This window comes from Larus michahellis, chromosome 12 (genome assembly GCF_964199755.1).
Source record: "Larus michahellis chromosome 12, bLarMic1.1, whole genome shotgun sequence".
NCBI lineage: Eukaryota > Metazoa > Chordata > Aves > Charadriiformes > Laridae > Larus > Larus michahellis.
Window position 1 is genome coordinate 6471707 of NC_133907.1, and position 71918 is coordinate 6543624.

The window sequence follows — 71918 nt, forward strand, 5'->3', positions numbered from 1 at the left end:
AGTGAAGAATTCCTAACTCTTCCCAAGTTAAAAATACCTTAGATTTAAGATTACCTTCCCTTTGATTGCCAAAGAAGACTCTCAGCCGGTGTAAAATACCAGTATACAAAAATATCATGTATGTTGAGCTGGGCAATTATCTCAATGTGTTTGTCAAATGCCTCTCAAATGGGACACTACCCAAATTCCTTTGGAACCTTTCCTATGCCTCATTTGGTCGCTGTGATTTACCAAAAAAGGAAATATCAGGACAGACTTTGCAGCAAAAAAGACAAAGCTGAATGACCTAAATCGTGCAATTCATCCTGGCTCCTTTCTAGTATCACGGTTGCAGTAAGGAAAAATGCTGCTTTGACGGTCCACTGAATAAGGCTTTGAATGCGTAAAAATGAGTTTGCGAATGTTTGTGTAGAGACATCTGGAGCCAGAAAGAATGATTTCCAAAGAAAGGCAGACAAAAGTCAAACAAACAGTCTCTGAATAGAAGGTAAGATGCTCTTTGTAATAACAAGGACACTCACAACAGTAAATAAAGAATCAACTATTCCTCAGTTTATTTAAAATTACAATGTAAAATGTTAACGATATGATGTTGATAACACCTTATCACAGGAAGCAAGGATTTTGGCTTGCTAATTTTCTCATTGTCTTATACAAGATTTCTTATGACATTTTGTTCTGTTTATACACGCACAAACCATTCATTGTATATCTTCATGTTATTCAGTCACATTTACCATCTTAAAGGTCTTGATGTTTGCAAATTTATCACAGGAGAAATTAACAAGTAGATGTTTGGGACCCGCCTCGAAAGGGATGAGTTTAAACTTCGTACTGGAATTCTCACCGGCTTTTAGTGGTGGCACGCTAGAAATAGGAAACAAAGGGGAAAATATAAGCTGAAAACAGGCCTGTGCATCACGCTTGAGGTTCTTCACTGACCGTCTCCCATCTTAAGTCAGAATTCCTATCAGCTCAGCGTAGGATGGCCATGAAAAGACCACACCAGACTTGGCTATCTGATAGGTATTTAAATGCTCAAGCCCATGCGTTAAGGTCTCTCACAAATACGTAACGCGGTGCCCCAGATAAGCACACAAAGGGGGACATGCTAGTAGCATACGAGACAAAGCTTCCTGCAGAGCAGGGGGTGTAAAGCACACCACTGAATTATTAAAGAAGAATAATCTGAGACCATGAAGAATATTAATACAAACGCCCGAATTAGAATAGAGCATAGCACGAAGAAAACCTCAGTGTTTACACGGCAGGAAATTCTGAACAGAAGTTAAAATGTTTTATACCAATATATTTTGTAATTCTTCGAAACTCATGTTTATGGTTTTCCCAAACAGCCTTACCCTGTCATATTGTCTTGTCTTGCCTGAGGATAGTTGTATGGGATAGACAACAGGCTAAATTCCCTCGGGAGAGCTTGTAAATTATGGGATAGACTGTTCCTAGTTACTCAAGTGCAAACGGCAACGTTAAGTTGCTGTCTGTCTGTGTGTGTGTGTATTCAGTTAAAGAGCGCACTCCTACATCCCAGGTATTTTTTAGAAATAACTGCATTTGCTAGCATACATCCACATTTGTGTGATATTTTGTATGTGTACAAAGCAGGGGACAGTCTGAAAACTTAACCTTTCTGTTTCAGTTGTGAAATACTGAAGGAAAAAGAGCAAGTCAAGATACTAAGTCATCAAAACATAAAATAGGAACCTGGGATCTATAGTAAAAGGAACCTACTTCGTTCCAGTCTCTTCATTCACCATTTAATAGTTTCTTGACTCTGTTTATTAATCTCCTAAGATAATTATTTTGTAGAGTTCTGAAAGCAGAGCTTGAAAATCAGCGTATCTGTAGGTCTTGTTTTGGAAAACTTTTTTTTTTTAATTTAAAAACTGAACCCAAACCACGCTTGTATTGTAATATTCACCATTCTTCCTATTCTCTTCCTGCCTGCCTCATGGATTTCAGCTGTCTTCAAGGGAGCAGCTGCTGGCCATGGTGTAGCCTGTTGTGTAAAAGCTGTCCTCCTTAGTCGTGAGTTATTGTGTCTGGAATAGCTACGCGCGGAGCATACTTGGGGTTGTACTTTTCAGAGGTACCACCCTTTGAGATTACAACTTGTGTCTAAATGATCTCTGTTCGTTTTTGTTCCCAAAGCTTGGATACTGGTACAGCTGCTTTTTACATGTCTGTCTGTCTGATGTCAACGCAAATGGTTTAGAAAGGTGAACACCCAGGTTGGCACCTCCAGACCTTTTAAGAAAGCGTGGGGAAAAAAAATAATCCTGGTTAACATGTGCTATAATCTGGGTATCGTATGGGCAGAAACAGTCATGTATCCTGTTGTTGGCCCTATGATCAGTACAAGAAGGTTCAGCCCGTCTGGCCTATAGCAGCATAGACACCCTCAGCAACACTTACTGCATGGGTAAGCACGTATTTTTTTGCTGGAACTGCGGAGTCCTGCTAGATAGGCAGGAAAACAAGTTCTGTCCAATTACTACAGCAATTATTTGCCCTCCCAAACTATGGAGCCAAAGCCTAGGTTAGATGAAGAGCTGGTTCAAAGCCATGTGCTTCATTAGGAGATGTTACATTGACTGGCCTCCCAAGTTACAGCAAGAAGAAAACACTTTCTCATCCCACTGTTCAGTTCCAGGTCATCCATGTGGAGGTTCTTGCTCACGTATCTCTAATAGCAGGAAGGAGGCATTTCTCGTACTTACTCTATCTCAAGGATTCCTCTGAGCAGGTCACTGCCTTCTACCTGCAGCACGCAGTCCGTCACTTCCGTATCAATTGGATTGGTAAATATCACTTCCACATCCACTTCTCTATTCACTTTTGCTTCACCAAGTACCTGTGCAAAGAAAAAGGCTTGAAAGGTCAGGTTCTCTGTATTCTTTCCTATCCGAGCCTTCTCAGTCATCAGAAGAGGCAATATTAAGAGATGCTATGATGGATCATGGCAGAACGTGAGCAGAACATCTCTTTCAGGGAAGAAAGTACTTGAAATAGCTCATTTTTCTCTCTTCTCTGCCATGGCAGTTAGAGCAAAGGGACAGCGATTTACCTGTATGTCGATGGTAGGATTGTCCAGGGCAATGTCTCTTTGCACTAGCACTTGAATCCCACCTTCTACATGACATAAAGCTGTCACCTGGATCGTGTTGTCTGTAGTTAACTGCTGTTGATATTCAGTATACGGTATTTTAATGGGAAATTGTTTCTCTGGAAAGGAAAAAAAAAAAAGGAATTGATACCTGCTTTTATAAGGCCACGGAGTGTCATACCTAATATTAGTATTTTCCTTTTTTGCTGTGTCTGGGAATAGGAAGGCCTTCAGCCATCACTGCCAAACTCAGTTCATGCAAATCTATCAGTTTACTACAGAGAGAGAGTGATTTCTTCAATGTTATCCATCCTCCATTCCCTACTACTATATTGCCTGGCTTGTTTTCCTCCCAGGTGCTCTGAAAGGTAAGACAGCTGGAGTTTAAGGAGTTTACTAGTGCCGCTCCATCTGTTATGGGACATGCTCTGATAGGCCTCATCAGCCTGTTTGCTTGTGATATACTGAGACGATCTGAATGACGATTTTGCATTTCTTTTATCATTCCTAGCCCTATCTGCTTCTCACTATCACGTGTTTTTACTGTAGTTTCCATGCTGTAATTCAAATCAGGGACTACTGGATGGGAAGGGATCTCCTCTGTCTCTGAATCCAGGCAATTCCACATTTTTGGCCATTTGTACAATAAACATCAAATTCAGAAAACTGTAGAGTAGCTAGGCTGCGTGTAAACACTGTGAGCCACAAAGTGCTTTCCAGCAGCACACAGCAGATGACAAGCAGAGGGAAAGATGACAAGTCACCAATGCGGTCTTGCAAAAGTAAGCAAGAAAATGAGGGCAATGTGAATTTCCTACATTCCTCCAGTAGGAAGAGATGTGTTAACCACAAATCCTAGCAAATGGAGCGTACCTCCAGAGGAGGGCAAAAATCTCTTCAAATGGTCCCTGCCACCAGATCTGGGGAAAAAACTCCCTGCTGACTGTAAATTCGGCCACTGGTTTCACGCAGCCTGTGTGAGACCGGGACACCACAAGGTGCCCGCGGGACTGGGATGCCATTAGGTGTATAAACCCTGTCTTCGCCGAGAGGCCGATTCCTAATGCTTTAGGAAAGGTGGTAGATCCCAACTCCAGAAGTCAAATTACATATTAAAGAAATGAAACATTATTTCTGCTTCTCAATAGTGACTTGAAGCTCAAGATTAATATAATATAGTATTGGTTGTGAATCAATGATCATAGAATCATAGAATCATAGGGTTGGAAGGGACCTCTGGAGATCATCTAGTCCAACCCCCTGCCAGAGCAGGGTCACCCAGAGCAGGTTACACAGGAACATGTCCAGGTGGGTTTTGAATGTCTCCAGAGTTGGAGACTCCACCACCTCTCTGGGCAGCCTGTGCCAGGGCTCTGCCACCCTTAAAGCAAAGAAGTTCCTCCTCATGTTTAGGTGGAACTTCCTATGTTCAAGTTTGTGCCCATTGCCTCTTGTCTTGTCACTGGGCACCACTGAAAAGAGCCTGGCCCCATCCTCCTGACTCCCACCCTTTAAGTATTTATAAGTGTTGATAAGGTCACCCCTCAGACGTCTTTCTTTCAGTTCACCTTAGAGATGCTGATATATCTATTAACCTAAGCTCCTAATGGTAACTTAATTTCATCTTTCCAACAATACTCGTATTTAGGTAGAGAATTTCTTCCATAACGTTATCAAACTCCATCTGAAAAGAATTTTTAAAAAAACTTAGGTCGCTCACTCCTTAGCAATTCTTTAATACAAACTTTCTTTTCTGTGGAGCTTAGCGGGATATTTCAGTGATTTCTATTCCTCACGCTTCAGTTCTATTCTACTGTGCTACTGAGTGAGGTTTCTTGTTTCTGCTCTTAGCCACGTCCTATTACCTTTCAATAAGGCCCCTCATAATTGACCAGAACGCTTTTAGTTGGAGTTGATTTCTATGCTGTTGTCTTCATCACTTTGTAATGCAAATTTTGTTGAATGAAACTTCATGTCTACTCACCATCTTCTTCTCACTCCTGAGATAAATTTTCCAAAATTTGAATAGTACTTAAGGAAATGGTGTGAAACATGCCTTTTTAATATGTTTATAAGTGAAAAGTAATTTTTTTTAGCCTTTTCTGCATAGAAATTTAAGATTGCAGTTTATTACAGCTTTTTTTCCCCCCCAAGTTCACCAGCTTCTAATGCCCTTTTACTGATAAAACAATTATACAATTATGATTAAAAGTTATTTGATAAATTACCTTCTTTAGGAGACAGAGTGACAGATATAGAGTCCTTCCAGATCCCATGAACTGGTCTTCTAGTGTACACGGTGCTCCAAGCAGTCATATTTATATGAACAGTCTTAGCGTCAGACTGTAAGTTTGCAAGGACCAGAATTAGATCGAGATCTTTGCCGATTTGTAAAGGCCCAGCCACCTTGAACTTCCCTGAGACATCAGGCTTCTGCTCGATTTCCTGCTGTGTCGGTGCCGTAGGATCGAACTTATCCTCAAGTCCCAGCTTCTTCCGGGCTTTTTTAAAAATATCTCTTTCTTTTTTAGAGCCTGTCAGAGAGAACCGCGAAAATTATCCTCAGCAGTTAACACGCATGTCTTGTTTTACACGACTGCTAGAGACAAGCCAACAGAGCACAGCGTCTGTACTCCGAGATGAACAGAGGCTGTTTTCCACAGCCACACCTTGCGAGTAACATCACTGCCCCTCTAGTAGCATTTTTTGGTGATGTAAAAATCTTAAGTCCAAAGTTTCTCACTCTTTCCATTTCTGTCCCTTTTTATGGTTGTTAATATTTAGAAATGTAAATTCTTATTTGCTAATACAGAAAAGCTCCCTAATCTAAAGGAAGGCTGACGGCACGGTGTGGTGGGCTGACTCTGGCCAGCAGCCAAACGCCCACCCGGCCTCTCGCTCCCTCCCCATTCCCGCAGGAGGGGGAGGAAAGAGAAGGAAGGCAGGAAGACTCGTGGATAGAGATAATGACAGTTTAACAGGGAAGGCAAAAGCTGTGCACAAGCAAAGCAAAAAGAGGAGAACATCCACTGTTCATCATCGGCAGGCAGATGTCCAGCCACCTCCTGGAAAGCAGGGGCTCAACACGGGGAATGGTTGCTTGGGAATACAAATGCCATAACCACAAACACCCCCCGCCCCTTTCCTCTGCCTTTTGCTGAGCTTTTACTGCTGAGCATGAAGTCCTGTGGCATGGAATATCCCTTTGGTCAGTTTGGGTCAGGTGTCCTGGCTGCGTCCCCTCCCAGCCCCCGCCATGGCGGGGAGGGAGAGGGAAAGCCTTGACTCTCTTGCAAATTCAGTTTGTGATTGTAATTCTTCTTCTGCACTATCAAACCCAAGGGTCAGACAAGTTTACATGCTGTTTGATCCTTTGAAAGAGTTGCTTTTCTTGGGCCGAAGTGCTGATTTAGCTTAGGGTTCTGCAAGGCCTTTCATCCGGCTGTCAAATAACCGGGCTGCAGACTAATTCTCACAGAGCAGGGGCGGTCAGTACGCATTAGCAGTAAGCAGGCGGAACAGTGAACGCTTTATGCAGAGGTATTTGGACTTGTCTTATTTAGGTCCTACAAAGCAGCTCTATATCAGAAAGAGCAAGGCAATATTCTTAATTCTTTACCTTCTCTTCCCTTTTCTATTAGAACCAAATAAACTGAGTATAAATTTTGCTGCTACTTTATAGATGCCAAACATTGCCCACCGAGAGACTCCTACCCTAAAGTTTATATACGCTTGGGAATGAAGCAACTATGTAACCAGAAGAACCAGTGGTTTTATTTACCTTCTTCGTATTTATAATCATTGGTGACATCTACACGATCATCTCTGCCAACTGCCTTTGTGCTGATGGCTTGGCCAATTGTGGTAGACTGAGAGAATATTAATGTTTTCTTTCCTGTTGAAGTGTCATAATTCCAGTACATACAGTCTGCATTCACTTCTGCAAATACAAACGGGCAGTCGTAGTCCAGCTCTACGTCTCCTTCTTTGATGGCCTTCCGTGAGGCGGGACCACACTGATAAATTCCTATGGCATCACGAAAACATGATTTAGACTTAACCAACGCTTTCACGGTGAGCAGGTTGCTAGACAGATCTTTATCAATGCCTCCCGACTTGCCCAGTGCTGTTGTCCCATTCTAGCTCTTTCATCCACACAGACCCTCACACCAGGCTGATCATCAATCTATCTTCTGTTTATTCTGAAGGTACACTTCATTTATTTTATAGTATCCCTTAACTTCCAATTGATCTGGATACCTACATTAGAAATATAGGAATTGCTGCAAAAGACTGCTCCTAGAAGCCTAGTTTGTTTCTTGGCATTCACAGCTGATCCAAGGCTTTTCTAATGTGATAGATAAAGTATTCTCTTCTGCCACTCTATTTCTGAGCAGGATGAGAAATAGCTTTTACAATGGTTTTACTCCTTTTTTTTTTTTCTTTTCTTTCCTTCTCTCTGAAAGTGACTGACTATAATTTTTCATCCTTATTCCTGAAGTAAAATCTGTGTACCTTCACTTTCTTCTTGGGGAGTTGCATCCAGAATTTGCCATCCACTGTACGAGGGGCCCAAGTCACTGCGGGTAAACCAGCTTTCATTCCAGACATGGAAATTCCTACATGCAAGAATGAAGAAAGTAAGATACTAGCATGTGTTTCTAAATTCCTGTTTACATCCATTAATCAGTCATCTTAATTAAATGTATTAAATGCCTTAATTATCTAGTTCTTATCTGAGACTGACCACTTCCACTCTGATCCTGACTATATTTAGGAGCTGAAGGTTGCATCGTGGAACAGGCATAAATGTTCAAAGGCAGAAAGCAAATTTGTAAAATTATACAAAATGTCTTGAGCCTGGTTTTCTCCAAAACTCCTGGGCACGTGCACATCCTTAGTCTTAGCTGTTTTCCCAACAGCGTAATGTTATGGTTATAGTTATTGTTTATATCTAGAATGCATCCAGAACAAGCGGGGAGTAAAGAAGGCAAAAAGTGAGGGACTGCATCTGTTCTTTACTGAATGCAATCTTGTTTGAATTGCATTTGATGCTTAACAGTGGCAATAATTAAATTATTTTCACTGCAAATTATGTCACTGGAAAAAAAAAAAAAGGCAGGGAAGCTGGTTCTGTTGAACTCTTACAGTTTAAGGCAAACTGTTTTTGAAGAACAGTTCCAAACTGGGTCAAGTCTCACCACTTGATATGTCCAGCGTAATATCACAAATTTTCAGTCATCTGTGGCATCATAACTGTAACTTTTCCTGCCCTGGCTTCAATTTGCTGTTATAACTCACATCATAATTCTCTGTTTAACTGAGAAAGTGAAAACACTGAGTTTGTAGTATTATTTTGTAGTATTTTTTTTATTGATCCTGTGTGTGTAGCTGGTTTTAAGGCAATTTTTAAGAAGGTAACAAAGCATTTGTCATTAGAATCTATAGTCTGCACCTGAAGACACTACAGGCATTGATAGGTCCTGCTATGAATATCGTAGAGCCTTACCATATGCTGTCAGCTGCCCTGTTCAAATGATTCCCAGAAGCATCATAAAACTCATCCACACGCAGATTTCCATCCGCATCGTGGGCAGAGCTGAAGTTTGTAATTGTACGAGTGGGAATCCCCAGGCATCTAAGCACTAAAAGAGCAAATGGAAAACCATAGTCAGAAAGCAGTATTTCTGGAACATGAAGTTTCATATAACATACTAACGTCTTGAAAGACTTTCATGTTGGAACTATTGTTAGTGCTTCTTTTAACAGAATCTGTGCAGTCTCAGTTATGAGCACGGCATAAAACATACCTGTAGTCAATACCGCTGCAAAAACCCAACATTGACCATATCTAACAGGTCTGAATCCTGACTTCTTCCAGCTTTGCAGGATTTCACCACTTCCAGTCCAGCTGCTTGGGCTTTTCCCACCCTCATAATTTCCACTCCAGTTTCCTAGCACCACCCCTTGGTCATCATTGGCATTGACCTGTAAAAATAACCATTAAACTTATGATGAGATAAATTAAGAGTTTACAACAGATGTAGTAGCGTTAGGGGAGCGGGCAGGAGAAAAGACTTGAATGACATTTTTGTGGACAAAAGTCACTGTTTCATGCAGCTGGCCTTCAAGAAGAAGCAGTAGCTTTTCAGGGAGATGAAATGTGTGTCCTCTCAAGAAATGGAGAGCATTTAAACACTGTTTCTCCCACCCAAGTACAGTAGCACCAGGCAAGAAAGCAAACACTAGTTTTCAGTGAACCTTTCTGACGTGAGGTGGCAACTTTATGACCGTGTGATTGAACGGCACCATCAAAACGTATCACGCAGCTAAGCTTTCAGAATGGGCCTGCATCATCGTGATGCAGTGAGCCCTCAGAAAATTAACATTAAATTAGGGGAAGTGGCTGACCCAACAAATGAGGCACAGCCACCTTGAAAATCCTGGGTACTGCATCAACAGAAACTTTATGAAGTTGAGGAAGAAAAGGTGTAGACTTCAGAAGTTGGGGCAGAATAACGCCACACATTGGTATGGGCTGGATGAGTGGCAGCCCATCTGAAAGGGGCCTGGGAGTTACAGCAAATGCCGGGTTGAATTTGAGCCAACAGCGCGCGCTCATCATAAAGGGAAAATCCACGCTAGGCTACATTGGGAAAAGTGTGACCAGGAGATTGAGAGGAAGCTGTTAATGCCCTTTAATTATCCCTAACGAGGCTGTGCCAGCAATCCTGTCTCCAGTTTCGGGTCCCTCAGTTCAAGGGGATTCAGACACTGAAGAGGGCGCAGGAGGGAAGGCTACCAAGACGGTCAGGGGCCCTGGAGCACACAGTCTGCAAGGAGAAGTTGAGAGCACTGGGCTGTGGTTAAGAAGGGGATAAGGGGAACGTAGCAGCAGCTTACAAGTACTTGAATGGAACGTACTAAGATATCAGAGTCCAACTTTTCTCTGTTCTGGCAGGTTGTATAACCAGAGGCAACGGCAGAAAGTTGTAGCTTGGGAAAATCATATTTGACATAAGAGAAAAAAAAATCCTCACTAAAAGGGTAGTGCAGCTCTGGCCCGGTCACCCAGAGAGGCCACAAAATCTCCATCCTTGGAGATTTTCCGGGCAGCCTGAGAAATCCTTGGCTGAACTGATCTAGTACCACTGTCGTTCCACTTCAAATGGGAGGTTGGACTAAAGGCCTCCAAGGGACTGGTCCCCCAACATACCACCCTGTGTCTTATACTTTTGGTTTGACTGCTGGATATCCAAGTGATAAGTATCAGAAATAACACAGATGAGATAAATCTAGTGGGCTGAGATCGGATGGCCACCTAGGTGTTTCTCTGGCCCATACTTCTGTGCATACAAACAGCGGCCTAAAGTTTTCTGAGAAGTGTCTTCATACTTACTTTCACTAACTACTTTAAAAACACAGTTAGTAGTTTGGACTTTCTGAACATGTTGCTTACCATTGCGCTGAGAACGCGGCCCAGGTATTTGGGGTCATTTCGGTGAGACGCATCTGTGATAGGATCCTGACGATAGCTTAAGCTTCGATCCAGCATGGAAAGGCAAATATCGAGAATATCTCCTTGAAACTATGTTATAGAAAGAAGTTAGAGTTTTGGAAACACAGATTAGCTCTACTAAAAAACAGGATAAGTAGAGATAAGTGTTTCATTATTTTTTTTTAATCACTGAATAGAAGTGCTGCAGCTCAGCCAGGAATTACCATATAAAAATGCAGCCTCAACAAACTGTGAAGATTAGAACGCTAAACGCTTCTCAAAACTTGGAATCTGTGGATTTAAGGCCAGAACTTTGCCTCTCAGCATTGCTACAGTACTTTACCACCCAGCAGACACTAAGGTTCCTGCTGGCTGCACCTCCAAGTCCCAGGTCATATCACTGACTAGGCAATTACGAATCCTCACATTAATTGGTATAACAGGGCTTGGCACGAGTTCTGATTCCAACACCAGACTTCTGCTCTTCAGAGGTGTATGACTGCAATGAACTTGAAAACAAGCCCTGGTCACCCAGTTCATGCGAAAACCAGAGCATGAAACACCGTCTGGTGTTTCAGTGCTGCATTTACCTGGCCAAAGTTCCATCCAAAGCTGCTGATGTGATTTTTGTTGCCTGCAAAAATGATGCCAAACTCTTCTAGTACATATTCCTCACACTCAGCCTTGCTAGGCATGAACACGTCATCACCTGAAAAGCCAAAGCAGAGGTATGTACCACCACAGCAGGCAAAATAAAACACAACCTCAGGAGCCTTGGTCTCCATCAATAAGAATGCTTGCAGGTATCCACCCTTTTCTGTCCTTGCTGTTATAAACAGATTGTGAAACTCGTGATTTCCTATAATTAGAGAAAGGAGTGGGGGGTGTCTGAGTGAAGAACAGAGGTATGACACTGTCAAATCTGGGAGAAGACAGCAGCTGGCAGATGTGTCTCATCTCTTGGCTCTACAGAGACCAGACGTACTCTTCTAAACTTGTGCAGAAGGAGGGAAGCTCTGGCAAAAGCAGAACTCAATCTGCTTAAGCAGAACTTCATCTTTTAGGGGAAAGAGCCCTCCAGTAAATATATGACACAGAGCTGATTTTATGTACCAGGAGGTCCTAAGAAACTGTTAAACCCTTTTCTTTTCTCATTGATACATTATGCTGTGCATGTTCCGCCCCTTTATTAAAGAAGGTCAGAAGATCAAATGAGGAAGCTGCAAATATTAATGAAGCTACAAGCGTTTTAGTTCTTTCAGGGGAAAGTCAACATGTTCATACCTGAAGACCATGGGTTAAAGAGCAAAACAAAGGTGCCAAGACTTGCTGAGGAGGAGCTGTCACTTTGAACACTCAGCTTGTAACGTCCGATGACAGCATTAGGTGGGCTGGAAATGGAGATGCTCACAGAATTGGAACTGGTAGACTGTAGAACTGCACTCCAGCTCTCCTTGCTCACTGTGCTGGAGATACCAAATATGGCCTGGGTCCTAGTCTGCTTGGAGGGTTTTGGACCTTTTAAGGAAAATAAACAACATTATTTTATTTTTTTTTTTTGCCCCCACTTGCTCAAATAGGGATTTAGTTGTGAACAAACTCATCAAAGATGTAACCCTCCCCTTGGATGGATTTGTGCCATATGTTGGAAACTGAAGGGAGCTACCACTGCTGGCTGAGATGGGACTAATGCAACAAACCCCTCAAGCAGTTCCATGGCTGCGTGAACCAGCATGTCGGCTCCAAGGTATTATCTCGCTGCCCTATAGTGCACATTGGGTCAAAAGGATGCCATGAGGCAGCATTATTCTTTCTGTGAAAGAAGGTGGGAGCCATACCTGTTTCTACGATGAATGTTAAGTTTTGCTCAGCCTCTTCTGCTCCATTGAAGGTGATAACGAAGGCCTGTCCTCTCCTCACAATCAACTCTCTGCTAGAAAATTTACTTGTGTGGTGATCTCTTGCATTTTCTTTCACGTGCCAGTTGGTACTTGGCTGCGATGCAGCTATGAAAAAGTGAGAAGAGGAAAAAAAACCCTTGAGGATACATCCAAGGAGGAAGGAGCACCATCACATTCTCAAGAACTGCATGTTTCTTTCTACAGGTAACTAGTACCCATGTGAAGTTTCCACCAAAACAAGAAATAGCTTATTTGTGAGCATTTTATTATTTTTTTTGAGACAGAGACTCTACCTTGCCTAGACTGTTAGAGATTATTTGCATAATTAAATATAGAAGCAGTAGTATACCTGATACTAAAGAAAAATCAGAAAGGCATCTAAGAGGAGAGAACCCTGAGAGAATTTAATCCTCGTGAGCTACCTGGATAAAGAAACTGGCTGAACTCAGCTAATTCTTTCAAGCTGTCATCCATTCCAAGACATGGTGTCATACTAACAGAGACACAGCCTTGCTGCCTCCAAATAAAAAACAAAGAAACCTGATTGAGCTGAGAAACACTTCTGCCTTTTAACCCGCGACGTGTGTTCTCTAGCCCCTTTTCCATGTCCTGTACCTCTGATTTAGCTGGCAGCTGCTGTCTGTTGGAAGCACCTATCAAGAACATGTTGATAGCCACAGGGCTGTCATTGGGCAGGGGGAGAGATGGCAGAATTGGGGAGAGCACGCTACTAAAACCACGTCCGTGAAATAATAAGCTCTTGCATGTGAACTATGGCTTTCATCAGAGGCCAAAGAATAAGCATCTGAGATTGGTTTGGCTCTGACATTATCAGAGCCTATGCAGAGGTCTCTACTAGAACATAGCTCCATGGTTTAAGTGAAGTGCAGAAGAAAAAGAGACTTTTTTTTTTCCCTAAAGGCACTGTGTGCTTTTTAAAAATATTTTTATCATTCTCTATTCTCCACCCCCTTCCAAAGAGGGAGAATAGGAAAGAGCAAGAGCGTGGTCCTTAGCAGTGGAACACTGTGCCATTATTGACTAAAAAATCATTATCCCATGTTCAACCAGATTTATTAAAGATTTTTTTGTTTGTTTACAGCATGACCTTAAGTTTATCGAGTTTAGGCAAGCCTTGAAATAACTACATTAGTAGTCTTAGCAATGTAGTCACAGTTCAAATCAGGGGAACACTTTTTTTTTACACTATCGAGGTGAGCAGCACGAACTTTGATTTTTCAGGAATGTACCTACTTTTAAAAAAATAATCTTCAGAAACCTAGCAATGAAGCATATCTATTGTCGATCAAGCTGAGGGGTGGGGGAGATTTGCCTTTAGGAAGGCAGGAGTTACCTGGCAAGGTTGGAAAAGCAACATGGACAATTTATAATAGTTATTAAACTGGTCAATTTGCACATATATAAATACTAGCATGCAAGCAAAAAAACCCCACCACTGCAACAAACAAACCAACAAGGAAAAAAAAAAAAAACCTAAATCTTTGTATCCTGTCTGCCTTAACTTCAGGTTTCAGCCGTCTCTGCTTATTGTAGCCCCCCTCAGCCTTTGCAATGATCCCTCCTCCAAGTTCTGCCTTGCTTCTTTCTCTTATGTCGGATTTGTCAGTCTCTCATTTGCACTTGTCTGACAACTTCAAATAGCTGCGGACTTTCCTTTCCTTCTTATTTGCAAAATTCATCATTTTTACATCAGATAATACTTGCTTTTCCTATGCGCACAATCAGTGAAGAAGCACAATTCCTGTGAAAATCCTTCTCCTAACTCTTGATGGAGGAATTTTCTCTTCCTTTTTTTCTTTTTTTTTTCTTTTCTCTTGGATGAAAACTCCTTAGAGAAATAGTGATCTTTCAGTGTCTGTTACAGAGCTGAATATGAGGCATGGATGTAAGAAAATAACAAAGAGCACCACAGAAGGGGCCTCCCCCTTGCTCACCTGGGCCCATATCTGATCAATACGTCCAGGAGCTTTCCTCTGAATGGCCTCCTCTGCTTCTCTTGGCTCAAAGAATGGCTGGTGCCTTTCACTTCTTTAAAAATCTAGGTGTAAATTTGCCTGTTTGCAATATTTCCTGCGGGGGTGGAGCTTGAACAGCCGCCTTTGCTCCCCAGCCTTTATCTGTGCAACAGGGCTTGAGGATTCATTTTTCATTAATTTTTCTCGCTCTCAGTCCCTACATCCTGATCTCATTTCTTTGCAACTTGACGTCTGAAATTTGGCCAATACTTATCCCTAGTAGTCTGGCCACTTGTTAAGAGTTTCTTAATGTATTTAAATTTATAAGAATTTCATCATTCAGTTGCATTTCTTTCTGTTATAATGTTAACGTTACAGGAATAGCATAACTCCTTGTACCACATTGTTTTTAATTTGGAATACTTCATGAGCAATATTTACAGCTACTTTTTCTTTAAACTAATTCACTGAATACATTTTGGTTTGGTTTTTTTTCCCCAGAGCTGCTTCCCCCCACCCCCTGCCCCACTGCATTATAGTAATTGCAAAACATGAGCAAGCTATTGCCTCTGCCCCAAATTTAATCAGGCCAAATTTAAAGAAAAGATTTTTCATTTGTCACATAATAACTGTTTCACAAAGTTAAACAGACAAGCACTCCACGTTATATTTGCACGACACACTACAGAGATGACAGGTAAGTACATTTGTGATGTGACAAAAAGCTATCATTGTTTTCATCTGGTACGCTACTGGTTTTTTGATGGGATATCTCTGACCATGCAACTGGCAATGCCAATTTGTGCGCAAAAGTCTTCCACTTTATTTCAAAGACAGTGATTTTTTTGCTTATGCTTGGCAGGCAGCTCTACTTTCTGTTGAGAGAGAGAGAGACTAATTCTGATACTTTTATGAAACAACCTGTGAAATTTGATGTACTCGATGCGCAGTCACCTGGGACGCCTCTGAGTGATACCCATGATGCTGGCCTGGCCACAGCTATACGCCTTCCCAAATGCAGAGTTTTAATTGACTGGGCTCAGTATTCAGCAGCCCAAATTGTTCTATTTTTCAGGTTTGGATCATGTTTGGAAATTCTAGAATTGGAACTTGCTCAACCCATTTCATAGACAGATTTTATTCATATTGCCTATGAAAAGGTGTTATTAGAAGAAACAGTTTTTAACTGGGTATAATTCAGACTGCTGCTTTGAATCTCTGTTTATTAATATTTAACCTTAAGAGGGACCATAGTTTTATCACAAACAAAGCTCAATTGTGATTTTAAAATTATATGACTTTCTTAAATTTAAAATTCCTTAGAACTCGATTTTGAAATGTTAAGTGCAAACTTTAGAGGTTTCAGACGTTAAGCTACGCTCTCCTACCCATACTTCTAAATTCTCTTAAATAACATACTAACAATTTTCAGAATAAATTTGCTTTAAGATTTCAGCCCATCCTTGGATACATAGCAGACAGTTTCTCTCTGATAGAAAGATTAGTTACTGTTGAAAGATTATTGACTAGACAGCTGTGCCACGTGTTTCACCTCTTTTGTGCGACAGCGATAGCGTGCTGGATATCATTGTCCTATAGGCCAACGGCATAATTGGTTTTGCTATTTGATGATATGATAGTATAGTTATAAACGGCACGTTCCAAAAAAGCAGATACAACCCATTTATTCTGGAAGAGAGCATGGCGAGGAGAACAAGCTCCATCTGTTGCATCAGCTCCCGGTGTTTATTCCCAGCTCTGGCTGAGCTGCCCTGCAGGCCTCCCGTGTGCTCTGTTTGTCCAACAGATGAATGATGCATACCAGGCCTCTGGATTAAAGATTATGGGTGAAGCTTGAGGATGAGGGTTGAATTAATGACGAAAAATTAATGCTAGTCAGAATACCAGTCAAGCAGAATGTATCTGACCCAGGCAGCTTCCTGGAAGCCAGGCAGTATTTGCAGAGCTTTTGTGGTGGCTGTAAATGTAAGGATTGCACAGGAAGGTGCCTGAAACACTGGTGGATAGTGAGAGAAGACTCTTTTGGACCTCAGCGAATGAAAGCTCAAAGTCTCAGTATTTTGTTTCCTGTACCCAGAATAAGCTGCATCAGAATCATCTTTTGCAAACCAGTTCAGTCATATAACTCGTGACGTCCTCTTCCAGTGATACCGACTTCCCTCGTTGCAGTAACTGTGCTAATGACATGAATATACAGGAGGAAGAGTCCAGCACTGCACAGTGAAGGACATCCTCTGTAACAGACTAATTCCCCTCAGTATTACTTTTCTTTCCTTCTTTTCATTGTCGTTCTCTTCCCAACCAACTCTGTATTAATCCATAGTGACACTTGAGTTCTATTAAATGTCACCTATTGTAAATTTTGCCTTTGTTTCAGGACAGGAAAGCAGTCCCTAGAATAGCCCACCTGCTCCTCTATTCTTCCCAAGCACAGCTCTTCCATACATACCCCCTAAAGCGCCACGCTACAACCATACGGCCACGACTCACTGGGGACCACCTCAGTACCCTGAGAAGTTTGGGGTGTTCTGTCTCCCCTCTTGTTCCCTCGTTGGATAATTAAGCGTGGAATTTCACCAGTAAAACCCGCTTCTGCTGTCCTAGATCAGGAAGGCAAGTGGTGTTCTAGAGGTATACTGTATTTGTGAACTGCGCTAGGGAGAGACCTGGGCCCCTGGAAGAGTGGTACGGACTGACTCGCATCAACACTCCTCGGCGCTAGAACCCCCCGATGCAGACTGATGCAAGTCCCTATGGAAAAGCACCTGCCTGAGATCTCTTCTGGGCCCTGTATGTTGTCCAAGACATACTTCTTATTTTCTGTCTTCCTCTTCCATTCACAGTGCCCTAAATAGCAGAGGCATTTTGCCTGGAAGCCTGCAGCCTTCCTGAAGTTCCAGATTGTTCCTGAAGTTCTCCAATAGCCAGACTTTGAAGGCAGCAGAACTTGGCACAGTCAGCTCCATATTGTCTGTGTAAAGTAAGCCACCCTGTTAGCCAGTCTCTGATCTTCTCTTGGGATCTCGGCTCATTCCAGGTGGCTTGTTCCAGAAGGGACACTGGCAGTGACATAGTAGTGACACATACTAATATGTGAACTTCAAAAACTACCATGGGACCAGTACACAGGAATTAGCCAAAGTGACAGCGCACAGACTGGGATGAACCTATGCTGGGCTCCCCAGACAGTTCCCACATCACCACACGCGACCTGTTATTTATAGCCTATTATACTTAAATGTATTCCCTACCTGTCCCACCTGTGCACACATCTCTTCCATTGGAATGGAGTAAAGACGTTATTTGGAGGGTTTAACTTCCAGCTGCATGCTCACCAGCAAAGAACACCTCTTTGCAGGCTCCCATCGCTAAGTGGCTCTGCTCATTTCTTCTAAGAATCCAACATGTCCCGTGCTGCGGGCAAGAGCTCTTAATTCTAATATACAAACCAGATGCTTGCAGGTGTGACTCACGCCTTGGTTCTAATGACACTGAAGCTTAAAAGTGACAGACAGAAGCTGAGATAATTATTTTGAGCGTGAGACTGAAACAAACTGCTGACTCCTGAATAGCTATAGCATGCTGCAGACTAGCAAAACCCTTAGAAAAAAAAAAATCACGCTATCGAATTTATGTGATCGTTTTAGGTGCTTTTCCCTTTTCTTTACTCACCACCTTCTGGATTCTGTTAACGTAGCTCCATTAGAGATCGGCCCACGGATGCATAACAACTTTCTGGGGAAGAAAGTCTGTGTATTTGCAGGATGTGTGTGTCGGGGGGGGTGAGAGGAGGGGATGGCAGGGAGTGAAAACAGTTATGTGCACGCACATTAGGTGCACACACACCTGCCCACAGACCCTCACAGGCTTTTACATTAAAATCGTGCAGGGCACAGGGAGGAGCATCCCCGGGCATTTTTGACATCTCCAGCTGCACTCAGATTTGGGTGCTTCTTGGGCTCTGGGTATTTCACAAGCAAGTGCTGACCATGATCAGCAAATACCAGTTTGTTCGTTAAATGCTGCGATTGCTTCTTGCATTTCGTGCAATAAGAAAATTGTGGTTAAAAAAGACAGACTGGTGTATGACCCTTAAAGAGGAAGTTTTTAGGGATCACTTTGCTAAAATGTCTTGGCTAAGTTATTGGCAAATTGTTGCTTAAGAGGAAGCGTTACAATGCAGAAACACTTGGTTTGTGGTTTTTTCACCATTGCTGTAGAGGAAAGTCTTTACTGTCCACTTTACCGAATCATTCTCTTGTTAAAAAGAAGCATTTTTCTACCTAGTCCAATCTTTCAGCTTAACTATCAAATTTTGTTTTGTCGTTTATTTAAGCTCTGCTCGGCAGAGGAGATTTATGAGGGAATCAATAGTCTTATGCCCATCGTATGTACCCGATTCCCTCCCAGCCTGTGTTCAGCTCTTAACCATTTAAACATTTAGATGGTGTTGCGCTTAGCAGGTGCACTGAGGCAGTCATTAACCAAGCATCATCAGGCCAGGCAACCAGCAGACGCTGCTGAGGGATGCTAGCACAAGCAGATTAGGTCAGTAACACGAATTATTTCAAATAACTTGCGTCCTAAGAGTTCATGCAGTCAGTTCTCCTAAAACTGTAAGAATGGGGTAACTGTGCCTCTCTTCACCTCTGCGAGGGGAAAATGATGCCTGTCACTTCTGCGCTCAAGCCTCTGCTCTGGGAATGGTTGGGTTTTTTTATTAATTTCCTGAGCTTTTCAAGCCTTTGTCACATCCAGCCAGCACAGCAAGCGCTCTGTGCCTAGAAGAGGAAAAGTGGCATCATTTGCACGCTGGCCTCATTATCTGTTTTTACGGAGTTCCCAGCAAGCCAGGCCTACGCGAGACCACAGACACCCTTTCTAAAGGGTGTTGATGCAAGATCTTTCCTCCTAAGACCTCACTGCTGGACATCCATTTGCTTGGTCTTTAAACTGCCTTTGCCTTTCACGCTAATTTTAACGAATAGTTAAAATGGCATTGTAGTTTGCAACTACAGGAAGGAATCTAGCCCGTAGTCTGTTCTTGGCGCAAATATTCCCATTAACACAAGATTCATCCATACCTGAACTACTCTCTGATTTATTAAGTTTCATGCTAAAAGATAGCTTGCAGTTTGCCACAACTTCTTCTGCTCTATTTGTGGTTTTGTCATAATTAACTCTAGTATGGTTAATGGATGGATTATCTTCTTTTCCTTGTTTGCGTCTTTTGGAAAATTCAGGAAAGAGAAATGCTGAAACAACCTGTTCAGAATCTCAAAATGGAGCGCACTCCAACAATTCAGAGCCCTTTAAAAAACAGAACACTAAAAATAGAAAGCTAACACATGGTACATTAATCAGTTGCCCGTTCCTCATGCACAAAGAGACTTTTTTTTTTTTTTTTTTCCACTTACCCGCCATGCTTCCTTGCTCCTCTGTGCCTGGGACTTAGTATTTCTGTGAGCAACTGTAAGCCTATATGATAAGACTTCAGGTTCTGGTTGCGTGGCAGCATTTATAGAGAAAAGTTTAGGCCTCTCCTTATGTTCAAACCAATTATAATTCACATTAGGTGGGTGAGGCAGGTAAGTCATACTAGTGGGCATGTAAACTTCCCAGTGACCATATATTAGCTCATGGGTTTTAACACATTGCACTTATGCAACTCAGGCTATTTATCCAGAGGGTTGACTGCGATGCTTTAGAAAAGTAGAGCGTTTAATTGCATACCTGGAATCCAGAATTTCACATACAATGATGCGTCACTCAGGAAGGGATATTTTTTGAGTCAGTATGAATTAATATCTTTTCCAAGTATGATCCACAGATGAGTATTTGTGCAATAAAAGTATAGATTCATAATAAAATTTACAGGGTTCCCTCCCTATGAGTGTGTACTCATAAGTCTGGAAAAAACCCCAAAACTTTTCATTTGCCTCGTCAGTCCTTTTTTTGGGGATCACCGGAGTCTTGGCTTTGTGTCAGCCACTCCTTTGAGTCTCTGTGAATACGCTAATGGTATTAATGCTGTAAATGGAACGTAAGCTGCTATTAACTTGAGAAACCACTGAATGCCGAACAGCTCTGAGGAGTGGATCTCAAGTGGAAACTCTCCCTGCACAAAGAGAAACTTCTTCCTCGTAAAATAAAACACTCATTTTGTAGCAGGTACAAATTATGACTATAATTTGTGCTTCTGTGGTGGTTACTCATCTAGTCTCTGACTAAAAAGGCACAACAATAAATGTTAAAATACTTTGATCTGTGCATATAGGGCATTTTATAGGTACAAAGAAAATGAATTTGTTACCATGGCCTCACAATATTTCTTTTTTTCAGTCTAATTCTTCATTTTCCTATCAGTCCTCTATAGCAATTTGATCGTGGATCTTTCTCTCTCTCCTTATACAGGAGGTTCCATTTCCTTACACTTACACAGATTCAAATAAGGTATTTTATCTCATTTTATTATTACTTCATCTCACTTATCTACAATGAGGAGAAGAGACTGAAGCAACCTCAGGAATGTTAGTGCTTACCTTGAAGAACTTGAAGGGCAGAAATTTCATAAGATCAGAAATGGCTAAGCACAATATCTCTGTATAAAATCGGGGTAAGAGGCATGAGAAAGAGCCAAGAAATTATAGTTGACATCAGCTCATTTGATGTCAATTCCTGGAAAATACTGAAATAGATAAACTTGTTAGCGTCTAGAAGATGATTAACAGCTAGCATGGAGTTCCCAAGAAGTCGGTCAAGCCCACTGAATTTTTTTTCCTTGACAGATCAATACACCAGAGAAGTAAGATGTGGCAGCTATCATACGTACTGACTTTGATTTGCAACAAGATACCACGCGGTATTTTCATAAGCACACTTTGGAAACGCTGATTACACAAGATTTCTATTAGTTAACTGCATAACTTGTTGTAAAAAAACAAATGCTGTGTTGTTTCAGTAGATCACTGTCAAACTGGAAGGGCATAGTGACTGAAGCGCCTTAAAAGCTGCCTTGGAGCTTTGATGTTTGTTAAATACACTCTTTCTGGTGTTAGTAAGACTTCGCTGAAGTACTATGTTAGCCCTGGGCTAACCCAGCTGGATAATGTCAAGAATACAAAGAATAGAGAGCTTAAAAAAAAAAACAGAAGGAATGAGTCGGATCAGTCTAAAACACAGGCAACTGCAGAGCCAGGATGATGATTTTTGCAAAAGGTGAAAAGCGGTTATAGAAGGAGGCTGCCAGTTTGAGAAGTCATGGGCTTAAAAACTTTAGTCTTTGATTACAGACACTGAAGTGAAGCATAAAATAAAAACGTTGGTGGTGAAGAACAGTACTCAGCTAGACCCTCTAGGCAGGCTGTAAAAGTGTTAATTGTTTTTTCCATGGAGATTACGAATGCACATTTGTCAAGAATAACATATATGTGCGTAGTTGAGCTGTCCTTGTGGAAATTATTTTGATGTTGAAGCTGTGAAAGTAACGCTTTTTCCCCCTTTTGTGCCCTCTTGGTACTCGTCACTTGATGTAGGGAGGGTCTTCGTAGGAAAACTAGGAAAACTTCTGGAGAAGAGGAGGCTGAGGGGAGACCTTATCACCCTCTACAACTACCTGAAAGGAGGTTGTAGAGAGATGGGGGCTGACCTCTTCTCCCTGGTGACAAGTGATAGGACGAGGGGAAACGGGTTCAAGTTACGTCAGGGGAGGTTTAGATTAGATATTAGGAAACATTTTTTCACTGAAAGGGTTATTAAACATTGGAATAGGCTGCCCAGGGAGGTGGTGGATTCACCATCTCTGGAGGTGTTTAAAAAAAGGGTAGATGGGGCACTGAGGGACATGGTTTAGAAGTGGCTCATGTCAGGGTAGGCTAAAGGTTGGACTCGATGATCTTAAAGGTCCCTTCCAACGTCAACAATTCTATGATTCTAAGTATTCTTTGTCCCGTGTCGATGCAGCCTCAGTAGCCTTGCTATTGCTTTATTGCTGTGACTGACTGACTGACCCACAGTGACTAAACTTCACGCTGTGTCCTATGGGGAAGGGTTACCAAGTTCCTGACTAATATGCCACACAAGCCTGCAGACTTCTTGCACGTCATGTTCCTCTTGAGAATTGCTCATTTCAAAGAAGTAGTAGAATGTTTCACATGGAAACGGAGGGATATTAGCGCAGTATCTGTGCAGTATTGCATCAGTTGAGATTCCTGTTTCTGCCAGTTCACCAGAGTCACCAGGAAGCCCCACAGCAGACCTTCTCAATTATCCTGTGAAGGGGAATGCTCTCCTACCTTCGGTCACTTGGGTACTTGCTCCCTGAAAGAAGGAATTTACATAAGTGACCTGAAAATAACCACATCTCTTTCTTGCGCAGAGAAAAGCTGCCTGGTTTTTACAATCCATTAAAGTTTATTGGGGTTTTTTTGTACCTTAAAGCAACGAGTTTCACCTGCTAATTATGAGTTGTGTAAATAATGTTCTAAACATTTCCCTTCCTCATTTAAGATTCACTAGTTCTTACATTGTCGGGGTTAAAAGGTACCCATGGCTTTGCTTCACTTTATTGTTCAGAGCTTTGTATTCCTCTATAATATCATGTCTTACGATATGATATTCTAATCTTCCAAATCACATAATTTCAGACTTTTCAGTCTCTTTGCATGCTGATATCTTAGTTTGGATATCCTGCATTTCTGAAACTTCTTCAATTTCTTCCGTATATTTTTTGATATAAAGGAAAAAGAACCGAACATGATGCAGCAGGGAGAATACACTATCAGTAAAATGGTGACAATGATTTTTAGTATTTCCCGATCTATTTTTTTATTAATGCAATTGTTGTTTGCTTGTTTGTTAGTTAAGCATTTGCTCAGCTCAGCCCACAGGCCTGATCATCCTATACAATGGAATGGTGTCATAATGAGACATAAAATAAGACGACCCTGGACAAGATGTTTAGCTGTGTAGATGGTGCATACTGGAAATCTTGCAAAGAGAGGCTGCACAACAATCTGATGGGTGGAAGCCATAATAGGAAAGGAGAGGATCGGAGTGCATGAAGTGAACGTGCAAGGACCTTGTAAATAGCATGCTCGGTGAGCTGATAACTGCAAGGAAAATGCTGCAGTAGATGGAGTGCCAAGCGGAATCAATTGTTTGAGATGGAAGAGAACGTTGCTATCAGAGAGAAGGCAACAAGTATGAAAGACTAAGGAGCAGAACTAAGGAGATCACGAGTTGGGATGGAGCACAGCAGGAAGTGGAGAGGAAGGTGAAAACTTCGTACATTTGAGACAAAAGAGAAATAGAGAAATTAAAGATGGAAAGTTAGCCAGGAGTACAGCTAATGGGAAGAGGAAAACCACACATTCTGGTATTTATTTCATGGAAGAAATATTCCCCTAAAAGAGGAAAAATGATCACAGAAATGAAAGGCACTAGGGGTGAGTCAAAGATGGAGAAAACTGAACCAGAATGATGGTTTGGTATTCATTAAATCCAAGAAGAGTAGAACTGAGGAAGAGGAGAATGACGTTTGAGGAAATATCATCAGGTGACAGCAGGAGGAGGCATTGGGGGAATCTCTAGCCTGGGGATGGCTGGCAGGGATGCAAGTATGACAGAGAAAAGATCTGGGACAAAGGAAATGGAAACTTTAAGAGAATCAAAGTCCAAATGGAGTAAGAAAAGTGAGGAGATGGTGAGTTAAAAAGTACATCATCAATGCATACATAAACACTGTATTTCAGTTCCTGTACTGAATCCAACATGCTCTCTACAATAGAATTAGCAAGACCTGGTGTAAGAAGTCTCAGGTGCCTGTAGCTTTTCCGTGTTTTCCGGTTGCATCTGCTGGCCTAATAAGGACTGTTTCACCCTGCAAATCCTGTTTGTTGTGTAACTGTAGACCTTTACAGCTACAGCAACAGTAGCCCTAGAACAGCACTGGTATTTTGGCAATGCTGAATTTGCCCTAGGAATGTAAAGCAGTACTTCACCTGGAACTAAGCACTTGCATCTCTGTCTACAAATCCTGTGACTCAGAGGTAGACAGTTTCTCCTTTTAGCAAGAAATCCTGTAGCATGATACGCTATAGCTGTGCATAACTAGGATGTTTTAGGTAACGTTCCACAATTTGCCAGCTCCTTTGGCTGTGGACCAGTGGGAGCTGAACTTCAGGTCCAGCTCTAACAGTCGGCAAAGCAGGAAACTGCCAAGGACAGAGGCTGCTGGGGAGTCAGCAAGATGCCAACTTTTTTTTGCATCAGAGTGCTAGAAAGTCCCGACAGTTGTTATGCTGCTGAGCAGGGTACAGCCTGCTGTCAGGGGTGGCAGCTACTGCGGGAGTAGAAGCTCTCCCAGAAGCAGTGGTGACCATCCGCACCTCCTGTCACACCAGCAGCCCCTTTCCTCCTGCATACTCCCCACGGCCCTACCATGCATCTCTGTCCCTTTCCTTACGCCACTGCCTTGCAGCAGAGGCGGTCAGACAGGCGCTTACGGATTTAGAAGGGCGGTAACGACATAGTTAGGAGTTCATTGTGTATTCCATAGCGGATAATCGTGTCTGACGCTGTCTCTGAAAGAGAATTCTTTGGAATCTATGAGTGTCAAGGAGCAGGTCATGCCCACAGTTTACTGGGCTACTAACACTGTATCATAGTTTTTGGAAGGTTTTCTCCCCAGTCACTGGCACAGCATTAACCTAAACTAACCAAACCCGTTCTGCAGAATCCAGCACTCTACTCAAGCGCTGTCTCTGTAGCTCATCTTTACTCACAGCCACGCTGCTCTTCTCAGTTTCAAATCACACCAAGGACATTTCTGGCCACCAGTGTGGCATCTTACTTAGCTTTGAGGCCGCCCTGTGCTTGTTTTGAGTTTTTCCAGCAATAAAGCATCCACTCAGTTTGGAATGCATGACTATGGCTAAAATAGAGTTTAATCCATGTAGTTCCCAAACTAGACTGAATCTTAAGTCTGAATGGAGTAAAGAGAGTGAACAAGATTTGGGGAGAGACGGGTGAACAAGAAACACAACGATCAAACCGAGGGACTTCCTGAGGATTATTTCCAAGGCAATAGATGAACCTATATTTGCACTTTAGAGTTAAGTGAGTCTTATTGCAGATTTAAAGAAGCATTAAAACATTAAAGGAGCTGCCTCATTTATTTCTTTTTATGGATGAGGCGAATGAAGCTTCTCTAGCCGTACAAGAAGGCAAGTCCTTTCCATTGTAAGAGAATGGTGGCTGCTGTCATGTGTAACCATGAGAGCTTCAACAGCAGAAACTTACTGTTTTGAACAGGATTTACTTTTGACAGTCTGAAGCCACTTTTAACTGCGAAAGAGGGGAAGGGACATGGGTAAGTAACATGCTCGTACCAAATATCCCACAATTTTTAAACTACTGCTGCTGGTATTAACAATAACAACATTGACTATTGCAAATCATTCTGGCTTTTTTCTTTTTGTTCAACTTAAAATACTCAGTACCATTCTGAGAAGCCACGAAATCTGCAGGTCTCTTTAACCTGCAATTTATGTTTTGCATCTGAAATTTGGTTTCTAAGCCTCGTGTATTCAGGTAAAAAGAAATATTAATTTTCTTGGCCCTCCCTCCGTTCAGGTTGCTCATATTAGCACAGTTGTGCATGTGTCACCACACAAAAATGTTTAGGACATTTCCTGATTTCATACTCGGGGCTGGTTTTGAGAAACCAACTTGTTTTAACAGTTATTTCTTCTTTGTGAACCGTGAAATAAGAAGTTATTGGTGTAATAGCAGAAATTTTACGTGTGCCAATTCTCTTCCTTTGGGCAAAAGGGGGGAAAAAAGTATTGCCTCAAAAAGACAAGCTATTTCAAGCACGCTGTGTCCTTGCTGCCCTTAATAGCGCGCTCTCTTCTTTGACATTCTTCTGTAACCACACACTATTAGGTTTTATTGAAATTTTTAAATAATCAACTGGGAGCGGCTACTGATGTAAAACAAACATAGCAAAGCTACGTGTGAGACTGTATAGAAGGGGAAGGTGATTTTGTTTTAAACAAAACTGATTTCAGTCGCTCACGCTCATTCTCCTTTAGATTCCATTCGCTCACTCTTTCATACTTGTTTTCCATACCCGCATTTTAACAAGCCCGGAGATGTGTACATCTGGCTAGTCCAACCAGGACTATTTGTGGCGAGACAGAGGACAAAGGATGCCAGATTTGGAGTCGTCATCGTGTTTCCTGGGTTCTTTTTGCTGGGTGACCATGTGCTCATTTTGGAAGTGCCTTTGGTACCCTTCGGGGACCCAGGTCTGTGAGTCACTAAGCAATGTTGTTGACTGCCCGCCTGCCCTTTTGTCTCCTCTTCTGTGAGTAGTCTACCTTTAGGTTTAGGCTGTCCTTTGTTTTCCTGGTCTGGGTGTTTTAATTCTCAATGACCCGCTTGTGCTGTCAAGTCACACCATTCTTTTGTCCCTTCTTTTCCTGTAATTTCTTCTGGTGCTTTCATATGTAAGTTTTTTATATGTAATTTATTAATTTCAACCTTGACGTTTCTATTACAAATCTCTGCATTACGAAGTACACCAGGTCAGACAAATGAGCTAGACAAGGGAAGTATAGTGTCTCAAACAGGTGACAAGCTACAGAGAGGATCCCGTCGCACTGAAATTACAGTTGGAGGGACTTTTGCGCTGGTCATTCTGACAGGATAGCATTTGTCACCAGTGAAAACCCATCAGTGTAAACTAGCTCACCCACATCTGTGGGCGTGAAGGGTACCTGGTTGTTTTCGTGACTTTTTAGTCACCAAACTCGATGCTATCAACACTTTTGGAAGGAGAACAGTGAGATGAACCCGCTGGAATGACTGTAAATGTATCAGTGCTCTTTCATATACTATTGCTCCATTGAGCGTTACCCAACAATAACAACAGCGCTATACGGGCTTTGGGAAGAGTTCCTGAATTTAGGTACCAGGAGCTTTGTTTGAGAGGGTTTACGCTGTTCTTTTACTTACGGATCTGGTTTTGGGTGAATAGTGGCCTACGGTTCCTGGAAGCTCGTTAAATGTCACCCATCTTGTACGCAGTTAAAGATTAAGAGAACTAGGGGTTAAGCGTGTTTATATTCGGTATTGTCTCTCAAAACCTCACAGTAGAATAATTTTAAGCCAGAATAAAAACAATGTTTTATGGAAGATGTTGCAGGTGAGTATAAGATGATGCTCCTACCTGTCTAATAACCAAAGGTTAACTGCTGTGTTTAATGTTTCCAAAATTTTAACCCTGTAGTGCATGATGGCGAGTGATATATTAGGACCTTTCCTTTGAGGGAAACAAAACAGAAAAAAACCCACCACCACGCTAAAGAAAAAAGAACATGCGTACATTTAACAGCATCTCAGTTAAAATCAAATGTAAAGTTTATTTATTTATTATAGAGTTGGAGCCAATGACAGCAAATGTTAAAAGGTAACAGACAGAAGATCCATGAACAGGTTTAGCAGGTCCCTGGTATCACCAGAAGCTCCTACAGAAGTGCTCCAGCCTGGTTAACTAAGATAACTACTGATAACAATTGTTTGTTATTTCTGTCTCTCACTTGCACCCTGTCGCTATTGTTAACTGCACCTTGCTCAGCATTGCTTCAGATGGTTCTGTTTGTTATCTTACGTGCATATGTTAAAACAGAAAGATACCATGCTTAGTTTTTAGATTGTCATGGCTGAAGACACCAGACAAATATAACCAAACTAAAATAATAAAATGAAATAGATCCAATTGAAAGCTACCTCCTTCTCCAAACAAGAGAAACCAAGTTTCTCCTGGTGATTAAGAGAACAGCTCACCAACGTGTGCTGCAAAGTCTGCATATGTAACACAAAGTATGATACAAACACGTATATTTGTGTGTAATGAAGCATTATCTTTTAAAAGCTAGAAGGCACCAAGTTATTATCCTAGGTAGATGGTTGTCAAGTGACCGAGCCTAAGGAAGAGGAAGTGGGAGAAGTATCTAAATTATAAAGTTGAGAGATCAATTTCAGTAATGCTTAATTAGTGCTACCCCAGGAATTGTAACTGGGGAAACGGGAAGACAGGTAGGTAGAAGAAAGATTAAAGCTTTATGTCGAATAAAATCTTCTTCTCAACTCCAATTTAAAGCAGCTTTAGGAGAATTTAATTTTTCACAGAGGTGCAAGGTAACTTTGCTGGTATCAGCAGATCACAATGAAAACTACTGGAAAGGATAGGAATGGAGCTGGAACAAGGAGTATGCTTCTGCTTTCACTGAATTTAAATATGCAGATGTAAAAAATCCCACCTTAAAATTCATGAGACAAGGAAAGCCTTTTACAATAAGGATTTTCACATTCTGTGATACTATGGGAGCTGTTACAAAGCAGAAGTGAGTAAGAATACCAATAGCATTGGAATTGCTTTACTTTGGGGTTGGATCAAATCTTCACACACTCCAATTCAGAGTTTAGCATCAGTCTGGACTACAGCAGCCTCCCGCCCTCGATAGCCTGGTTGCAATCCAGTCTGCTTAGACCCTCCTGAAGTACCTAATTTCAGGGAAATGAGAAAACAGCAGAGTACCATACACCAGAGTGGCATAGCGGGCACTAATGTTAACACATGAGGATTACTCTACAGGTGTTTTAAGAAGTGGATCGTCTTGCTTGTGCATGAGTTGTGTCCAAAATGTGGACACAAAGTTCCAGAAAAATCAACCTCTAAAGGCTTCTTAGTCTGTCTAACTGCCCCTCTTTCCTACAGGAAGCCCAAGTATTATCCAATACTACCCCTAAAAGGGGGCGAGTGGTAGATGTATTTGTAGCTTGTATATTCTATTATATTTATCTTCATTTACCCTGCTTGTGTATATTAGGTTGGCCTATACGCTTATATACTAACTTCATTTTTTCATGTTTTTCTGCAGAACATTGATTTTGCTTCAAGTTTCTGTAGGGTGACGGATTTGCTACACCTCCCTCAAGAAGTGATGTCCAACAAACTTAAAATGCAGTAACAGGCCAAGTTAAGACTGAGGAGTTGGAAGACGTGGACAAATATTGCTTAGGAGCAGTTGCTGGCCTTGCCCGACGGCAGGCACGGGTGAGTACAGCTGATTTTACCTGACTTGAACAGGTTTACTGCAGTTGCAGAAATTTAGGTTGGCTTTAACACCCTACAGTTAATAGTATGTATGTATTTATAAATTGGGTTAACCCTGGAACATTAGGGAATGACCACACGCTGCCATGAAGAACTACAGGCTAATACCTGCAGGCCTTTACAAGCTATCCCAAGGCAAAAGTTGACAGAAGAATGCAAACACCTGCACAAAGGCCCTCCAAGCTTTGCGCTGCTGCTCAAACTTCCACCAACCCCAAACTCCTCCAAGCCCTGCCCCAAACTTTCCAGCTGTCCCCATACGCCATCCAAACCCTGCCCAAAAGCTCCCATCGACCTTAAAACACTCCAAAGCCTAACTCAGGGTCCCTACACGTCCCAGCGGCCACCCAACAATCCCCAAGCTTTGTCCCAAAACTCCCACCGCCCCTCGGTCACCCCAGGCCCTGCTTCGGGGATAGCCGGGGTCATCTCGGGAAGCGGAGGGCTGCCCAAGACCTCCGCCGCCCCGACGGCCGGACCGGGGAGCGGGGACACCCGGCAGCTCCCCTCAGCCCGGCCCGCCTGGCCCCTCAGCGTTCCCGCGCGCGGCAGCGGGGAGCTCGCGCCGTGCCGTGGTGCAGGCGCAGTGCTGCACTGCAGCCCCGCGTGCTCGCCGCCGCCCCCTCCCGAGCGCGCCGCAGCCCTGCTGCCCCCTGCTGGTGCCAGCCCAGCCGGGCGCCGCGCGCAAGCGCCGTGTGCGGGGAGCGCTCTGCGGCGCGGACGCATGCGCAGTGCGGCCCGCCGTGCGCCGCGCGGGCCTGCCCTCGGCCGCGCAGTTCAGTAGCGTGGGATGCTTGAGTTGGAAGGGAGCTTAAAGGTCATCCAGTTCTAACCCCCCTGCCCTGGGCAGGGACGCCTCCCACTAGACCAGGTTGCTCAAAGCCCCGTCCAGCCTGGCCTTGAACACCTACAGGGGTGGGGCAGCCACAGCTTCTCTGGGCAACCTGTATCCAGTGTCTCACCACCCTCACAGTGAAGAATTTCTTCCTAATATCCAATCTAAATCTACCCTCTTGCAGTTTGGAGTCATTACGTTTCATCCTATTGCTACATGCCCTTGTAAAAAGTTCATCTGCCCTGTAGCCACCCTTCAGACACTGGGAGGGCCTCCAGGCTGAAGAACCCCAACTCTCTCAGCCTGTCCTCACAGAAGTGCTCCAGTCTCCGATCATCTTCATGGCCTCCTCTGGACCCGCTCCAACAGGTTCATGTCCTTCTTGTGCTTCCAAAGCTGGAAGCAGTATTCCAGGTGGGGTCTCAAATACGTTCATCAATGACACGGACAGTGGGATCAAGCGCACCCTCAGCAAGTTTGCGAACGACACCAAGCTGAGTGGTGCGGTCAACAAGCCTGAAGGACGGGATGCCATCCAAAGGGACCTGGACAAGCTCCAGAAGTGGGCCCACATGAACTTCATGAGGTCTAACCAGGCCAAGCGCAGGGTCCTGCACCTGGGACAGGGCAACCCCCAGCATCAGCACAGGTTGGGGGCGAAGGGATGGAGAGCAGCCCTGCTGAGGAGGACTTGGGGGTGTCGGGGATGAACTTGGGGATGAAAAGCTGGAGGTGAGCTCACAACGTGTGCTGGCAGCCCAGAAAGCCAACACCATCCTGGGGCTGCATCCCCAGCAGCGTGGCCAGCAGGGTGAGGGAGGGGATGCTGCCCCTCTGCTCTGCTCTGGTGAAACTTAAATTTCCAGTTAAATAAAGCCTTAGTTTTCCTCTGATAAGAATACCATGGATAGTACTCGCTAATACGGCTTGTAACATAATATTCAACATAAAATATATATTAGGCGTATTTTCTCCACCAAATTAAAATGTCTATTTGTTAAATTTATTAAAGTATTTACTTGTCTTTCTGGTTAATCACCACAATGCTTAATTATTATTTTTTTTGCAAAGTTGACCTGGAATTGTTCCAAGATGTCTGCACTGTGAAAAATGGACATTGTACCAGTGAGATTGCCGCTGTGTTAGATGGAACAGAAACGGCAACTTGGAGAGGACAGAAAACGGAAATGATTTGTGAAATGGTTCTCAACATGATGGACAAATAATGCATCAACAGACTCTGGTCGTCTTTGTTTTCGCTGGTTGTAGCGACTGGTTCGCAGTGTGTAACTGCATCCAGTTAGAAAGCTAGAAAAGAAGCTGGTTGAAAGCTGTTGAAGCCCTTCTGTGCTTGTTTTTCTTCTTGTTGCAATTTCTACTGTGTAACCTGAATAACGTTGCCAAAGTGTGAAAGTCATAGGGTACCTTCAGCTGTTTTATTATCTATGTGTAATAACAGGATGAAGAAAAAAATAACTCATTTGAGAGTAATTTATGAAAAAGTAGATAAGCTTGTTTCACGTTGCACTTCATTTTTCTTCCAGATGTGCTCGCAGAATTGCATACTGATCTGAAGCAAATTTATTCCTCAGTAGCTCTATAGAATTGAGAGCTGTGTGAACTTCAGGCTATTTGTACTTTCCTGAGGCGAGGACATGAAAGGCAATGATTTTTTAACGCAAGGAACATTTACTAGATCTCCTTTCTGCAAGCACATTTGTTTCTAATAGAATTCACCATGCTAAAATTTTGTGCTAAAAAAAGCACAGGGTTTTGTGCCCCATGTTTCTAGTAACTATTTAATGTCGTTAGCTCCATTCTCTTTTCCCAGTGGTTTTCAATAGGTATAACGTCATTATCTTCGGAAGAGTTCCTTTAGTTTTACATACGCATGGAAAATGGTGGCAGAAGCAGATCCCTTACTTTTTGGCTTTTTGTTAGAATATCAAGTTCCTGCAAGCTTTGGGGTATGGTTTCACAGCTGAATCCTGCTGCCTGTCCTGGCTTTTCCTCCATGTTCTGGGCATAATTTTCTTTCTTCCCTCTTGTTTCAGCTCTAGTAACCATGCGGCTGTAGGGTGACTTGGACCAGCCTGCAGATCTAATTAGAAACTAATCTTTTGTCTTAGTTTTGGTCAAATCAATTGGCTGGACAGACAGTGAGCTGCACGATCGTTAGAGTTGACAAAAATGAAGGATCAGCAGAGTGTGCTGGTGTCAGAAAAGCGTGCAGGACCAGCCTTCTCTGGGAATGCATAACTTTCTATTTTTCAAGTATTTGAAACTTTTCAAGTATTTTCTTGAAATTTTCTTGAAATTTTCAAGTATTTTCTATTTTTCAAGTATTTTTCAAACTATTTTTCAAGTGCAGGTGGCAGCTGTTTCCATCCCCCCTCATTCTCCCTTAAATAGCCTCCTTGCAAGTGTTTCCCTGTAAGACTGTGGTCATACATTTAACGCTAGATCCAAAACACACCCATGACTTTGATTTTAATTAGGCCTTCAATAAAGCACACTCGTATTATTTAGGAAAGTTCATGTTTATAGTTCATTTAAGAATCCAAGAAATTTTAACTGTCAAATACAATTCTCTAACTTTTAGGTTATAGAAGCTACTGGTTTTACTGCTTAATTACTAATTAATTAATATAGTTAGAGTAATTATAGTAAGTACTATTGATTTTTATGACTAGTTACAATGATCACAATCCCTATTTATGCGCTCTTCGCTCATTTTTTTTTTGTCATTTATAATTAACGCTTGGAAGCCTGTTCCTAAAATCTTAAATATTTTCAAAATATTCATCTTCAATGCTGCTATTCTTATGTGACATTTCATTTTAAATAAGCACTAGCATTGCTAAAATTGCCAATTTGAATAATATCAGGTCAAGTAACGAGTAAATCATTTTAATAAATGCCAAATCCTTATCCTAATTTTGAGATTAGTATCTGTGATTAACTTCATTATGAATGTAATACAGAGCTCGGGCAGTGTAAAGCTGTTTGGGTGTGCGTGTTGAGCAAGCTGTGTTTGCTGGTTATGCTGATGTGGGCAGGGGTAGTAAATTCTGCTGCGTGCTGCGCATTCCAGACTAACTGCCGTTTGAGGTCTAAATACTGGAAACTTTAACTTTTGTTACTCTAAAGTCTGTTAGAAATGAAAGCTTAGGTTTTTTCCAGTTAGGATGTTAAATGAACAGCTGAACCCTATACTTGATAACGTGTCTGCATGCCTGTTCTACTAGGATAAATTTTTTAATTTGGCGGCTGTTCTGCTGTTAATAAGACCCAAACCAATGGGGTGCTTGGGAGCTTTAACTGCCATGCAGTGTCTTAGGTATCTCCACGTACATGACTCGGAGATCAGGATGTCAGTATTAGCCAGAGATACTTGCTGTCTTACAGGAGTAAATTATCCAATTTAGAAGATACAGGCCACTCTACACTAAAGGGCCTCATCAAGACCCTAATCAATCAGCTCAATCAAATAAATCAACAGGAATTACCACGTTGGTAATAGAAACCTCATTCAGTTCCGTAGCGTCTGTTTTCAGCCATCACTGAGAAGTCAGTCTATTTGAATTTATCAAAATTAATCATTGGCTTTGTCCTTCGTCCATTATAATGGTGTTACTTGAGTGTTTAATAAAGATTCATAATTATTGTTTTGTGTCTGTTTTCATAATGGTAATATTTATCCACTTTTTGTAAGTTAACGATTTGTTCTGGCTGCCTTGTCAATAGCAGGGCTTAAGGATACTTTTGTCCATGACAATTCCTTAAATAATGGTGTTGACTTGATTCTTGTTGTGCTGTTTCTGTTTGTGTCATAAATTCTAAGCAACAGATTTCTGTGTTAAAAATCATTTTAGAAGTTGTATGAATTACTCGATCAATTTTCTGAATATATATTATTCATTTGAATTGTCGCTAATAAGAAAGCTGAGTGATTTTGTGCTGGCATCTGAAAATCAGACTACGTAAAGTGGAATATGAATGTAATAATAAAAGATCTTGTTATCTTGGAATAGAAATATGCCCTTTGAAAATCAAGAAGATTGCTTTGGCCTCTTTAGGAGCTGTTCCTAATGGTCTCATGCTTTTTAACCGCAAATAATGATTGTTCTTCATGATTAAGAATTTGCATCACTATGGCTTTGAGAGGTTTATTTTACAAAGGTAATTTGATTTAATGATATTATTCATATATTTTAGACAGGTCCACTTGTATTAATATCTGTTTAAACAGTACATATTCTGAACAGGTGCCAATTTTAATATATTTTAATTTACTAATTATGGAGGGGTTGTTAAATATGCAGGAATGATTCATGTCATGAAACAGATAATACTGAAGTATTCTACAGTATTCTCAACAGCGTTCGTGGATAATTCAGTTATTTGGAAAAGAAGATTTCTGCATAAGAGAAGACACGCATTCTGAGTTTCCTCTTCAAGTAGAAATTGTCTATGCTGTAAATAGTTAAGGTGTGAGCAAAAGTATGGTTTCTGCACAGGCAGATGTGACACATCATATCCAGTACATAAAAGCAGAGAAAGACTAAAAAACATTACTTTGGATACATTTTTACTAATATTAGGTTCCATAATGTAGCTAAGACCTTGAAGCATAGTAAGTTTGACGACACTAACGCACGGCATATGATGCTGCTAAAGTAACTACATTTGATGTATCAATTAGAATGAATTGTCTTCTGAAACTTTGAAGAAATGTTCCCCAAAAAAAATCCTAGAACCTGCCGAGGAAATGAAGAAACGTAGCTGCTGTCAGCAAGAGCGGGGCTGTAAATTGGAATGTGTGCTTGCATGATAGCGTTTAATTAAGCGTTGTGCTACGAGTTGATGCCTGATAATGGTAATTAGAGGAGCTTCCTGTAGATGGCAGTAAACGTTCACATCTGTTTAAGCAGACAGAAGAACAAATGATGCACGTCAAAGGTGCTTTGGTATTTTTTGCCTTAGTTTTGACTTAGTAAAGTATCTTGCTGATGACTTTAAGCATGTCAAGGCTATATATGAAAACGGGTCTTTGTAGCTTTTTTCCTTAGCAGGGTAATAAGTTCTCCCCTTAGCAGTTCACTACCAAGTGTAGTCACCTCTGCCAGGAAAGAGGACGGGGTGTGCACACCTGGCTGTCTTCTGCTGAAGCCCAGCTGTGCGAGGATGGGGCTGCCTTCTTGCCTCTGAAATGGGCTCCCTCCACGCTCGTTAATTGCAATGCCTCGTCAGCCCTGCCCGTGCCTTTGGGTTCATCTTCTGCCCTGGCAGAGTTGGGTGAGTTGGGTCAGCAAAGGGCTACCAGTGAGTGAGTGCCAGCAGTGCAAGGGAGGTGTAGGGAGTGTGCACTTGGAGCATAGTAATATATATTTTGGTTGCTGATAAATCATTTCAAAATATCATGTAAAATTATTGTTTAATGATACTTTAAGCTGTTTATCTAAGACATCATTGTTTAAAGAGATTTTAAGGCTTTTAACAAGCAACAGATCTGTTAGGCAAATTTAGAAAGTTCTTGAAGGTGAAGCGCGTGTGCAGACCATGAGAGGTGATGAGACCCTTCATAACAAGATGAGCTTCTCAGCTCCTGTAGATTTTTTTTTTCTTCAAGTTGAGCTTTGACACAACAGTGTGGGAATGGTGCACGGTCAGTGTCACCACAAAGACCAGGTCTTTTCTCTGCATGCTGTGATGTAAGATTTTACCATGAGGTGGCCTTTACTCATCGTTTAAGTATCGTTCTGGTGGAGTAGATGAGGAAAATAGTGGATTTCCAGCTGATTTGCACTTTTTTATGAATGTTCCAAGAAATTCTCTTGAAATGTCAAATCTTAAATTCCTGCCATCCTTTCCTTCATATCCAAACTAATCTTCTTCCTGTTTTTCAAATGTGTTTGCTGATTACTGACTCAGGTAAACGTGTCTGCTGTCTGTCGGTACACCTACTGAAGATCTTTACCATGATTACTTCTTTGTTAGTTAAAATGAATTTGGTTATTTAATGATCTTGCAACTACACTGCAAATATAACTGATAAAAATTTAACAGACAGGAATTTAGTTTTTGTTGTTATTGTTTTGAGAAAGCCTAAGCTGTCTGTCTCAGCTGTAGCCATGTTGTCTCTGTTGCACAGATGAGGAAGATGATATGCAGAACAAAATTAATCTCTGATTTAATCCTTTTGCCTTCAGGAGCGATGAAGCCCGCTGATGATACAGTGTGCTCCTGCTTATTACTAGTTTAATCTCAGTGAACTACAAATGGAAGCCCAGGGTGTTGCAGCATCTAATGACTAAGTTACATTAGCAGAAGGTGGTGAGCAAACGGGCAAGGACCTAATGACATTAAGCTAGTGCTGCTAATCACTTCCAGAGACATTAAACTCAGAATATTAAAACTGAAATAACATTTAGAACTTCATAAAGGTCAGCGCTTAAGATGATGTAAAGGCACTATGGCAGCATGACTAACGGCGGTGGGCGTGAGTGGTGGTGTAGCATCTCGTAAGGAGTAAATGCGGAGGGAATTTCATCTGGTGGTAGTTGGGAAGGTTCGCAAAGGAGATCCAGCCTCAATAGTCTTCAGACCTTTCTTAAGTAGGAAGAGTAAAATGTGTAACACTTTCCTTCGACACAAGTAGAGGCCCCGTTTGCTGTCTTTCCCACTGAATGTGGATGACTGAATTATGGACAGCTGAGTGTTATATGGCCCTAACGGTAACTTCCACTCGCACGCTTTAATATCTATTTTTTGTTTTGTTTAAGAAACTGAATGTGTGTTTGAAAGCAATTTACATTAATACAGTATGCCTTCAGGCAAACACCATTCCCTGTTGTTGTGCTTTTAAACAGCCCAGCTATTGTCTGAAGTCAGTCACTGAAACAGTTGGACTCTGTCTGGCGTTATGGGTGTGTGATCGTTACAAAATGGTAAAGAATTTTCTGAGAGTTTTGGTTCAATCTGTTTTCACTTTGAATTGGTACTTGACAATAAAGAATTTAGTTTCTTTTTTTTTTTGGTAGTTGATTGTTGGAGTTACCTCTGTAAATTATTTTGTTTATTTTTAGCTTTGTTTTTTTTTTTTCTTTCCAGGCTCCGTCTATTCCTGGTTTCATCCCTGTCCCATCCACATGACAACATTTCCAGCTAATGAGAGGAATGCAAAGGAGGAGTGACATTGCTGTTTGCTTTGATAAGAAAAAGCCTTGCTTTTATTACCAACTAATCAAATGGTAGGTAGCTGCTAATGGTGATTATAATTAAGCTTTTGAACTGCCATCCTTTTTCTGGAAGCACCGGGAGAGAACTGAGCTATCTTCCCTTTAAGGCAAAGGTGATTTTTTGCTGTTCTTTTATTGTAACTCATCAGCTGTTTCACCGTGAAAATAAGGTTATAAAACTGCTTATAGTAGTTATTTTCCCATCCTATTTTAAATGTCCTGCTCTTTGAACTGAGTTATTTATCCCTTCATCATTTAGCATTACTGCTTCTGAATTGAAATTGCTTAATTTTAAATGGGCTGTATCCTCCAGGCCGTGCCCTCCAACAGAACTTTTTCAGGAGTTTTACTTCAATAACAATTGTGTGACAATCAATGTCATAATAGTGTTGAAGTGAGACTGTGCTCCATCTTTGCATAGGTGTAATTTAGAGTAAACCTCTTTAGTTCAGTGAGTTCGTTCTGGTAGATGGGAGCTGGGACAGTGGTCTCTTGGGGCTGACTTTCATAAGTGATGCATAACTGACAAATCCCAATGAAGACCAAGATATCTGGCACTTTTAAAGATTCGTCAATGCAGCTGTACTTTGCATACAAAACGATTTTTTTTTCTGCTTCTCTTGAAATTCCTAAGAGAAATGCAGAAGTGTGCGAGGTTGCTGCCGGCTTCATCTTGAGAGAAGAGCAGTGCAGGAGTGGACTGCTCGTTCTGGGGCTCGCGGCTCCGTCTGGCAGATGCAGGGGAGCTACAGGAGGTCATATCTATGGGCAGGCAGGCTGTGCTAATAGCGGAGTTTTCTCTGTCTCGGGAGCAGATGATTGAACAGAAACAATACGTTGCGTTCCCCATTTGATGATGAAGACTGACAGTTTGCGGGAGATGAGTCAAAGGTCACTGATGAGAAGATCCATCCAGATAATTGCTGTAATTGCACCCTGAGGATGCAGCTCCTACCACAAAGGATTAGGCAGTGATTCTGTTTGTAAATATATACTTGACAGTGAACTTCATTATATGCCTAAAATCAAGAAAGTTCCTTCATGAGATATAATTGGAGAAAGTTCTCTTTTGACTTTTTCTTAATCCAACCACGTTTTCTTCTGTTGGCAGGTGAATAGGAAATAGTCCCATTCTGAAACAGAGAAGTAGTTGTGATTTAAACATAAAAATACCATTTAGTGTTAAATCCTTTGATGAATACAGGAGCTGCTCTTATTTCACAATGAATGCCGTTAAGCAGCATGAATGAGTGAATATACATAATTTATAATATTCAGTTGGAAAATGCATCTTTTTCTTACAGTTATTCATTCATTTTTCTTGAGTTTGTCCAGTGACTTCTTTACACTTGAATACAAACAGCTTTTCTGTTGGAGAGTGAACAGTTACAGACAGGACACAAGCAGCACAGCATCCCTGCCACCAAATTAGCTCTTTATTCCACCCCTTCACAAGGCACAGAAATCGGCAATGCTCAAGCATTAGGATGAGAATTCATGTTGGGGAACGAGAGGCAATGCAAGCACATCAAATTTCTCAGCATATCAATAGTTGCTGTTAAATAAATGCTCAGCTATTATGGGCTAGAACTCAAAAACGAGTCTCGTAACAGGTAGGTAGCAATTTTAGATATTGTAGCCCCAGCTTCTTAAACTTGTAAATGAGAGGAAGGTGAAACCATTTGGATTTCCTAGAAAACACACAAATAATTTAAAAGATGTTTATGCATCTCAAAATGCATTCAAATATAAACGTAACTTTCAGAAGCATCAATGGCTTGGTCTGTGGCAGGGTGGGTGCTGCTCCGGTACCCGATGGTGTTTCCAGGTGAACACAATCTTGTGCGCTCCAGCCTGTTCGTGACTGCACTGGGCGTGAAAGCAAGCCTGAATCTGAGAACAGCCACGATTTAATAGATAGAGACAGAGCTGCTTGATGTAACGTCCACCGAAATCATAGACCAAAGATTAATTTTTATTCTTCAGAATTCAGGTTGTTTTGTGGTTGTTTATGAAACCAGTAAAAATCCCTCTAAGACTCTGAAAGAATGAGATTCACGATCAAATCCTATTTTTAGAAACTGAAAATTTTTGGTTTTTTAAGTGCTCTGACTTGAGATCATATATCTTGCCTGCATCCGTGCGTAGTCTTGCTTGATAAAGGAGTAACTTACAGAAGTCCTTGTGCTGCATGATACAGAGACCATTAGCGAGGAAGTGATGAAATTTGTTCTATTCTAGCCCACGCTCTCTGGGACATGCTTCCAGCCTGGGAATCAGCACAAACCGGCACATCAGTATATTTATGTATGTTTACCATAACGCTCAGCTGTTAGGAATGTCTTTTCCTTCTGAATATGACTTAACATTTTATGACTATGTACATAGAAAGAAATTGTAAATGGTATTGATTGCTGTTCCTTGCAGCGTAGGCTTTTTAGATTAACTGTTCTGAGCTTATATTCATCCCTTACAAAAGATGCAAAAATAATGACGGCGTTTTATGCTGATTTGTAGCGTTACAAAACAAACCCGATCTCATGCTTCTCTACGGGGTAGGACTAAAACCCAAAAGCTTTGTGGTTGCCTTGCTGAGTGAAACTAAGGAAATAAATAACACCATTATCTGTTAGCCCAGCCCTTGGCACTTAAATATATGAAGACTAGGAAACCTTAAAGAGAGGTTGTGCTCACTGAGAAGAAGTTAAAGTGGCAGGAACTAACTCAAATACAAGAATTAGGTTGTGTTTTTTACCTCAGATGACAGTTTATGTTTGAATGTTGTGTATACCACAGGATGCTTCCTGTTTTAATAGACTATTTCTTTGCCCACAGGGGAATTTTTCTTCTCTCTCTCTCTCTCTCTCTCTTTTTTTTTTTTTTTTTACCAGAGGTCCAGGGGATTGGAAGCAAAATGTTTGTTTTTGAAAGAAGTTACAGTGTTCGTTTTCTCACAAAACTGCATAAAGAATCCCCATCAGCCAACCATAAGCGAGGAGGGTAAGTAAGCATCCGACGTTACGTATGACCTTGTACATTAACAGACGTTTATGTGCGCCGTTCAGGCTGCGTGTTCCGTATATCCGCTTTCTATGGTTACCAGAAGCTGACAGAATAAAGAAGTGCAGGGGGAACCTTGTGCTGCTTTAAACAAAGACTTGTTCCCCTCCGATGCACCCTGGGGCTGGTTTGCGTGTCGAGGCATGTTCCTTTCCTGCCGACACTTATACAAAGGCAGGGGGAGAATACTGTTTTCTGGCAATGGCTTTAGGTCTTTTTTGAATCTGTTCTTATTTCCCCTTCATAGATTTTTCCGCTCAAACTCCAAGAAAGTGTGGTAGGAAAGACAAGTGCCCGTCTCTGAAGTACCTGCCAGTGTAGGTATTGTCATAACAAAGATTTGATCTTGCAGTTTATTCAGTCAGGTGGTTTTTTTGCTCAGTTAAATTGCTGTGAGACTCTTCAGACTGATAAAGGCTGCAGTACCATAGTGGTTTACATGATATAACTCTCATGCAAGTATTAATTTAAACTTGTCTTTACTGTTATGAAATACGTAGGTAGTAACATAGTCATAAGAAAAATTGTGCCAACATAGATGAATACATTTAGAATTAGATTAGCACAAATTGTTTATATGTTTCAGACTCCATTTAGTACAGTAGAATATGCCTGCAGTCTGTAAAATTCAATGATTCCCTGCTTGCTTGGTTAGAAATTCCTTCGAAATAACGAATGTATGGTTCAGAATAGAATTTTACGGTTTTTTATATTAGTTCAGTAACAGAAAAATAGTCTGATATTATTGTCATTTAATTTGTGCCTTTTGCCACTTACTCAGAAAAATGTATGAGTACTTTGTGCCCACCATAGCTCTCAATATTTAGTTATAATTCAGTCAGTCTCTATAATTCAAATATCCTCTTGAAAGTCTCCCCAAAGCGCTTGCTCATGGGAAACTAACAGACTTACACCAAACATATCTACCAAACTAAAAGCTATTTGATGAGAGACTTTAAAAAAATAAATAATTTTCTTAAAATACAATATAAGAGAACTGCAAAAATCTGTCTTCTTGAGACAACCACTGCACAGGAGCTCCGGCAACTATTTTTACTGGGAGTGATTTGGGTAGAAGACAAACATGGTCAAATTCGCTAGAATGCTGGCAGTTCAGTCAAGGATACTGCCTTAAATAGTTCACCCAGAAAAGGACAAACCTTTCTTAGGGCAGCCCCTTCAGAATTCCGATTGCAGTAACAATTTTTAATAAGTAAATATAAAATATAGTCATTTTTCCTGTGGTTTTGTTTTACAACAGGCTATTGGAATGTTCTGGGGTCAAATTCAGCTCTCCTAACTATGAAAAACTCACTCATGCAAAAATATATAGCTGAGAGTAGACCTTGATTAATATCGTTGTTTTCCTATGCTGGCTTATATTTTTCTTGTATTCATGGCAATAGGTTACATAGCTCAAAAAAGGGATGATAACAAGATGATAAAATTTAAAGGAAAATATGTTCATTATTGGGCTTTTTTTTTACTGTGCAATGGTTCTTACTTCTTGTCAAATATCTGCTATTTGACCTTCTCTGGGCTATGATAATATTGACCTAAAGAGCACAGGAGATTATCTCCCAATGTAGGAATAAAATTCAATATTTGCTCACAAATATTTTTGCATTTGTTCTTGTTCAGTTGTGAGGAAAACGGGGAGGCGTGATGTTGCAGTGCAAGTTGAAGAACAAGAAAGCGCTGAAGCTGCTGTAGATGGAGGCTTCCTTAAGTCAGTTCAAGCGTGTTCAGGAGGCCACAGAAGTTGGCTTGGACGTTTCCCTGTGCTGGGGACAAAGGAGCATTTCTAGAGGGTAGCAGCAACCTGGAAGTTTGCAAGATGCAATTGGACAGGGTGCTAGATAATCCTGTCTAGGCTTCCTTTCCAGGTTGGACCAGGTGATGGTTGGAGGACCCTTCCAGCTGGGGCTGCTCGGCAAGTCTATGGTTCGTTTTTGCTTTTCAAGGGCAGTGTAGTGCTTTTTGACGTGCTGCTTGGTGTTACGAGTAAAAGCTTATCAGAGCTCAATTTTATAAGCTACTGACGAGTTAGAGGTGGTCGACGTGAGTGAGGCTGGGAAACCCTCCTCTGGCCAGGGAATTCAAGTAGGTTGGGCTTGAGATAGGTATGTGCTGGCAGGCTGCAAAGGGCTGACCCCCTTTTGCACCCCTCAAATGCAGCACTTCATTTTGGCCTGCTGGCTGCCATTAGGCTTCAGCTTTTTGGGTCACGTTGGGAGGGGAAAATCAGTGTGCCTGATAGTGGGCATCCTCATTCTTCTCCTCTGGTGCTCCTTCAGGTGAAATGATCACCTTCCACCCCATCTTCTGGCTCAAATATTCCATGATAACTTGCCCCGGGTTCTCACATACGTTGTTTCCTGCTGTGCCACTATTGCAGCCAACATCTACGCACCGAACTCTGCGAATATTCAGCCTTTTAACTTGATCATTCCTGTTCTCTCATTTCAAAATCCATCAGCTGCCACAAAAGCTTTACAGACGTCCCAGCCTCTCCCAAAATGACATATGTGTGGGTGCAACCCCCCATCTGTTAATCAACATTTGCAGGCACAGACCAGTTTCTAACCATGTGGGTGGAGAGAGTGGCTACAACTCAGCCCGCTTGTATAAAAGAGTCATTTTCAAATGCCAAAAAGTGGAAGGGATTAAGGGATTCTGTGGATCGTTTGTCGCGACCCTGTTGCAAACGCAGCCCTCGCTGTGGTTTTACGTTGGTCTCAGCGAAGGGTTAACATGGGCTGTGCACAGCCAGTCCCCTACAGCTTCTGCTAAAGAAACATTAATTATAGAGAGCCCTAAGGATTCGGAGCAGCTAAAAAGGCTGAGTACTATTTAAAACAAAGACAGTCAAATAACCGGTTGGATGTGATCTCTAATAAATTACTATGTTCTGATGATAAAATTCAGCGAGAGTGTGACAGTCAGATGGGGAGGTTGGCAGCAAAAGTTTTAAAAATAAATAGTCTTAAATTGCAGGAAATTACAGTAAGCAGCTCCTTGGAATTATTTTACTCCGCGCATTGTGTGTCTGAGAAGGCAGGCAGCCCGCTGGCAAGCTTTTGACCTTTTGTGTGCAGAATAAAATATATGCGGGTGCAATAGCGTGAATGCACAAGGGGTGACAGTGACTTTCAGCTGGGGGTGTGGGCACTGAGGGCCCCACAGGGCTGCTCCGGAGTAACCCCGCTAAACTGGAGATAAACACGGTGAGAGGCTGTGGCTGTAAAGGACTGCAGAATGCGCGTGTTTCCAACATCTGTTCCTGTATTCCAAACCTGTAAACCATCCGATGGAAGACTTGTTTTGTCTTGCTGATAACCCATCTGATTCTCATATTGCCCTGTTCGTATTTCAGTAACTTCTCAACTCAGTGACGTTGCTGCAGCCGTGATCTAAATCCCAGTTCCTTGTGTGCAAGGAAATCCACACCTGCATGGTATGGACGACGACTTCTTCTCGGTGTAATTGTATTTGAAGAAAACCAGGATGAATTTATACCAAGACATTTTAAAGCTCCCTTTACCGCAGTACCTGAGCAGCTCATAGTGCTTTACGTGCTTTTCGTCACAAAAAAAACCCCTGTGAAACTGGGGAAGCGTTATTGCCTTTTTTTGGTGGAATTCTGACTTACTATCTAGAGAAGTTTATGGGAGAAAAAGCCGTGCCAAGCTGTAGGCTGACGCAGTAGCATTTTTTCTCATGAAATCTTTGTCACGGCAAGCAAAATATAGGGATATTTTTGAGGGGAAAAAAAGGGTTAGCTGTTATCCTGATGTTTCCTTGCTCTCATTAAAGTTTCACATGAGATTCTTTCTGCACAGAGGACAAGTTTTGTGTCATTTTTGCTTTGCAGCATCGGTGTTGTTTGACCCATCATAAATTGTCAGCCGTCTCTTTTTTGCGTGGAGGATATCATGCCTTTTTTTTTTTTTTTTCCCAAGACAAGTTTTAAAGATTAAACTGCACGAAATTAAACACATTTATTGCGTAGCTTGTATTATTACATTCTGCACCTTAAAGAAACATTAGTTACTTGACTCTAAATGATTTATGTCTAAGAGGAAAAAAATATTCTCAGATAAGCTGCATTACAGACATAAACATTTTTGGGCCATGTGCAAATTACTTAAATGCAGTAGCAATTTCGTAATTTATGTAACAGATAAGAATATATCAACTATTGGCTATGAGTTCTAAAATTCTTTGCCTATACATATCAAAAGTAGGATTTAAGCCTGGTCCTTGAAAAGAAAGGGCAGATAGCTATATTTTATGTTGTTAGTATTAATATAATTAGGCTTTCCAGCACTTCAGCAGAATAAGCATAAAGAATGCATTTTTAAGGTATCCTTGTTTTCAAGGTGACTTTGGCAGCTTTTTTGAAAGTTTTATTTATGACCTATTTCTACTCCTTAATAGTAAAAGAAGAAAGACCAGAGGAGTTTTCATGTTCTGTCTCTTTTTTTCTCACACTTTTAGAAATCTAAGCTTCAGTCGTGGGGAAAAAACCCAAACTGAGGTAGTTTCTGTCTATAGGAGAATAGACAAATTCTTAATGGCGAGCATGCTTTATTAGCATACCTTTTAATTTTGTATGCCACAGTATGTTATTTTTAATTGTTGATAGTTTTAGCTTCAGGAAGGCTTTTAATGTAACAGTTCCCGGAAGAACTCTACAAATTACATATGGGAAGCCTTGCAAGCAGCTGGTTCCTGCAAATGTATTCGAGCAGCTTTCTTCAGACCTCTTACTTTGCCTTTTTTCCCCATGGAGAGATCTTGCTGGGCCAGACTGGAAGGTTGGAGGTGAAGGAGGCGACTTTTTGAGAACGATCTTCTACCAGTGAAGAGGCAGAGCGTACCATCCCCGGCTGTCCCGGTTGTCAGAAGCACATCAGACGGCAGTGTAGCCGACTTCACCCGAGATGGGCCAGGCAGTGCCTGAGCTGGTGGATTCCAAGAGGTACGGAAATTTCATCAGGGAATGAAAAAGCACTGATGAACTGTGCAGGGTGCATTCGGGTTTTGTTCTGGCTTTCTAACAAATCGAGGATCGAGACCTCGTAGCGTTCGCTTTTCTTTTCCACTTTTTTCTTGGGCGTCCTTAGTGCCTGCAAACCTGTCTGAGGATGTGTTGGGTTATATTCCGAATTCCTAAAACTGCTAAGACGTATGAATGAGAAGTGACCAATTTTAAGTGTCATAAAGGTGCTATAGATAGACAGGTGACACTAATATTGGGAATGTTGACACTGCAGTGGCCGGAGAAAGACGTACTCTCAATTCTCCCTCCACAACAGAAGTGACAAGAGGCCTGGGTCTCTCTGGAGAAAAGGAGTTTGCTCCACTCAGATATTCAGTGTTTATCAGATCAATATTCACATAAACAAAACTGAAGAGTGACAATCATTCAGTTCTTAGAGTTTAATGTTGTGGTTACTGCTCCAGTGTTTGCCAGTTGTTCAGGTGTGAAAAATCACCAGTTTCTACTGTGGGAAAAAAAAAAAACCACATTTCTCTGTCTTTATAAATCATAGAGGAACACATAAGGAACTTAAACAGGAAATTACGAAACCAAAATTTGATCTATTGATAGATCACATTTAGAAACAATTTTTAGCTTCCATGTTCTTATCAAAATATGGTTTTAAAAAATTAAATTACACATTTTTGGAAGCTTAAATAACCTATGTAGAGAAATTTGCATTCTTGTCTAGGTTTTTCAGCTAAAACCAGTTCTAACTACTATCTGGTGGTGGCACCGTTACACCAGAAGAATTTAATACCCAAGTCTTAAACAGAAAAAAATGCCACAGATTACACCTTTCAATCTGATTACATGGAAAAACATCTATTTTTTTTTATTTATTTCTTCCTAGTTTGATGTCAGTTAGTCTATTTAACTTGTCTGTCCTTCTCAACAACAGATGTCATTAAAACCAGGTGATTGCAGCAGATTCTGGACTGAGCGTGCCAACATGGCTCAAACAGTTAAGAAGGAAAAGGAGAACAAACACTTGCAGAGCTGAATATAAATAGTGAGATTTTTTACGTGAAATGCATATGGTATTGCTGGAATCTGGTCAGAGGTAATGCTTCTGGCTCTCCTCTCAGGACAGGACTCGCTCTTTTAGATCCAGCAGAGTTTCAGGGTTGACCATAGCCTACACCGGTGCGAGCTTCAGAGAGGATCAGGTCAGACAGGGAACTGCAGCACTCCATCAAAAAAAAAAGGTCCCCATCCAAGACGGACATTAGCAGCTGGCAGGGCTTTGGGTGTCTCTGCCCGTATGTTAAAATTGCTCTCCTTACAGCTTCAAGAGCTGTTAACTCTGAAGGCACCACTCACTTCCACCGCCGACGCTCTGAGCTGCTCAGCACGCCCCTGTAGACAGCAGCAGAGCCTGGACCCTGTCCTCACTAACAAAGTCTCCTGTGGGTATGGCATTTGGATCCCACGAGGCCTTTGTGGGTGACTTTTAAAGAAATGAGCTTAATAAGGAACCTAATGGTGACGTGAGAGGGAAGGAAATTGTCCAGCAGTATCGTCCAAAGCAGGTGATCCTTCACGCTATCATACCCTGCGTTCTTCCCACGTCAGAAGTATTTCTGCACTGAATTTTATTTCCTTTTTTTTTTTTCTTTCAGGAATTCTTGGTTAAATAAATAAAAAACAAATTGGAACTTGGTTCATCTTTTGGATCCTGCTGATCGTTCTCTGACACTTCGCTTTTCTAATTGTAAGTCGGTAGGAACAAGGCCCTTAATCTTACGTCTCCTCTCTAAATTTTGACAAAGGGTTGGTTTGTGGCGTGATCTATTGATAAAAAGCTTCCTGGTAGCTCTTCGTTTGCTACAGAATGACTGAACGCAGGTACATTAGCTTTTGTCTGTGGGGTAACCACAACCATTTGTTTTTGTTGGCAGCTGAAAGACAGCTGATTCTGGTTTCCTCACAAGCTTATACTTGTGTGGAAAATCTATGGATTTAAAAAAGACCTCATTTTTGAAACAGATCAGCTGTGTTTGTATGTGCAGAGAGGTGCAGGGGGGGGTTGTTTTGTTTTTCATGTAACGAACACTGAGCATTCACAACCTTTGAAAACAGCTTTTATCCATTCTGTACATGGTAGTTGCATATAGGTATATTTAATACCTGTACCAAATCTTTCTGCTACCTTAATTTTTAAGGACGATATTGATTGCTGCCGTTGTCCTGTTGTTAACGTTAGTGTGGGTTTAAATTATCCTCTGGCTCCGGCTGTGCCAGCAGTGCGCAGGTATTCCAGGCAGGCTCGTGTTGTATTTACCGTCCTTGTGGAACTCCTCTCTCCAGATTTGCTGTTGGCCGCTGCTGGAAGCAGGTTAATGTGTTTGGTGGCTCCTCCTCCAGCTGATGCATCGTAGCAGTTGGTAGTTAAATAGTTATTTTCTGTGCATTTTTTCTGCATTACAGAAAGGGGTTTGGATGGACATTTTGCATGTGTTTAGTAGTTGCTAAGTTTCCTGAAGCTGAATCTGCATTTCCTGCGGTTCTACGCTCCCTTTCCAACTTGGACAAAAATTTTGAGGTTTGAAAATGTCTGAGTTTATACTTTCTATTTTAGTTATTTCGCTGAGCTTTTCCTAACCCTTTATGTAATTTCCTATATTTTTTTAGTATTAATATATATTGATACGTAACTGTATAAGCCAATTCTATACCATAGTACACAGTGCAGTTTGGCTTCTCCCGTGGCTAGGAGAGGCACTTCCAACACACAGAGTGGTAAGTATTTCACCACACAAGTTTCTTCTAACTTTAGTTTATAGCTTAATGGTATGAAGACTGAAAACTTTCAGTAGTTACCTAAATTAATCTTTCTCCTCCCTGGAAGACACAAACACTTCTAACTAAATACCTAATGGATTCTATTAATTCTGTTCCTTACAAGGAACTAATTAGGGTAGTCTTCTTCCTTTACTCAAAAATGGGAGACTCATGTAACACTTCAGTCCATTGTGAACGTCCTTATCTGTGGCACGTGATCCTCTATGTGTTAGGATTAAACGAGAGAGAAAATTATACAATTTGTAAATCCTCTAATAAACCCCAGTAATTTTCTTTTTTCCTCAATTTTGGAAGATACACATTCATCCCGTGTTGCTCCCTCCTTCTCGCGGGTAATGTTGCTTTGTCTCTGGGCAGAAGTAATTTGTGCAGGATATATAGCTTATAGGGCAGTGCCTAACAATACGGCAAAAGGTCATTGCACATCAGACAGAAGGCAGCGCTTGTTCCAGCCACTTGCTCTGAGAACTACGGATCTTTGTTAATATTAATTATATGTGTTTATTTTGAACAGCGTATGTTGTAAAAATTACACTGCACAAACATGCAGCGATGAACGTTTGTAAGCCCTGGGACTGGATAATGGAGGTCAGTTCTTCACTGATGATTCTAGGCATAAATATTTGCTGTTCTTATTAGCTTTAAGATTTGTGAATTAGAGCCATGTTGTGTCTACGCTTCCAGGAAAGTGGGGTATATTTCCACGCTCACCATCTCCAAAAATACAAGTGAAATAAAAATAGTAGCAAAGATGTATAAAGTACCGAGAAGATTCAGAGCTAATCATTTGCACAAACATTCACCGTGATTGTGCTTATAATAGTAACTGTGTACACAGAACATGGGAAAAAATCTGCTGGGAGATCAAGGCCAGATTCCCTCTGTGCTTAGAAGCTGAGCTGCTGGGAGGATGAAGGCTGGCAGCCTCGGCAGCCTCCTCCTCTGCCTCCCTGAGGGCTGCGGGCCCAGGGATGGATCTGCCAGGGGGGCTCCGCGCTCCCGGTGCACCTCGCTGCTGCTGCTCCCTTCCCGGCCAGCCCTGCTGCCCAGGGTGTCACAAACGGCTCGCAAAAGGTGTCACCTCGCAGAGGTGACGGGCTGCTCCGCGGGCCGAGCCAGCGGGGTTGTCCCCAGGGGTTATCTTCTCTCTGATAGGGGTGCTATGGCTGGGAAAGGGTGACGTGAAATTGCAAACTAGCTCCCAAAATGTAATACACGCATACATTCATCTTGTCTGACATCCCTTCTCGTGAGCACAGGCAAAATCGAAAGACGTGATTCTCTCTTCAGGTGGACATTATCTAAGAATTATGTTTTTAGTAAAAAAAAAAAAAAAAAAACAAAACACCAACAAAAAAAACAGATTCTGAGACTTTTATATGTTTCCAGAGAAAAGGCTGCAATATTTGAAAGGCTGTATCGATGTTAAACAAAGAAACCCTAACACCCGGACACCATTCCCGTCAAGGCCGTCTCACTCTAGCATGCTTAGTTTGGTTTGTAATTTATCCTTAATAAGAAAATGTTAAAAAGGTCTGATTCTGGCTTCGCATCAAAGGCATTGAAGCTGTACATGTACATCGTTGTTTATAATGAGACAGAGTGCTGCATGGCAATTTACAAACCAAATTTATGTTGCTGTTGGAGTATGGCTTTTTTTTTTTTTTTTTGAAAACTGGTGCATAAATGTGTTTACAATGGTAATTATTCACACAGATTTTGAAGAAAAAAAGGCTGAAAGAACGAAGCGTGGTGAAAGCAACAGCCTCATGAGTCTGGAAGGTAATGCTGTGTAGGTAAAGTCATTTCAGAAATTCTTTAAATGCTAAATTTATGCAGATAAATATTATTTCTCTTTTGCAAGAAAGATTGAGGTAGAACAGATGGGGTGGTTGCCAAGAAAATGGTTGGAAAGGAAGTAATATGCACATGTTGACATTTCCTGCTTTTACATAAATTTTTTTAAAAATAACTTAGGAAATAGCCCTGAGTGGAATAATTGTGTTTATTAGTGTGGTATGAAGACAACATTTCCAGCGTCTCAGAAGGGCTGTCTTGCCCCGTACCTCTCTTCTGTTGTATTTGACCACCCCATTTCATCTCTGCCCAACACACGCTTCTGGTTTGTTTTTGAGAAAGCAAGAGGCCGTGACTTGGACAAAAACTGAGCAGCATCTTTTATTTGCCATGTGTGCAACGTTTTCCGCCTCGAGAGCTTAAATGTGAGTAGGGCTTTGACCACCTTCCCATGGCTGCCCACTTGAGGTGGGTGCTTGCCCAGGGTACAGGTTTCATCCCTCTCTTCCTCTGAGCACAACTACAATTCATCTGCTCATTCCCCCTCTCCCTACCTGAAGATCAGATCCATGAAGCCGGTTTGGGAGGGGAGGACGTTGGAGGGGAGGACGTCCAAGGAATATCTTCCTCCCTGGTCCCTCCTGGTATCCATCCATGCAGTCCGTGTCCCATGCCCTGGATGTCTTCCACCTCTCCTCTCCCCTGGGTTTTCCCTGCAAGAATCCCAGTCTCCTCCCTGAGCATCCCCCCGTCAAGCATCCTGTAGCTCTGCAAATAATGTTCTGCTGTCTTTTTTTCAAGTGACACTTGAACGTATTTTGTATGGAGATGCTGAAGGACAGCAACATCTGCTGCTCCCAGCCAGCTCATGCACTCTTATTTGGATTGTAATTACTTCGTCGGCTGCGAGCTGTGTCCCGTGTTTGCCCACTATCTGTTTCTGTCAGGTCTTCGTCTTCTACAAACTACCCATTATGTAGTGACAATAATTAAATCTCCCCTCCACCAGGCAGGGCTGAGCAGTGCAAGAAGGGCCCTCCTTGTCCGTGCAGCTGCCAAAGAAGATGCAGCTTGTAATGACGCCTTAATCACCTGCCTGCCAGACAATGGCCGGGACCACCTATTTGTTCCAAACAAGCTATTTTAGCAGCTGTCAGATGCTAATGGCTTTCAGCTGCTGACAACCTGTGCCCTATGCAAACCAGGGGACATGTCATGGAAATGTGCATAAATATTCATGTGGGACTAACAAAACCAAAAGTGCGAGTGCGGTTATCTGAGCTCTTGCATGAATGTACCGTAGCCAGCCCTGTTGTGTTGGCTTTGGTGTGATGAATGCAGGGCGAATGTTTTGAAGTAACGTTGTCCTTTTTACATTTGTGAGAAAAAACCCACCGAAGGCCGCGGGGTTGCGGGGATGGATGAGTTAAGGGCAGGATTTGTGCCTCTGTGTAATGTAGGCAGTTCTGGATCTCTGTTGCTGCCTGTGGTGGGTGATGGACTGCAACTTGTTATTGAGAGAGAGGAGCTGCTGCCTTTAATCATTCTTTTTGCATTTCTCTTCTGAACCTGTGTATGAAGCATTGAAAGTTTCTCACCAGATCTGTGCTAGATGCTTAAGGAACACAAGAACCCAATTATTGAGTTCAGTGTTTTAAATTAATTAACTAATTTCAAGAACAGGAAAGTATCTGATTTGGTCAAGACTTGATAATTTCCCACCATTCTAGCACCCTGAAGCCTCCCAGCTTTGAAATCGAAATAGAAATGTTGTGAGTCATGCTCTTTAGACAGGCTGTTTTGCAAATTAATTCTGTCAATGTGTCTGCATGGGATTATTTTAAAAATATTTTGTTTGTAATGTGTTTTTACTTTCGGCAGATTCTGGAGAGCCGTGCTGAGAGGGGCTGTTCAGATTAAAGTACACGATGGGGATGATGAAGATTCTGTCACAACAGAGCCAATGGAAAAGGATGATGGTCCTCTTGAAGCTCTTCCTTGGTAGGTACCTATAAGGTAGTAAGACGCCAGTGATATGCATTTGCTCATGTTTCTCCACCATATCAATAACTTGCAGTAACATTCAAAATCTATAAAATGTTTTTAATGTTTTCTGTAAAAGTAATACATTTTCGGGAGACCAGTAAAGCTGTCTTTATATATCCCTTACATCTTTTGCCTCTACTGCCTGGAGTGAAGGTTACCCTTAAAATTCACTAAAAAGTTTGCTGTCTTTAGGGTTGCATAAAAAGGTGCAGAGCTGAACAGGGATTAAAGGATCAATTCCTGTTGGAACGCAACCAATTTTACTTCCAAGAGCTTCGGTGGGAAAAATTCACACTGTGGTTTGAGTGTGGCCTGATTCTCATTTGCACTGACTCTGCTCTGTCCTGCTAGAAACGGGAGGGATTCGGTCTTGAGGGGGACTGACCACATGAAAAACGTTTATTGAGTATGTGCGAACAAGACAGACTCTGTGAAGGCATCCAGTTGGTTAGCTTCATCTAAATCTGAAAATAATTATAAATCGTTGCTGGTACCTTAATTCCCTTGCATAACTATCCATGTAGCCTGCGTATGTATATTTTGTGGCCAAGAGGTCTTGTGAAAATGAAGCTAATTCAGTGTTGCAGATAAAGAAGGATATTTTAGTTAGAAATTGTTGTCATAATAGTTACACAAAAGGATTCAAATATTCTGTAACTTGGCATGAATAAAATATTAAAAGATACAGGTGTTCATGAACCATCAAAGACTTTTCCATGGCCACTGTGTTTTATTAAAATGAAAAGAAATGAAAAAAAACAGAGCCATGTGCTAATCCCTTCCTTTGTTGCTTAAGGGAAATTTCAGTAAAAAGTAGCAATTTCCATATCATTTGAATAGCAGTTGCAACCCATTGATGTTTAAAGTAAAACGCTCAACTACTATAATCAGCAAAACAGATGCAAATGTCTTGTCTGTCTTTAAATGTAGCTCCCTGCTTGCTGCGCGTTAGATTTAGAGTGGAAAACTCGATCAGATAATTAAAAACATGCAGCAGGGGGGGTGAGGGTCCCTGCAGCATCGCAGCCCTCCCTCCATCCCTCCCTGCCGGGCTGCAGGCCATGTCACAGCTTTGGAGGTGGGAAAGGGACGCGTCTCCTCGCTAACTCCGCTCCTGCCCCTGAGGACAGGAATGGCCTTTTAGTTGGGTTTACGCCGGGTGGCATCTCAGTGCAAGTCTCTGCACGTTTTTGTAAATAAGCAATAACAAAAATAAATGACATTTAGCATTTAGATCCCAACCCCAATGGTTTTGTTTGTGCCGGGTACAGTGTAGCAGGTTAGATAAAATCCCGCTGAACTCCCGGAACCCAGGCTTTGGGTGGCTGGAACCGTGCCTCAGAGGGCTTTTTAACTCTAAAAAAATCCCTGTAGTGGTATGAGGAAAGAGTTTACTTTATCCTTCCCATTTCCGAATTAAACACTGAACACATGTTGATGGTGCTTTTCTCTGCTTGGTGTATCTATCTGAGCTGCTGGCATGACAACTAGAGCTGGTTCAGGATTTCCATTAGGATGATTTCTGAGTGGAACTGCCCTTCTTGGAAAAGGGAAAACTAAGGAAAAGACTTGGGGTTTGATCAAATTAAGAATAAACTTCTGTTAGATGAATTAAATTGACGACAGCTTGGCTGTCCACCTGGCTAGAAGGATCTTATCAGTTTCTGTAAGGTGCCTGCAGGTAAAACCCCTCCTGTGTCCATGTCTGGGACGCTGCGCTCATCCTGGCCAAGGGAGGGAAGCGGGGGTGGCGCAGCCCCCTTTCCTGCAGCCCCTGCTGCCGCCGAGCGAGGCGGAACAGGCTGCAAAAGGGCAGGCCCAGGAGCTTCCCCATCTTTTTTGGAGTCCCTTCTAATATTTTTTTTTTCCTGGATGGAAAAAGAACATGAAATGGGTGAGGCCTCCCAAACAGGTTGGTGATGCGTTGAGAACCTCTGCTTTGCTCCTTCTAAAACACTTTCCTGGAAAAAGGCTGTTTGTTTGTTTTTTTAATTAGTATTTTTCCTAATCAGGAGACATCTCATGGAAAAGGATTTCCATCTTGTGGTCAGCTGTGGTAATAAAACACTCCTGCTGGGGTTTTTTTAATAGCAAAACAAAATGTTTTTAATAAAAAATAATGCAAATCTCTTGTAGTTCCTTGTGAAGGTGAATGTTGAAGACCTCACAAAGTCAGCTTGCGGTTGTACTTGGGCATGTCTACCTTTTAGAAGGTAAAAATGTTTCAGGATTAGCCCCCTTCAGAAAGTCATCTTTGGAACGAAACAGAGTTGGAAAAGGTATAATATAAACTATTCATGACAGAATAGTCAATTTTGACAGGTTATAGAGTATGTTGGCCTCAGGAGCCATGCACAGGAGCCCAGACTCAGAATTATTTGTAGGAGGAGAGGCAATTACTCCTGAACTTCTGGGAAAATTTCTATACAGAGCCAAATAACGTTGCTTGGATTGTTTTCTATTCCAGGATGACTCTTAGGCTCGGTACAACGTCATCGTAACTTCATGCAGATATTTGTTCTTCAGAACAAATTTTGAAACTCATGCTCTAATCTCGAAATAGTAAAATGCTGCAGGGTTAAGTGCTGGAGTTCACTGGAAAATCTACTCACTTCAGTGGGAAAGATTTTTTAACATATTAAAAACAAAACAAATTTGGAAAGGTCATTTTAAATATTAAAATCTGTGACTGAAGGGCAGAGCTGTGTGCGCTGGAGAAGTTCAGAGCCGCTGGCATTCAGGATCTAGTGTGGGTTGTATCTCCAGTGCCCTTTAAATGACTTCTGTTGTACAAGCCTACGAATACAGGTGAGGCTGATAAAAAGGAATAATTTGATTCTTATGTTTAATTATTTTCTTATTTGTCCACGTGTACACTGTGAAGCCATTGCTGATTGCAATAAAGATATTCTAACTTTAGTGAGAGCAGGACCAGCCCTGAATATTTATAGGGAGAGTTAAATAAGATCTCAGATCAAATTCTTATAGATACATGTAAGAACTTTATAAGTTCTTTTTATTTTGAGGGCTTGTAACTAAAGGAGATGTTCAGTGTGTTCCATAGTGGGTGCCAAAAAGCTTATTTTCAGAAGTGTCTGAGTCTCAGGGAAAGTCAATGACTGCTCTGTTTAATCTGAAATCTGTGACTGCTGCCGAAATCAAGCCGTGGTCTTTTGGTAGGAATAATAAGAAAAAAATACAGCATTTATGTGAAGAATCAGGAACCATACATATGACACAATAACGTAGATTTTTAAAAAATAGTTCAACAAAACCATCTGAGGTTGTGCTTTAAATGTTACCATAAGTAAAGCAGAAAAAATTGTGAACTCTTTGCAGTATTTGGTAAATTCCAGAAAAACTTACTTCCAAAGTTTGCACATGGACCTTGTTCTATTGGTTACTGCAGTGAGCAGGAGTTTTTGCGATTGTCTCTACTGAAACAGGATCTAGTTGTTTGGTTTTTTTTTCTTATGTGGAAATATAAATCTTGAACCTTAATCATAAGAACACTTAAGAAGGAAAATACGTTGTCCATTTATTAAAAAAAAAAAAGTCATCGGAACTACTGCTTAGTGAAAAGCATTAAAAATACTGGAGGAAAAGCTTCCTTAAATCAAACAAATCTCTCATTTTGCTTTTAGTCCTTCCTGGAGAGTGCCATGTTTATACCATTTATTTTAAGTGTGAGAACTTTATGTCAGATCAAACCATTAGCGACCTCTCCGGGGAGCAAACAGCAAAGTGCCGGGCACGGCTCGGGGCCGCTGTGACGAAATACAGTTTCTAGACTTTCGCGTTTCGCCACAGGACTCACAAATCAGCCAGACAGAGGTAGATAATTTGGCAATGAAGGGAGCAGCTCCCAGGGCGGCTGCCGAGCTGCGACTGGGGGAGCCGGGCTGGGCTCGCTGGGCATCCCCGGCCAACCCTTGGGGCTGAGCTTGGGCAGACGATGTGCGATGTGAACCGTGCACCCAAGCGGGCCCGGCTGGCCCCGGTCCCTGGGGCCCTTTGACTGTTTTGGACTGTTCTGTGGATTGCAATATGTAGATGGATGGGCATTTCTTCATTCCGAGTTTTGGGAGCTCTTGGTCCCTTGCCCACAGTACGGCCAAATCGAGGGGCTTTGAGCCTGCTGGTGAAGGTGCTGGTTGAGGGATGAACGACTTTTTTCTTCAATTTACTGGATTGCTTCCCTTCTCTGTTTTGAACTGCTGAGTAATTGTTTCCTTTGAAAAACTTCGCTTCATTTATCTAGTTCTTTGGACCTATAATGCTGCCCAGCGCGCTGTATTTATGTCAGTGAAGAAGTGTTTTATTTGTCTGAAAATGCGTTGACAAATATCCACGTGCTTATGTGGAGGTGAGGTTTGTGCACGTGCTTGTGTTGTCATTTCAAAAAGTTCGCCCTGCGCAAGTAACTGTAACACCTCCGTGAGCTCTCGTGTATGCTGCAGTCCTGACAACAGTGTGTGGGCACCATCCTCCCCGCTTCTGCCATTTCCAGCCTTGGAGAGGACTATTTTGTGCAAGTCTTGGTTCCCACATCCTCAGCTCTTCAAATAGTGACAAGGGAAATAAATATGGGTGCTTTGGAGAGAGCTGGCTGGCCAAATGGCCTGTTGGTTTTTTTTCCTTTTATTGCCAGTTGCTAAGAAATGTCTGAAGGAAGCTGTCAAGCATGCTTTTGTGGTGTTACTTTCCATATAAATGGCTGCTAGGGTCACCAAAGCAAGAGTGTGTGGTCCTGGAGGAGGAGGTAGCTGCTCCCAAGGTCAGAAACAGCAGGGAGGTGTCCCAAGTGGGTACCAGCAACGACTTTCACATAGACAGGGATTCGTGTATTCGTGCCACGGGCTCTGCTGGGCATGGTCCATGCTGGGAGATCCGTGAAGAGTTTCTCTTGCCTTGGAAGGGGCTCTCCTGGCTGCTCCGCTTGGTTCTGCTTGGATTTGGGAAGTCCCATGTTTTGTAATCCCAGTGCACAGATGGAAATCGGGTGTCTTGATAAGTGTCGGAGTTCACGGTGCCTCAGAGCAGAGGTTTCACTCGCCCCAAACCCCTGTTGTTCCTACGGCCCAAATACGGTGTTCATTGGTGTTATTTTTTCCTGCAGTTCCTGAGCTGTGGGCGAGCGCTGTGACACCAGCCTGCCAGCTCTCAACAGCAGCATCCCAGAAATACTGGTTAATCACTAGTTTATTAGCTCATGGCCTTAGGCAAACCTAAAATCATTAACAGCCCATTTGTTGGGCTAATGACTCTTTTTTTACTAGATGTATAATTTAATATATGGTAACTTTCATGCTTAATTATGCTCTTCAAAGCTTCTTTTGAAGGAATTTATTTTTCTGCATGCATGTGTGTAAAAGGGTTGGGAGCTGGCTGGCTTTGCTTGCATGCCACTCTGTGTTAAAACCTAGATAGTTTATTTAAGAAGATTTTAATTTAGATATGGGTATTTCCTCCTTTGCTTGTTCTTTCAATATTTTTATCTTTGAGTGCTTGAAAAATAAATAATGATGAATTACCAACATGTTTTAAACGGCATCCTTTTATGCCCCATTTGTAGCTTGCTACATTGTTTTGGACAAGACGTAAACCCAAAGTCCTGATCAACAGGGCCATTGTGCCAGCAGTTCCCAAATGAATGCGAGTCTTGATCTCAGTGTCCTGGCCGCGTTCCCGCCTGGTTCACATTTTACTCAACGGCCAGTCCCACTTCAGTTCTCGCTCCCCTCGGTGGGAACGGCGACAGAGCACTGTGAAGCGCTGCTAATCCCACGTGCCATTTGCATGCTGCACTTGTAAAGCATCCTGGGATCAGCTGGGATGAAAAAGGCTATGCGTGTAAGATGTTTGTCACTGGCACCCCAAATCCGGGACTATATCAATGAACGAAAGCCATGACTTTGTCAATCGGGATGATTTTTTTGAGCTAGGCAGCTGATTGAGAAGGATAACAAAAATGAATTCGATTTTCTTTCTGTGAGCTCTAGTGTCCCCTTCATGGAGATTAAAAATTTCCCGGTACTCTTTTCAGCTCCACAGAGCAAGCAAAAGATAATCTCCTGCTTGGATATACTCACACTATTGCGATCCACTAATAGGATCGCCATACAGTTTTGACTTAACAGGCGCTGGGAGAGGATAATCCTGTTTATTCGGTCATCCAAAACACTGATGATCTGAGATAATCAGTGAGCCGAGAGCAGGGGAGGAGGAGGGATGTGTGAGGTTCTCTGCGCCCAGGTGGTTCGTCTGGTGGGATGCTTAGCGCTGGGGAAAGGCTTGGTCTCGTTACTGCAGCCCCAACAGAGCACGGGGGAGCACGGAAAGCCTCCTCACGACACAAGACACACGGAGAAGCCACCTGATAAAAGAATAGCATTTGGTAGAGTCTGATCCAGATGTTGTGCTCAACAGTCTTCAATTGTTCTTGTTGTGACTGATTTAATGTAGAAAGACTCAGGTAAGTGTCCTACTGGCCACATCAGGTACTTTGTACAAAATGCTTTGGCTACCAGGTGGCAGCGATTGCGTGGCAAGCGGATCATCTCCCCATACTCACTCGCATTTGGAAAGTTAAATAAAGCTAGTGTCTTGTACTTGGATCCAACTTTGCTAAAAGTACAGCTAATGACATTTTTGGTGGGCATGAGACACTGCTTTTTCATAGCACACTGAATATTTGTATGCGGCCACTAGATCTCCGTGAATGTAGGGGCACATTCTGCAAATCTCTTTCCAAAAAATATAATCTGTAAGACACTTTCCCTGGTGATCTAGAGATATGCCCTGAAACGGGGGTGTACAGAATCTCTGGAGAGGGCACGTTAGTGAGCTTTCAAAGGATTTTCTTTTTCTGTTCTTGTGATCATTAAAACTTTCACACTTCATATTATATCCTAATCACTTGCCCGTCAATTTATTGGCTCGGGTTTCTGCGAAAGGCCCTATCTTCACTTCTATTTTATCTCAGTCGATGTACGTATTTAGCAGTCAATACTTTCCTATTGTAGATATTTTTGTATCTGTAACATTAACTTTTACAGCTGACATGAGCCATGGATTAACTTCAAATAGTGTTGTTGACTTGTAAGCCTTATTTTATGATCTCTGAGCTGTCATAGTCCAGATGACAGGTTTATGGTTTGGGAAGCCAGTAGCAATGGCTGAGCAATCGCTCACTAGTCTTTATAACTAATACAGTGTAGCTAGGTGCAACTCCTCACCATGGTGACACTTGCAAATATTGAACACACATAAAATGATTCATGGGACCCAGCATAATGCTTGCTTTAATTAATATTTTACAAGATACTAGCTTTATTTAACTTTCCAGATGAGCATGGACATGGGGAGACGATCCGAAGGACAGAATGTTGCTATGTAAAATTTATAGGCACTCATGTTTGTGTGCTTGTTTTTAAAATAAAATTTAAAAAAATATATATTTTTTTTTCTTCTCTCTCTGCTGGCAGGTGTTCAGGGCCCTGCAAGTGGCTCCTGTGGATTTTTTTTTGCGTGTGTATTGAACGATGAGCTCTGAAAAGTGGCGTTCTTGCTCTCCTGCCTTCCTTCCTCCCTTTGCATTCAAATGCCGTCAGTATCGCGGGGCTGTGTTCTTCCTGAAGGCGCGTCGGGCTACCTTGTGCGGAGAGCACCGTGCTGTGGCACAGCCCCGGGGGGAAGCGCACAGCATCACTCTCTATCTGCTGTAGGCGAGCACTGACGTACCGCGACCACCGGGCCCTTCAGAACTCGAGATTTAGCCGTTTTCCCCTGAAGGAATGACATCTTTTGGGCAAGCAACACCAGATTCTTGACTAGAGTTGACAGGAAATCAGGGAGTATGGTAGTTGCAGACCTTTGGGGCTCTGTGGGTCTCTTCTAAAGAAACAGGAAGGGCTAACCAAGATTAACAAGCCTTCTGGCACTGGCTGTAAGTGGGTTTGTAAATAAATTAAAAAAATCTTGTAGGGTTTGAAAACTGGAAATGACTGGTGTTATTCAAGGGTTGAAGTGGTTTTGCTAAGTGCTAGTACTTCTTAAATCATCCCCCAGGGAGCAGCAGTAAAGCGGCACAGGCTTAATTTGGTTTCATGAGTCACTGCAGGGACGGAGCGGGTTTCCCCGCTGCTCAGCCTCTGCGTGTTGTCCACCCTGCCTGGCTGCGGTCCAGCCCCGTCCTTGCGAGACTCTGGGCAGTCCGTCTTGCTGGAGAGGACCCTGTGGAGGTGGCTGTCCCCGATCTCCCTTCCACCCCATGCGGTCAGCATGCAGTGAGGACCGAGCCCGGTTCATCGGCTAAGCAATGCCAAGCTTCCCTCCACCGTGCCGACCACGGCTGCTGTTGACACAGAAAGCTGCTTTTGTGGCACCAGCATCAGCCTCTGGCTGGAGACGAGCTCAGCTGAAGCTGATGCTGGGTAGGTGATGCTGGAGACACTGATCTGTGAATGCTGTGCTTCTAGGAGGTCCTTTCTAATGCTCCGGTGTTTTCTTCTTCCCAAACGCTGTGGGAGATCCAAACAGCCATGGCAGCAAAATGTTCCCATAGGAAATTAGCCACAAGACTGTACTTCGGAAGTGGACTGCTGTGATGAGTTTACCAGATGCACTTTAACTGGAATTCATTGCACCTAAGAATCAATCTACAGACCAGGAAAAAGCTTCAGCTGGCAGAGGATGCATCAGCCCATCTACCTAGATGGTGGTCGCGCCATCCTTAGAAGTGATCGTATCCAGGTACTTTCCCTTTGGTTATGTCCTAACAATCTGAGATAACCCTTCACATTCTTCTTCTAGCAATGACACGATGACCAACAAGGAGGAGGCTTGTGGGTGCACAGCTTCACAGTGTGGAAACCCCTGAAAAAAAACCTGTTCCTCAATGCTTAGGTTTAGATATAAATTCCCCTTCTACAACTAAGATTTCCGGTTGTAATTTTTCCAACCATAATTGTAAACAAGCAAACATTATCAGATCTTTTCGACTCACGAGCATTCTTCTGCAAGCAAGGGGAAAAAATGGCCCATCGTTACTCCGGTTTGTCACATGACCCAAAGAATTGTCCGTTAGTTCCCAATCATTTTATATAAAATTGAGAGCAATGAAGACACTGACAGCACTTTTATTTGTCTATATAGAATCCTGCAGAGGTGGCAGAGAAAAAATCCCGCACTAATAAAATAATAAATTCTTCTTCACGTTAACATAAAATACTTTTACAATGATGAAAAGATTTGGATTCACTCCAGTGTGGTTTTCCCTGCATGGTTGGTTTTTGCATTTCTTTGTTTGCTCTTTGTAGTCCATTTTCAGTTGGGGTTTTTTTTTTCTTTCCAAGTCTGACATATAGCATGATGTTATGAATTCTGGCCTGTGACAGCTTGAGGACTATGTTTATTTGTTTAGACAAAAATCTCTTTCCTTCCAAGTCTATTTTAAATGCCATGGAAACGTTCTCTTAGTCCTGAGGTTTTGTTTGTCGTTGTTAGTTATTAAAAACCTATGCTCGAGGTCAGCAGTGACTCAACCATCTTTTGCAGGAGGCATCCTCCACAGTCCAGGGATGGCGTTGGGAAGTCATGAGGGGATGATGGAGAGGAGAGGACGATCGAGGTACAGGAAATTTTTCTAGATGATTTGAAAGGTTTCTTTGTCTTTGAAATGTGTACAACCAGAAGCAACCACGAGGCGGGAGGTGAAAGCTGAAACTGCTACGCTAAAGCCTGGCCCAGTCCAACGTCGGGGACAGCCTCTGGTGAGTTTTGTTTCTTCCCCTGTCCTCGCAGTTGGGAATGTGCCGTGATTTAAAACCACTATAGCATTAACTGCCCCATTACACAAAGCAGAAAGCTGAGTGACTGACCTCATCACTTAGAGCAAGTGTTTTAATGCTGGCCAAAGTTCAAATCAATCAAAAGGTCGAACTTGTTTAAGGCAGTGAGTGATAAGAGAGGGGATGGCTCAGGAAGCTCGTTTCCAGCCGTTGAAATAGAGCCAGCCTGGCCGCAGGAAAAACTCCAGATAGCACAAACCCTGGAAAACTGTGACAGCGCGGAAACTGAGGGCTGAGCCTCCCCTTGCTGGAGTCAGTGGCCGCAGGGAGTTCCCACCAAATTCGATACAAGAAAACTGGACCCTGGTGAATAGGACTTCAGGTAATTCTCCTGGCAAGGCCTGGTCAGGAGTCAAGTCGTACTTTCCTTAAATTCGGTGAGGTTTTTAGCCAGATGGTGGAAACGGACTGTTAGAGGAAAATGAGTTTTCCTAGCTGGAAGATTGGTCCCTGTGAAGAACAGAAGACCCGAGGTTGCATTTTTTATTAAGCATGCTCGTAACGTAGCAGCTCTCTGAAATGGCAGACCTCTGGTGGCATCTCCATCAGCATGGGCATGGTGGTTAAAGAGACATGCAAAACTTCTGGTCATTAAGAGAAGCTTGAGGGAAGCTGAAACAGTCTGACAAAAGAGGACAGTTTATCCCCTTTGGGAGGAATGGAAGGGAAGAGAAAAATCATGCCTTGCTCAGTTGAGGCTGGAACAGACATTTTTCCCAGGCTGTCAAAGGCAGAGGTTTTTCCCTCCCAGTGTTTGCCTCTGTGCAGGGGAGAACATGGACTTCATGGAAAACTTACCTTCTCATTCTGAGTGGGGCTGCTCAGCACCTCCAGCCTCTTTGGAAAACTCTTCCCACAGTTTGTACTGGCTGCTTTTCCGAGGATCTAATGGCTTTATTTAAAACAAACCAAAAAAAAAAAGAGAAATGGGAGTGAGGACTTGTTAGTGTGTTCCTGCCATTTGAATGATGATGGGGGACATTACTGGGCAGCTAGAAAGCCCATTAACCTCCATGGTGCATGGCCATGCTTTCATAAGCTTGCAATGGATGGATTTTTTCGATATACTTTTTTTTTTTTTTTGTCAAAGAAAGCATTCTCCAAGGACAACCACAGAAAAAATCCCTGGCCTTTTTGGCAGAATTCCCTGTAACTTACATAGCCAGGGTTTTCTGTGCTCCAGCTCTTGTGTCACGTTCTCAACACACCCAGGGCCAAATGAAGATCTTTTCACTTAGGGCTGAATCTGACCCTTCTTCTGGTATGGAAAAGATGTGAATAGTCCTATGGGCGGATGAAGAAAGGTGGTACTTGGGATGAGGAAAGGTGGCCCAGGCTGCTGGCCTGGCATTAAGAGGAAGGATGGGTTGAGGACCAAGCCACAGGACCAGCGTTGCTTGTTAGGTACGATGGGAAGTGGTGGAAGGTCCACCAGGCTGGGAGGGAGGCTACAGCAGCAGTGCTGGTGGGTGGACAGAACTCTTTGGTGTTATTGCACGTTACTGTTGTCTAACTGAAAGAGAACTGTAACGGAAAGCAACGTGGCTGCCTCTGAGCTCAGTCCTGCAGAAGCACTAGCACAGTGCAGGCAAACAGGCACTTTGTGACATTCTGGGCCTCTTTCTGTCAACGGTGGTCTTCTCAGCAGGAAGCAATACCGTGCCCCCAGGTTTGCCAAGCTGGTGGCCACTGCACGGTGGCTGCACCCCAAAAATATTGCTATGGTGGTAAGAAATCCAGGATCTCCCTTGGAAGGCAGGAGGCATCGCGGACCTGGGACTTGGGTGAAGACCAGGCAGAGGTTCCCTGAGGTCCAGCTCCAGCCTGCCCAGCCCAGGAGGGTGTCTGCACGTCTCGTCCCTCCAGACTGAAGTTAGGTCTGCTCTGCTTTTTGCTCACCCTCTACTTCACTGTTGGCAAAACCAATACCAGCAGCAACGCTGCAACAGAGAATGGGGTTTTTTCGGAGCTCTGATTCATGAAACCAGATGTGCCTGTGCTTTTTTCAAGCTCATTTGAATGTTTGCAATGGACTTCTAGCTTTTCAAAATCATCAGTTACCAGATGTCTTTTAAATTGTCTATCTTGCAAAATCATCGGTTACCAGATGTCTTTTAAATTGTAAACCTCTGTAGCCAGAGGTTAAAACTGTGTCAAAACAGTCACTGATAAGAATTTGTATTACACTTAAAATACACTATGATTTCCTCCAGCTCTTTGCCCTGAAAAGTTCTCTCACGGAAATTTTATGGCTCGCAAAAGATTTGCCACCTGCCCATTGCTATAGTTTCGGTCCCGGATTTACTGATAAATGCTTTTAATAATTAACAGTTGCAGGGGCTCCATACCTCTGTCTGACAGAGATCTCATCTCTCTGACAGTAGAAAAAAGGCCTGTTGTAACTGGAAGAGTCATGCGGGCTGAGTGCTGGTGGAAGGTACCCGCCGTTGTACACTCTGGGTCCAAATGCAGATCTTCCTCTGGGGTTGAAGCTGTTCGTAAGCAGAATTTTGTCCTGGGCCTGGTTTTGAGCTCGAGGTAGCCGGAGGAGCAGGGATGCTTGCCGGGTTCCTAAGGTAAAGGAGGTTTGGGGGCTGAATGGGGCTGGGAAGGAGCTGTGCAAGCGGAAAGGATGAGCAGGTTGGGCTGTGACTTTCCTTCTTAACCCCGTCCTCCAGGGTCTCATCCAGCCTCTGTGCTGGCTGCCAAAATCTCATACTGAGTAGCTATTTTGGGATAGATCAACACCAAGAATTACTTTAGAGATGTTTGGAAAGAGACTTAATAAAATCAACTAATAAGGTTTGACGTGCTGAAGATTAGAAAGAGCCTTTCCAAACATCTGCCCTGACCTCGGAGGTGGGAGGCTCAACGGAGATGTGCGTGTCCCCGGGGCTGGGGTGTCCTCTCCTGGGATGGCCGATGGGACATGGCCCGCCGCTGCGAGCTGCACAGGCAGCTCACCTCTTTGCAAAGCCATCTCTGAACTCCGCGGGCAAACCAGCAGGATGACATTGCACCGGCTGGTGGCCTGAAAAGGAAAAATAAAAACAAAGCAGGAGGGAAAAGGCAGCTCTAAGCTGTTGTGTCGAGGGGCTGGGAGCAGCCAAGCTCTCTGTGCAGCAGGCGGCTGGGGCTGCTGACTTCAGCAGTTGTCCCCGTGTAAATCATCCTGTCCCCGGACCAGAGGGCTCACGTGGTCAGTGCCAGGGGAGCTGGGGGTCCCTGCCGACGGCAGGGCAAGCTCCGCTGAAACAGCAGAGCCACCGCACCGCCCTCGCCCCTTGTTACGGGCGCAACGGCGAATCGCTCTGGGCTCTCCGCTTCTGGTTTTGCTTTGATGATTTTTATTTTTTTTTCCCTTTTTTGTCATAGGACCAGCCCAGAATAGAATCACGAGATGGGTGCTTATTACTTTCCAAATAATCTATACACTGTTTTTAGTGCTGACGCTGTGTGTGAAAGGCCGTGTCACCACTGCGCTCATGTTTCCATGTGACACTGCAGCTCACTTGTTTTTTCCCATTTCTTAACTAATAAGTGAAATGAGTTTGACAGCCTTGGTTTCAGCTTGAGCTTGTTGGTTCCCATGTCACAGATAGGCTCGGTTAGCAGCAAGTTCTTGTCAGGAGAAGAGAATTACAGTTCAAGCTTGAAATGTGCTAGCGTCCAGTGCAAAGTTTTAAATTCTTGACCAAAGTTAGATAAAGCTGGCTGAAAGTGTGACGTTTGAAATACACTATCTATTTATCTTTTCCTTCTGACCAAAAATACCTAGAGTGGAAGTATGTGCTTTATTTGCATCTGAGCAGAGAACAGTTGAGCTCCTCTAAAGAAAAGAGTAAACACAGCATTTTAAATATTGGGGTTTTTTTAAAAAATCTGTGCAACTCTTCCTCTATATATATGTATATTACTTATATTAAAAAAAGAAAAGTTGTACATATATGTACATATATCTTTAAAGAAAACAGAATGATTTATTTTCAAGGTGTAGGAAGGCTTATTTAACTGGTAATAAGAAAAAAATGCTAGCTCTCCCACAGTAGTCATTAATAGCTCCGAGTTCCAGCCTGAGTACAGATGGAGCTTTGATATTATCACAGTTTTGCAGTGACTAAGTGCTGTATATCCTGCTGCTAATCCTGTGGTGGAAATCGGCTGCTCTTAACACCTGGTGCCAAGACGCAACTATTTGCCTGAACCTGACACAAGTGATTTCAGCTGCGGCATCTGCAGCCTCCTGGGCTGGATTTTGGGCACATCCCAGCTCGGTTAAGCCAACGCCGGGCGCTTTCTCTGACTTGTGCTGTGTGCCGAGGTCCTCCCGCCTCCTCCTGTACAACAGCCCCTCCGTTCTGGGCTGCCCTCCTGGGTCGCTCTCAGCTCAGCTATTTATTCAAGCTCCATTTTTCTGTGCTCGTCGGGGACCGCTCCTCCCCTCCGGGTGCCCAGAAAGAGGATTTGTTTTTAGGCAATGTTTTTAGTTATACTTTCCAGCAGGATGAGCTATCTCGCGTCGCAGCTTGGGCGAGGGAGGAACAGCATGTGAAATCCAGCCGCTTCCAGGGTCAAATGAGGAGCGAGTGCCTGCGGAGCTGGTAGCCCCGGGCTCCGCCGGAGCGATGCTGAGCCTCCCCCGCCGACCGTGGCTGGGCAGGGAGCGTGGGCGCTGTGAAAAAGGAAGTCAGATGTAGAGTCCCGATGGTTTTGGCCACTTTGCTAACTTTCTGCAAGCGGGTCTTGTTCTTTAAGAGTTTTTTAGGAGCTGAGTGGAAGACTTCAGGGGTTTTTAGAGGGGCTTTTTTTGGTAACAGTTTGCTAAATTTATGGTTTAGATCTGAAGGGACCCTTAGCCTGACCTCCGATATATAACATAGAGTATTGAATTTCATGCACTTAACTCCCACAGTCTGTCCAAGAACTGGCTGACCACAGTGCTTTCCTAAGGAAAAAAAAAAAAAATAAAAGAGCTCTTAAATGCAGTCATTTCAGCATGGTAGAAATGTTTTTTTTATTCCTAATAACATGCCGAGAGCTAGGAGTCACGTGGATTTTCAAGAAAGCTCTCAGACAAAGATCTCCTGACCGAGGCTCTCCCTTGACCCCATCATTCTCCCCAAATTGCGCTCCGCCTGCTGCTGTCTCCTCTCCTGGGCATGCTGGAGGTTAGAGAGATGCAAAATAAGCCTCAGGGGCAGAGAGGGAAGAGGTATCCATTTTGGGAATAAGGAAGGGGCAGGCTGAAAGCACAGAATCATAGAATCATAGGCTGGTTTGGGTTGGAAGGCACCTTAAAGATCATCTAGTTCCAACCCCCCCTGCCCTGGGCAGGGACACCTCCCACCAGCCCAGGTTGCTCCAAGCCCCGTCCAGCCTGGCCTTGAACCCCTCCAGGGATGGGGCAGCCACAGCTTCTCTGGGCCAGGGGCTCACCACCCTTAGAAAACAGGGATCATTTAACCCGGCTCCGCAGCAAACGGGGTTAATCTGACCTTGCCCTACATTTGGGTGGGAAAGTGTCAACTCAAAACAAGTATTTCTTATTCCACGCAGATGTTGGCAGCGATGTATGAACCATCACCGCTGTTCCTTTGCCTTGCAATAGCGCTGCGACACAAACCCTGTTGGGCTGGGCACTTCACCGGTGCAGAGCAAAAACCTGCCCCTGCCACAAAGAGGTCTCAGGCTCACAAGGTAATTACTTATCTTCGTCCACTAATTTAACCTTCCCCTCCCCCACCCCCTTTTTTTTTTTGCATTACCCAGATAATATCGTTTCTCTCCCAGACTCAAAATAAAACAACAACAAATAAATGATTTCCTGTAACCTCCTGAGATAGGGGGAACCGAGACAGACGTGTTGCCATCAGGCACTGACTCCCTGAGGTAATGGAGGATTGGGGGTGCGTCGGGGGGACACGCAGATCTGGGAAGCTGCAGCATGGCTTTGCTAAAATGACACAGCCAAAGATATTCTAGAGATTATCCTCCAAAAACTCCGTGGTCCAAGGGCTTAATGACTTAAATAGCGGTCGAATGGCTGCTTATTATCAATTGCCTATTGCCAGTTGAACTGCATTAATGAAAGTTTCTTGATAAAAGCTGCCTTATCACCCGGAACTGAGATACCCAGTCTAATGTGCTCCTGCAAGGCTGGAGGAAATGCTCCTCTCGGCAGCAAAACAGACGATGTGTCGCTTCCCTGAATTAGGCTGAGTCAAATGGATGGTCAGGCCCTCCGGAAAGATGCAATTTCTTTCACCTTTTGGTGTTACAGGACCGCTTTAGCCATGTGCCAGAAAGGATTTTGGCTGCTTGCAGGACTTTAGAGTCCAAGCAAACACACCTTGCTGGCCATTTGCAGTGGCCCAGGCCAATAGCCACCGGCAGTGTCACCGCGCCCCAAGGGGACAGCACTATACATCCCTCTGCCATAACCGCGTACCGCCTTGGAGAAAATGGGTTGAAAATGGTATTTAACATTGTTGATTATGATTTTTTTCAGATTTATTACCTGTTTTTTTTGTTCACTGTTTGGCTGCCTGCTCCCCCTCCATCTGCCAGCCCTGTAATCCACCTCCTCTTATCTCAGCACAGTTCGCTCCACCTCTTGCTCATTTTCATTTTATTGCCTAGCTAATCTCATCCTCCTGCTTTTCCTGACACTGCTCCCCCCTCCCCATCTGTGGAGATTAAATCACTGCTCCTTTTGTTTGGTGCCACTCAAAATTCCCTCATTTCACTCAGGCTTTGGGATGCTTCCAGGCACTTTTGCTGTTGTTGCACACATCCGTTTTCCTGGCACAAAAAGGCCCGTCAGCATCTGATGGAAGCGTTAGTGAGTCCTCGTTTCAACCAGTTCTCAGAAATGTCCTGAATCTGAAATGGAGCTGAGCTCAGCCTGAGACACGCAGAGTGCAGCGGAGGCAGCTCTATGTGTCTGGACCCTACAGGACCATCGGTGGGATGCTTAGGACAGCTCTGCGGTGGCGTCAGAGCACCTCAGTGATAGTTGAGAAAAATCTACATCGAAGGCATGGGCTTGAAAATCTCCAAGCTACCAAAATGCGAAGTTCTGGAAGTGGTTTCTCATGTTGTTAGGTGTTGAATCGGTGTAGTCAACCCATCTTCCCTATTTGCAGCGTCCAGTGGCGTGCCAATATTCACGGCCTCACAAGTCTAATAAATTCTAATTACTGCTGAGGGTTTTAGGCTCAAAGTCGAAACCAGCCTCCCTGTTTGAGGGTGCTAAGTGCATCCTGGTTTGGGGTCAGGACTGCAGGCACGGGTGGGGACACTGGATTTTCAAGGTACATGTTTCTGGCACCTTCCCACAAGGGTGCTGGAGACTCTCCTGCCAGTGCTTCCTCCATCTGTGTGAGTGCGCCAGTCCACTGACCTCAGTGCTGCTAACGTCGGCTCAGAACTGGAACGGGCAGAGCCTTTAACCACCCGGCAAACCCCAGACAATTTCAAAATGGCTTACAGCTGGGGGACCAAGTCCCTTTACAGGACTCCTGGCAGCTGTCAGGCTGCTGTTCTTCCCCACTGTGGGCACCCAACCGTGTTTGCTGCCGGCGGCTGGATGAGAACAAGTCCTAAAGTCTTGATTCAAATAACCCCCGCTTTGAGTACACGGGAGATACTCCCCTGAGTGCAGACCACTGCTGTTTGGCCCTAATTGTTGAGATTAAGTATTCATTTTTAATCTGTTCGGTTTTTATCTCTTGCCTTACTTCTCAACTCGCAATGCCAAGCGTGGTGCATTTGCTATATCTCCTCTCACTACTTTTATCTGCCAACATGTTTTAAATAAGTTTAAAGAGTACAAGAGCTAAAAAAAAAAAAAAAAAAAAAAAAAAAAAAAATCAGGCAGCTTAAGATAAAAGCCAGCAGCATGCTTTTAAAAATAGACCGGGCAGCCCTGCGAGAGGTGCCGAGTAAGTGGGTGCACGGGAGGGGAGCGGAGCAGGCTGGAGCGGCACTGTTTAAACAGAAGGTAAATAAGTGGCAGAGGGAGCTGCAGTTCATTTTGTTCCCTTACGTGTTGCCCAGATAATGCAACAATATCTTCAGGCAGGCTGGTTCTAAAAATGGATGCAGCTCTTGGGTTTCACTGGGTGACACTCGGGCAGCGGCGCTGGTACAGAGTCTCCTGTGACGCATCCATGGGAGCAGCGCGAGTGCACGCCCGTGAAATGGCATTTAGTGCTTCAAAACCAGCAGCGATACTCGGGTCTCAGCACTGGTACTTTATGAAGACGACTTTTGCAGTGAAGAACGCGTGCCTTTGTACTACGTCAAGGTGCCCGATGCAGAAGGGGCTGCCTATAAATCCCCAGGGTTGGGCAATGTTTTGTTAAAATTCTCTTTCCTGCTGTGGTTGACCTGTGAAAGCAGCAATCGTCTGACAATGACAATGGTACTTAATTAGTAAGTCAGGTTTGAGGTGTCCTGTCCAATGAGTAATTTCACAGAAGCAGAAATTAGGATTGACGCTGGTTTAATATAAGAAAACAATTGTCTCGAAAGCCTCCTTGGCATTTTAATGGTGTTTTTCTTTGGTCTAAATATACACGAGAAGTTGAGAGGATGTGTAAGCCTGAGACAGGGATAAAAAGGACCAAGAGAAAGACTCAAAGATCTTGTCCAAACTCCACGCTAGCCACTCCTCTGGCTTGTGTCAGGAATAGCGTGGCCAGCAGGAGCAGGGAAGTGATGGTGCCTCTGTACTCGGCACTGGTGAGGCCTCACCTCGAGTGCTGTGTTCAGTTCTGGGCCCCTCTGTACAAGGGGGACATTGAGGTGCTGGAGCGTGTCCAGAGCAGAGCTACCAGGCTGGTGAGGGGTCTGGAGACCAGGGCATATGAGGAGAGGCTGAGGGAGCTGGGCATGTTTAGCTTGGAGAAGAGGAGGCTGAGGGAAGACCTCATTGCCCTCTACAGCTACCTGAAAGGAGGTTGGAGAGAGGTGGGTGTTGGGCTCTTCTCCCAAGTGAATAATGACAGGACCAGAGGAAATGGTCTGAAGTTGCGGCAGGGGAGGTTTAGATTAGACATTATGAAGAATTACTTTACTGAAAGAGTGGTCAGGCACTGAACAGCCTGCCCAGGGAGGGGGTTGAGTCACCATCCCTGGAGGTATTTAAGAAACATCTAGATTTGACACTTCAGGGCATGCTCTAGTGGCAGAGATTGTAGGGGTTTGGGGGTTTTTTGTGTGTGTATGGTTGGACTCAATGATCTCAAAGGTCCTTTCCAACGATGAAGATTCTATGATTCTATTGCACAATTGCGTGAGCCACCGGCTTCCCTAGGGTATGACATCATCCCAGGGAGCTGCACTAGTCACCGTTGCCCTCACTGCTTCAGGATGAGCGTTGGTGTCCTTGTCTTTCTTCTTGCCTTCCTGCCTCCTGCCTAGTTGAGCTCAGCTCAGCTGTGAGAAGGACGAGTATTTGTTAATCTTCAGTAGCTGTGGCAATGACCAACCAGCCCTTCTCTGCTCCCGAGGAGGCTGCGTTTGGGTT

General features: G+C 42.9%; 1 protein-coding gene and 1 long non-coding RNA gene across 2 annotated transcripts; one reads left to right on the top strand and one right to left on the bottom strand.

Moving 5' to 3' along the window:
* Window positions 1-531: 531 nt before the first annotated feature.
* On the bottom strand, window positions 532-14547 carry LOC141750166 (protein-glutamine gamma-glutamyltransferase E-like). Its single transcript, XM_074604841.1, has 13 exons — window positions 14479-14547; window positions 12461-12628; window positions 11907-12140; window positions 11213-11331; window positions 10584-10712; window positions 8935-9112; window positions 8634-8769; window positions 7640-7743; window positions 6906-7151; window positions 5353-5658; window positions 3086-3243; window positions 2739-2872; window positions 532-867 (listed from the first exon to the last, which is right to left on the bottom strand). The coding sequence occupies exons 1-13, from the start codon at window positions 14486-14488 to the stop codon at window positions 720-722; spliced, it is 2070 nt and encodes a 689-aa protein (XP_074460942.1). The 5' UTR covers window positions 14489-14547; the 3' UTR covers window positions 532-719.
* A 46074-nt stretch (window positions 14548-60621) lies between these two features.
* On the top strand, window positions 60622-70224 carry LOC141750345 (uncharacterized). Its single transcript, XR_012589644.1, has 3 exons — window positions 60622-61289; window positions 62094-62308; window positions 67943-70224. It is a non-coding gene; the product is annotated as an uncharacterized LOC141750345 (long non-coding RNA).
* Window positions 70225-71918: the final 1694 nt, after the last annotated feature.

Coding starts and splice junctions, on each gene's coding strand:
- LOC141750166 (XM_074604841.1), bottom strand. Junction 11,332..11,906: donor CTTTAACCCATGGTCTTCAG/GTATGAACATGT, acceptor TTGGCTTTTCAG/GTGATGACGTGTTCATGCCT. Junction 5,659..6,905: donor TGATTATAAATACGAAGAAG/GTAAATAAAACC, acceptor TCTCTCTGACAG/GCTCTAAAAAAGAAAGAGAT.